The sequence below is a fragment of the Elgaria multicarinata genome, chromosome 19 (genome assembly GCF_023053635.1).
Source record: "Elgaria multicarinata webbii isolate HBS135686 ecotype San Diego chromosome 19, rElgMul1.1.pri, whole genome shotgun sequence".
Taxonomy (NCBI): Eukaryota; Metazoa; Chordata; class Lepidosauria; order Squamata; family Anguidae; genus Elgaria; species Elgaria multicarinata.
Window position 1 is genome coordinate 8523674 of NC_086189.1, and position 72089 is coordinate 8595762.

A 72089-nucleotide genomic window follows, 5' to 3' on the forward strand; every position below is an offset into this window, starting at 1 on the left:
TTATAGAACAGGTTTTTCCCTAAGGGTTTTGGGTGTTTTTTGAGTGTGTGTGTGTGTGTGTGTTGCACTTCCACGGAAAGTGGCAAAAGCATCAACTGTGTTGTCAGCCTAGCTCCCATTTTGCATCCTCCACAATGTCTGATATACCTGGCATCATTCCAGGGCATTTAGGGGAGTGAATGCAGCCGCCGCTGCCACCAACACAACAAAAGGGAAGAAAATGTGGACAAAATTCTGAATAGTGTCCTTTTATTTCTAGGACACTAGAAATAAAAGGTAAGCAAAGGAGGTAAGCAAAGAAAAATCCTCAAAGTTCCCCACCCCATGAAAGGGGCTTCCATTTTTCTGCCTCATTCTCAGAGCATTTTATAATTTCTTTTGAATGTGTGTTGGTGTTTTATTTAGTTATTATTGTTTTTACCTTAACTACTCACGGTGAGGTGGCTGAGGGGACTGTCTATATTTTTCTTTCTATTCCACATCTCACCATTGCTCTACAATCTCCCAGGCCGCCTTCACTTCCTGATCTGAAAACGCCCTAGGGGAGGAATAAACTCATGACGGCTTCCCCTAGGAAGGAAGTGCAGGAAGCCAAGGAGGATACAGGCTGTCAGGGAGGTGACTGTACAGACACCCCTCAGTCATCTCATAAGTAAGGGAAGCACAAGAACCCTGAACCAAACCCATGAAAATTTCTCCGAAATGTCTTCTCCTTTGAATTTCTTTTCAAAAGCAATTTCTTTTCTGCAAACTATGTGGCGAAAGGGGTTAAATTGGAAGGATTTCAGTAATAAATCAAAGCGCTGTGAATTATATGTACTGAGGTGAATTATTGTCAGAGTGGGTGTTAAATGTAAATAACTGCAGATCATAATTGTTGTGGTAGTTAAAACAAACTGATTAAAATTTTATTTTAAAAGTTCACAAGCTTTGTTTAATAATAAAACTTTTTTTAAAAAAGAAAAACTTTTGTAAAACCTCTCATCCAATCCTTTCACTCTGCTCATACACGCTTTCCTTTCTCTCACACATTCACTCTTGAACTTTCTTTATTATCACTATTGATTAATATATACCAACTGACTATTTGCACACTACCCTCAAAAGACACCACTCTCTACACTGAACCTCAAATTCTCCAGAACCCTGGAAGACAGAAAAAAACTTCAAAGTGATCTTGATAGGCCGGAGTGCTGGGCTGAAAACAACAGAATGAAATTTAACAGGGATAAAGGCCAAGTTCTACATCTAGGAAATAGAAACCAAATGCACAGTTACAAGATGGGGGATACTTGGCTCAGCAATACTACAAACCAGAAGGATCTTGGAATTGTTGTACATTGCAAGCTGAATATGAGCCTACAGTGCGATATGGCTGCAAAAAAGGCAAATGCTATTTTGGGCTGCATTAATAGAAGTATAGCTTCCAAATCATGTGAGGTACTGGTTCCTTTCTATTCGGCCCTGGTTAGGCCTAATCTTGAGTATTGCGTCCAGTTCTGGGCTCCACAATTCAAGAAGGACGCAGACAAGCTGGAGCGTGTTCAGAGGAGGGTAACCAGGATGATCAGGGGTCTGGAAACAAAGCCCTATGAAGAGAGACTGCCTGGAGAAGAGAAGATGGAGGGGAGACACAATAGCACTCTTCAAATACTTAAAAGGTTGTCACACAGAGGAGGGCCAGGATCTCTTCTCGATCCTCCCAGAGTGCAGGACACGGAATAACGGGCTCAAGTGACAGGAAGCCAGATTCCAGCTGGACATCATAAAAAACTTCCTGACTGTTAGAGCAGTACGACAATGGAATCAGTTGCCTGGTGAGGTTGTGGGCTCTCCCACACTAGAGGCGTTCAAGAGGCAGCTGGACAGCCATCTGTCAGGGATGCTTTAGGGTGGATTCCTGCATTGAGCAGGGGGTTGGACTCGATGGCCTTGTAGGCCCCTTCCAACTCTGCTATTCTATGATTCTACTCTGCACACCAAGACCTAACATACAGAGCTAACCCACAGAGAGAGCTCACAATCTCCTCAGTCATTCCCTTATATATCGCTCTTCCCCCATCCTCAGACATTCTAACTCCACCCACTCAGGTCAACATTCTAAGCATCACAAACTCACCCATTTCAGACATGCATTAGGGAACTGACTTGTGGGGTGTAACGCCACAATGGACCCTCGGTCTGATACAGCGTGGCTCATCTTATACTCTTAGGAAGTGCTGATGTTCAAACCTCTGTACAGAATTTCAAAACTTAAGAATGGGACCATGGAGAACTCCCGGGCTTTGTGGGAGATGCATTTGCTGACTGAGTTGAGTTGCATTGGGGGAAATGTTTCTTTGGTTTTGAAAGGCAGCATAGAAGTCGCTCAACTAATAACTAATAGCTCAGGCTTCTGGAAAGAAGATCGTGCAGTTGGAAAGTCCAAAAAATGCAGAGGAAAATGGTTAAAGGGAATTTTCAGAAGCTATACCATACTTCTTTATTGCGATCCATAGATACATGAAAAAAACAAGAATCAAACATGAAACATCATATAGTTAGAGCTATTATCAACTTTCGTCTAATGCACAGAGAGCTCTAATCTTGGCCACCACTGTAAGAAATTTAGCAACAGCCAAAGTTACTTTTGAGGAGTTATCTTCCAACAGAAACATAACATAAAATTTGTCTGAACTTCTGGACAGTTTACTCAACAATGGGGTGATCATAAGATGGCGGGCCTGATTATAAAAGCTACAGGACAGAAGGATGTGCTCCATCGTCTCCACTTCCATATTCCTACAGGGGCACCGTCGTTCCTGAGAAGGGACACCAGCATTTCTGAATTTTCAGAAGCAGCCCCAGGTCGGCTTCTGAAAGTTGACATGTCCAAGGCTAAACTTTGGTCAGAGCAGGCCCTTAGAGTGGACACGGGCTCCAGCCCTTTGCAGTAATCTGAAAATAGGCCCAGCAACGGGTACATCTTTTATGCAAATCACCTCCTGCTCCGTATTAGTCACAGCAACAGACAGAGAGGGCTGAATGACAGAGCACAGCTGCAAATGAGCCCCCATTAGCTTCCACTACCTATCTCGGATAGCGGGGACCTGGTAAACAGCGAGCACTTATCTTCCCGTTTCAGCATGGCGATGATTTCCATAATCAGCTCCGCTGAACTGAGAGGCCTAGAGGTGTCTCGAGGCTTTGGGAGATGCAACGTGTTCTCCAAATCTGATGTCTGTAAAGGTGACGGCAATTGTTGTTAACAAAGGAGGGGAACACGATCAACATGCAGTCAGCGGCGGCAGGGAAGGCGCTAACGTCTGGGGCTTCTGTTCCGTACCGGAGCTTTTGACAGCCATTGGCTGCAGGCTTGAGGAGCGGCAAGGCAAGGCCTTGGAGGAGATTGCCTGGAGAAGAAAGATACTTGCAAAGAGGTGCGGTGTTTGGCTTAAAAAACAAGCCATAGTTCATTCCAGTAGGACATCTGTTAAAGCAGATAGAATCATAGAATCATAGAATCGCAGAGTTGGAAGGGGCCTACAAGGCCATCGAGTCCAACCCCCTGCTCAATGCAGGAATCCACCCTAAAGCATCACTGACAGATGGTTGTCCAGCTGCCTCTTGAGGATGAAAACACAGGGCATGTCTACACCACAAGGATGTAAGGGGGAGGATCGCAGACTTACCAGCTTCCACAATCCTCCCTAGGTGTCCAGACAGCCAGGATGTCCTGGAAGGGTGTTGTGGCCACCATTTTTTTAAAAAATGAGGGAGAGGAGCGCACGTGTGCTCCTCCACCACAGGTAAGAAATAAAACCCGATCCTGCTTCCCCCCCCCCCCCACGATGGGCTCGGAGTGCCTCAAGAGCTCCGTGCCCCATGCCGGTTCCTGCCTCCTCACGTTTACTCACGAGGAGCCGTGACGAAGCTGAGACAGCCACCCAAACTTCCTGCAGTCTCGGGATGATCTTGAGACTGCAAGAAAAATCAGGCTAAAAGCTTGGGGATATGGAGGAATCATCCCTCCCTGCCCTCAGGATCCCTTGTGGACACACAGGGATGATCCCAGGATGATCCCCGGGAAAAGGCATGGTGTAGACGTGCCCACAGTCTCCACCAAGCTGTTGGCCCTGTTCAGAAGAGCGGTTTAAAGTGTCTTCTGAACAGGGCCAAGGAAAGACCACATAGAATCATAGAATAGCAGAGTTGGAAGGGGCCTACAAGGCCATCGAGTCCAACTCCCTGCTCAATGCAGGAATCCACCCTAAAGCATCCCTGACAGGTGGTTGTCCAGCTGCCTCTTGAATGCTGCAGTGCTGGGACGAGCAATCCCTGGTTCAAATATTACCTCTGCTATGAAATCACTGGATGGTGCCTTAAGTAAACCAGTCATCAGGATCTAGTAAGAAGTGGACTCGGTGTGCTTGATTGATTAGTTCCACCCAAACATTCTCCCTGAGGCTGATTGATTAAGAACCTTTTCTATCCCTCTGTATAATTTAAAGGGTTCCTAATAGCAGCTGATGAATACAATTCAAGACATTAAATAACATTAAAATATCAATCCATAAATCATCCTATCTATCTATCTATCTATCTATCTATCTATCTGAATGAATGAATGAATGACATTTACTCCTTTAATCCAAAGACCATAGCAGCAGAAAACCAAGGAACAAAAATTACAGAAACTTACAGAACTATATAATAATCACCCATTCAAATTTGTCGTTAAAACTGTTAAAGTTAAAACATATTCTTCAAAGAGCAGACAGTTTCATGTGTTGCTACGGCAGAGGTGGGCATACGATCTATGTCATCATATATAGTAGAAAATCAAAGCAGAAACAGAAGAAACTTTAGGGGAACTTGATTTTTTTGATTTTTTTTGCTTGACATAATTCTGTTGTGTGTACAACTTGATTTGTACTTGAGAGGAAAGTTGTAGGCTTTCCCCCAAACTCTAGGAATGTTTTTTATGCCTTATTTTTTAGCAGATCCCACAATTGGTGCAAATTTTTGAGCGAGTCGTACATATTCCTGAGCAATTTGTGCAAATGGCCCAATTTCTGCAAATTACTGAATTCGTGCAAATTGCAGAGATGGTTGCACAAATAGTGGAACCTGCAAAGGAAAAGCGTGCAAAATGTCCAGAAAATCTGACTCATTACAGATCAAGCCCGGCACCAGATTGGGAACCGAAACAAAGTCCCCAAGTGTTTGTGTGGGGTGTGGGGGGAGGTTCAAGCCCATGAGAATTCATTTAACTCCACCATGGATGTATGGATTATGCAAAATCCATTCTGTCTGTATTTCTTAGGTTGTCATCCATCCTTACTTCCATCATCTACCCCTCAATGGAATTGGATTTTTTTTGCACTTTCTGAATTTGTGCAAATTTGCATATGCACAAATGCACAAACCCACCCCCCAAACCCACAGATTACCCCCAAACATGCATTTTCATGTTTTAGCCTGTGAGTGAAATGCACATCTTGCCCTGGTGTTTTTAATGTTAGCTTATTTGTCTATGACAATTTTTTTTGCAAAGTTCTCAAAAGTTAAGAAAACGTTCCTGAAGTCTGTGGATTCTGCCCAACAGGGGAAAAGCAAGTCAGCATTCGGAATCCACGAGTCAGATTTATATATAAAAAAACCAAACTCATTTGGTTCTGTTCATGTTTTCTCCATTATCCCTAAATCTAGGGCTGTGCACCCCCTCCCCAAACTGCTTCGGATTCCGATCCGGACCTTCCGGATCGGGGCTGAACTGGTTCAGGTCAATTCGGACCTCCCCCAATCCACTCCAGAACTGGATGGAGATCCGGAGATCTGGATCAATATTCAGAACCCATTTTGCACCCCTTCCCCACTTACTTGCTGCCACGGCAGACGGCACAGACAGGTAAGTGGGGAAGGGGGGACAAAATGGGGTCTGAATAAGTCCCCCTCCCCCACTTACCTGGCTCTGCCGTCCTCCACCACCATGGTCTGTGCAGTGGCTTAGCCCACCACCCATGCCTCAGGCCAGAAATAGGCTGCGGCAGATGATGGAGCCAGAATCACTATGACTCCTATAAGACTCACTTCATTTCCTATCCCAAAGTCCATTCTATGGCAATTCTATGCATATTTATTTATTTATTTGTATAAAACATCTAGAGGGGTACCTTATGGTCTTTGGCCAATAACTGTCAGCCTAACCCATCTCACAGCATTCTTGGAAGAATAAAATGGGCATAGGAAAAAAGAGCTCCTTGGGATATCAATCAATCAATCTATCAATCAAGCAAGCATTCTTTTATCAAATATTGACCAAATAGGTGTTATAAGACCAGCTTTGAATAAGCTATTCCAGTAAGTTGTACTCATTGAGATGTGAGGGGCAGCAGGGCATTCAACCGGTCCCATTGATGGCCTAGTTGTTATATTTTCCTCTTCCCTCCTTGTTCTTTTTTCCTTGTGTGCCATGTCTTTTTTTTTAGATTGGAAGCCAACGGGCAGGGACTGTCTTCTTTTCCAATTATATTTAAGTCACCCCTGAAGCCTATTTTGGCTGTGGAGTGGAATAAAGATATATGTACTTTAAATAAGAAATAAATGGGTCTGAGCAAGGAATTGTTTTATTAGTAGCCACTTTTAATAAATTGTATATTGCAGGATTTAATGTTTGGTTTCCAAAAGGTCTTTTGTGGTGGTTATAGCATTTTCGTCCCTCCCCACTTCCTCTGCAGGCTCTCAGCCAGAGTACTTTCAGTGCAAATGCATTTCTGGACTCAAATCACAATGTCCAAAGCATCCTGATTATAATCATAGGTTTCTAAAAGCCAGATAAAACGAGTGCTGAAAATAAAGATAAAGGTTTTGGGATGGACACATTGTTTACATGCCTAGTGTTTGTTGATTATTGGATCTCGCTGAGTAGAATAGTTTGGGATGGGTTTGTGTGGGCAATGATCAAATATGATAATTGCATATAAAATAGCCTAGCAGTGCTCTTCTCTCTCTCAGCCATAAACATATAGAAATGGTTGTTTCCAGTGAGCAAGTAACTATAAATTCCACTGGGGTGGCCTAGCTTACATTTTGAGCTGTGTTTATCTTCTATCGAAGATAAATATACACACTGGGAATCCCATGGGGATGATGTTGCCCTTGGCATGTGGAGAAAAGGCGCATGGGTACCTAAGATGGATGCAGATAGCCAGGCCGGGAGCAGGGTGGCACTAGGCGGCACTAGTGAGACCACACTTCGTGTTTTGTGTACAATTCTGAGCATGCGATTTCCAGAAGGACAATGATGGGATAGAGCAGGTTCAGAAGAAGGCAATGACGATGATACAGGGTCTTGAGGACACACCCTATGAGGACAGGCTGAAAGAACTTGGGATGTTCAGTCTGGAGAAGACTTAGGCGAGACACATTAGCAGGCTTCAGGTACATAAAAGGATGCCACAAGGAAAAGGAAAGGGACCTCTCTTGTAAGCACTGAGTCATTACTGACTCTTGAAGGGACGCCATCTTTTGCTGATGTTTTCTTGGCAAGCATTATAGCGTGGCGGTTTGCCGTTGTCTTCCCCGGCCATTATTACCTTTGCCCCAGCTAACTGGGTACTCATTTTACCGACCTCGGGAGGATGGAAGGCTGAGTCGACCCGAGCTGGCTGCCTGAAACCAGCTTCCACTGGGATCGAACTCAGGCTGTGGGGAGAGTTTCAGCTCTGCATCACACGAGGCCTTATGCCACAAGGAGGATGGCCAATTTTCCATAGCCCCGGAAATTAGGACCGAAAATAATGAGTATAAGTTACAGCTACCTAGATTTCGATAAAATATAAAGAATAGCTTCCTGAGGGTAAGTTCTGTACAACAGTGGGACAGTCTACCCATGGAGGTTGTGGGTTCTCCATCTCTAGAAGGTTTTTAAGAAGAGGAAGGACAACCATCTCTCATGGATGGTTTCATTGGTTTTCCTGCACATTGCAGAGGGTTGGACTAGATATCCTTGTGGTACCTTCCAACTCCACCATTCTATGATTCAGCAGCCTAAAGTGTAGGAGTAGCTGGTGGCCAGATAGGTATGGTTGAAAAATATGGTATTTGTGTATTCCTATATGAAACAACCTGGTCCACATTTCTCCAACCAGCCTTCCTCAACAAGATGCCCTCCAGATGTTTTGGACTTCAACTCCCATCAACCCCAGCCTGCATGGGTAATGGCCAGGGATGCTGTGACCTGTCATCTGAAACATCTGGACAGCAGCACCAGGCTAAGGTTTATATCAGAACTTAGCTATTATGCTGTAGATTTCAAATGTCTCTGAAAGTTGAAGCACAGAGCTCAGCAATTTCAGTGGCTCAAACATACATTTAAAATACATAGTTTTGAAGGAAAATACATATGTAAAGATGTATAACACTAAAATTTAAATGCATATTTTGAGAGCTCTTTTTTTTAAAAATGCAGGTTAATACAGAAGCTGAGCAGAACAGAATCATGAGTAAAAAGCTGCAAAAGTAACAAGGCCTGAAAATAAATGGGCCTTCATCCCTAGGCTGAGAAGGAAATTTTCACTCTCCTTCCTAAAATGGCTACGGGACAGGAGCTATTTGTTCTACTTTGCCCTGTCATAAGGTACAAGTGTCTCCATTCATTTTAGAATGCAACCTAAGATTCTTTGCTGGTGATCTTATTTTGAATACCTGTTTATTTTAATTGGGAGAATTTCATTTCATTTAGTTCATAGAACGGATCAAACTTTGCAAATTTCTTCAAAATAGGATATAAAAAAAGGAGTTTTCAACAAATGTATAGGGGTGAGAAAGAGAAAATGGTAGATCTTCTCCCTACGATGTTCCAGTTTGATGTACCATCCCAGGCATTGTGAGGAAAACTAAAACTAGTAACCTCAGGACTGGATTACTGCAATGCGCTCTATGTGGGGCTGCCCTCAAAGCGGCTCCGGAAGCTGGATCCAGTGTCAAACGCAGCAGCTCAGCTGTTGTCAAGAGCTGGCCTTTCTCAGTGCCCAACTCCTTTGCTGATGGAACTGCACTGGGTGCCTATTCACTACCGGGCCAGGTTTAGGGTTCTAGAATCATAGAACAGTAGAGTTGGAAGGGGCCTATAAGGCCATCATGTCCAACCCCCTGCTCAATGCAGGAATCCACCTCAAAGCATCCCTGACAGATGCTTGTCCAGCTGCCTCTTGAAGGCCTCCAGTGTGGGAGAGCCCACCACCTCCCTAGGTCACTGGTTCCATTGTTGTACTGCTCTAACAGTCAGGAAGTTTTTCCTCATGTCCAGCCAGAATTTAGCTTCCAGTCACTTGAGCCCATTATTCTGTGTCCTGCACTCTGGGAGGATCGAGAAGAGATCCTGGCCCTCCTCTGTGTGACAACCTTTTAAGTATTTGAAGAGTGCTATCATGTCTCCCCTCAATCTCATCTTCTCCAGGCGAAATATGCCCAGTTCTTTCAGTCTCTCTTCATAGGGCTTTGTTTCCAGACCCCTGATCACCCTGGTTGCCCTCCCCTGAACACCCTCCAGCTTGTCTGCGTCCTTCTTGAATTGTGGAGCCCAGAACTGGATGCAATACTCTAAATGAGGCCTAACCAGGGCCGAATAGAGAAGAACCAGTACCTCACAAGCTTTGGAAGCTATACTTCTATTAATGCAGCCAAAAATAGCATTTGCTTTTTTTGCAGTGACGTCACACCGTTGGCTCATATTCAGCTTGTGAACTACAACAATTCCAAGATCCTTCTGGTTTGTAGTATCGCTGAGCCAAGTATCCCCCATCTTATAACTGTGCATTTGGTTTCTATTACCTAGATGTAAAATTTGGCATTTATCCCTATTAAATTTCATTCTCTTGTTTTCAGCCCAGCACTCCAGCCTATCAAGACCACTTTGAAGCTTGTTTCTGTCTTCCAGGGTATTAGCTATCCCACCCCATTTTGTGTCATCTGCAAATCTGATAAGCGTTCTCTGCACCTCCTCGTCCAAATCATTAAGAAAAATGTTGACGAGCACTGGGCCCAGTGCTCTTCTCGTACTTGTGTACAAAGCCTTAAACAATTTGGGTCCAGGAGGAGACCCGAGAGAGAGCACGTTCTCCCTTATCATCCTGCCTGGTTAATGAGGTCATTTGAGGCTACGCTCCTGCTGGTTCCACATGAACCTATGGCTTTATTCGAGTCCACCAAGAGAGGAGCCTTCTTTGTGGTGACCCCTTTTCTCCAACAACGTGCTGCTCCCAGTGCGTCTTGAAAATAGCTCTGTTCCAGGAAGCGTTCCTTAACTGACAGCCACATTTTCTTATTGGCATTGCATGTTGTTGTTTTTTAAAGAATGTTTTTAATGGTGTTGTAGCTTTCACATCTTTTACTGTTTTCCTTCTGGTGCTCACCACTCACATCTGGTTTAGATATGGAGCAGTAGGCAAATTTTGTAAATTGGCTAAATCAACAAATAGACGTCACCCACATGTCAAATTACTGCTACTTGACCTCAGTCCTTTGAGACAGACATGAACATGGTCCCAGGTCAAAGATGTCATGTGTTGGTACCAGGGCTGGATTGAATGTGCAATTGTCCACGTGTCTGTTCAAGGCCTTTGGCTGAATGGCTTGGGCTCCAGGGAAGTATGGCGCGTCACATTCAGTGTACACAAAAGACTCATGTGAGCCGGGTGCTGGTGTTCAGCATCACCTGGGGCCGACCAGCTGGGCAGCTTTGGCAAGGTGAGCTTGCTAAGAAATAAGAACAGGCACCATGGGTTTGCTTCCTCTTGCATTGCGCCATTACAACCCATTCTTTCATTAGCGGAAGATCTATAAGGAATTGCTACCATTACCGGAGTCCATTAAATGAAATGCATGTGGGAAAAATTGTAGTTTGATTTAGTCAAGCAACACAGCGATATTGGCGAGATAATCACATAAAAGTGACACCATTTATGGTTGAGCTGTTTGATTTTATGTCAGAGTGTTTCAATTTCACACATTTTTATGATCATATATAGGTCTAATGTATGCATTAACCGGCATAAAGGTTAGATAGATTGTTTTAGCATTTCAGCACAGAGATCGGTGCTGATGCACTGAATCTGAAGAATTATAATCAGAATGCAAAGTGCAGGTCGCTCCTACAACATGGTCTCTCTCTCTCTCTCTCTCTCTCTCTCTCTCTCTCTCTCTCTCTCTCTCTCTTAAATTACCAGTACAATGTGATTTGCAAAGGAACAACACAACATGCTTCCTATTCAGAAACCCAAAGAACAGCTGGAACAGGTTATGGAATGTTAAGAAACACACATTTGTCATTTACAGATGCATAAAGGCTGCTGTGGTAGAAACCATGCATTTCCGATTCTTCAGAATCCCAGATGGTTGCTACATGCCAACATAAAAGAAATCCAATCAAAGTCCTCCAGAACTGTTGTTGCTCTATTATGTCACCATGAAATATGTGTGTGACTTAATTATCCACTCTACAAACAGAGATGTCTGTCATTTGAAAAATTGACCCTATTTTGGGCCTGACGGATCCCCGCTGCCCACCCAGTTCACCTTGTATTCATGAATAATAATAATAATAATAATAATAATAATAATAATAATAATGATAATAATAATAATTTCTTGCCCGCCTCTCCATTTTGATCAAGGAGGGAAACAACAATAAATGATAAAATACATAATGCTCAATTAAAACATAATATACATGGTTAAAACATCCTAAAAACATTTTAAAAGCATCCTAAAATTCCACTGGATAGGCCTGTTGGAAGAGATCAGTCTTAATAGCTTTCTTAAATGCTGATAGACCGTTAAGTTGACGAGTCTCCTCTGGCAGGCCATTCCACAGTCTGGGACCAGCAAAAGAGAAGGTCCTCTGGGTAACAGTTGTTAATCTAGTTCTTGCTAGCTGAAGTAGATTTTTTCTAGAGGACCTGAGTGTTCTGGGCGGATTGCACGGGAGAAGGCGATCCCGCAGGTAGCCTGGACCCTAACCATGTAGGGCTTTAAAGGTGATAACCAACACTTTATACTTTGCTTGGAAACTAATTGGCAGCCAGTGAAGAGATTTTAAAACTGGTGTAGAGCTGTGGGCTTTCCCAAAATCTGGGGTTTTTCTGTGTGTTTTCCCACTCTTTCAATAGAAAGTTGCTTAATTTGCACAAATATAATGGAATCCCTTCAGCCTTTTAAAGAGCAAGGACAACATTCAAGGACAACCACAGATTTCTAATTTCCCCAAAATTTTATCTTGAAAGCAGCACGCAACTCCGTGCCTTCATTTCTCGGGTGCTGTCAATAGCATGATAAAGAGAGGGTCTGGATTTTGCGGTGGCCGTGTAGCAGAAGGCATTGATCCGCTGCTAGGTGCTAATAGCAGCAGACAGCTAGCAGAAGATTACTACTGACTTACATGTTAAAGTTCTGCCATGGACGGATGCTGCTTAAGAAAGTTAACAAGGCTAAAAGAAGACATAACTACCTCGAAATGCTGTATCGTAGCTTGAAGAGCAGGAAATAATGGAAAGTAACATACAGGGCAAATCTCAGTTCTGTAAGACATCATTACACATTCGTCTTGACCTCACTTTGCACCAATTTAATTATTCTCTCCTGCCCCAGAGAGGACGCTTAGATGTTATGGGCATAACTTGCAGGAAGGTAGATCTCAGCAGAACATTAGGGAAATCTTCCTAATAGTAAGAGCAGCTCAAACATCAGACCAAACACCTCGGTGGGCGGTGGATTCTTACTAGGGATATTATAGGAAATGCTCAAGGAGTTAGAGTTTGCTGAGGTTTCATCAGCTCATCGCGCTGGACTTCGGCTCTCTCTTCCATGAGCTGGCTCAGCTCGATCTGCATAAAGTCGGGCCGCTTCATGGGTTTTTCGTGGGTTTTTATTTAAACATAAACCGTGATTTGCGCAATTCACAGCCATAAATCGCAATGATACTTTGTGTTATTTGCGCAAATTGCAGTCTCCATTTGCCCAAGTTTATTTATTTATTTATTTATTCATTTATTTATTTATTTTATAACATTTATATACCGCCCCACAGCCAAAGCTCTCTGGGCGGTTTACAACAATTAAAAATAGTAAACATTAAAAGTATACAAAATTTAAAAACCATCAAAAACATAAACAGTATAAAAACAACAGTATCCATTTAAAAACAACAGTTCTGGGGTCCAATAAAAACAAACTTAATGTTGTTAAATGCTGTTAAAATGCCTGGGAGAAGAGAAAAGTCTTGACCTGGCACTGAAAAGATAACAATGTTGGCGCCAGGCGAGCCTCATTGGAGAGATCATTCCATAATTGGGGGGCCACCACTGAAAAGGCCCTCTCCCTTGTTGCCATCCTCCGAGCTCCCCTCGGAGTAGGCATTCGGAGGAGGACCTTAGATATTGAATGCAGTGTACGGGTAGGTTCATGTCAGGAGAGGCGTTCCATCAGGTATTGTGGTCCCAAGCCACAAGTTATGCGATTTACAGCTGAAATGTGCACAAATTACATAAGTCATGGCCAGAATTTGCACAGATCACTACTTATGTTAAAAGGAAAACAAACAAACTGAGAGTCATCATATTTGGGGAAGAAACCTGCGGCATAACTATTCACTGCTTTCTGTTCTTCTCCAAAAAGAATTAATGTATTTTCAAAAAAAAATTAATGTATTTTCAAAAAAAAAAAAAAAATGGTGGCTACTTAACCGTGGTTTAAATGCACTCACTCACCATTTACTGCGAAAAGGTTAGTGGCTAAACCATGGTTTGGCGTGTCGTCTGAACAGGCCCATAGAAATGTCACAGATCATACTTTTTTTTTTAGCACTTTACTGCCACGTGGCCCCAAATTCCTCCCTTTCTACCCATGAGTGTGTATTATGAGAATAAGATTTTGTGAAGAATCTTTTCCGTGCATGGTGCTGCCACTGTAAATCTGTTAGGCTTTAAAGTGTCACAGGACTCTTCGTTATTGTTTGCTGCAGCACTCTGTTGTTGTCCTTTTGGGGCTGGAAACACTAAAACAGTTCATTCCATGTCCAGGGTTAGTCTTACAGTGTACGGGGCAAAGGGCTAGAATATAAAGTCCTTTCCCCTCAATTTGGGTCACTGAAGACCTGGGGAAAGGAAAGGAACCTCTCGTGCAAGCACTGAGTCATTACTGACTCTTGGAGGGACGCCAGCTTTCGCTGATGTTTCCTTGGCAGGCCTTATAGCGGGGTGGTTTGCCGTTGCCTTCCCCGGCCGTGATTCCCTTTCCCCCAGCTAACTGGGTACTCATTTTACTGACCTCGGGAGGATGGAAGGCTGAGTCGACCCGAGCCGGCTGCCTGAAACCAGCTTCTGCTGGGATCGAACTCAGGCCGTGGGGAGAGTTTCAGCTGCAGAAACTGCTGCTTTACCGCTCTGCGCCACACGAGGCTCAACTTCACATTTTCCCTCCTTGAAATCCCCCTCACTTGTCTTACATTTTTGAAAAAGCCTTTGAAAGTCTAATATTATAAAACCAGAATGTAATTGCCATTTAAAAAAGGAGGGGAGGGAACCCCCTCTCTATCTTTCAAAAGACCCCCTCCTCATTTTAAAAAAAACTTTTTCAGGCTCTGAGTCTGAAGAGATTACTCTTCTCCTTCATTAAGGGAATTCTAGGCTGCTCCTTAAATCTCTCTTTCCCTTCATTCCCATGGCACCTCTTTTTCTTCTCATTTCACCTCATTTAAATACGCGGCCCAATTTCAAAGCTTAATAATGATGAATAAGAGTGAGATTAGGGCATAAGGAAGCGTTTTAGGGAAAGATTTTTCATTCCGATTCCGGCAGGTCTGGTGGTTGAAATGCTTTGGCACCCGGCCATCCTGAGCATTGCCTCAAATGATCTCCTCTCAGTGCTCTTCAGGCACCATGCTGGGATGGTTCAGGGAGCTAGAGAACCAGCATCAGCTCATAGCAGAAGGATATCTGGTTGGCATCACTTGAACTTAGGAAACTACCTTCCTACCAAGTCAGCGAGGCCAACCAAATGGTGTTAGACTCCAACTCCCATCAGCTTCAATCATTATAGCTAATTACAGGAAGCCAAATTCCAGCTGGACATCAGGAAAAACTTCCTGACGGTTAGAGCGGTATGACAATGGAACCAGTGACCTAGGGAGGTTGTGGGCTCTCTCACACTAGAGGCCCTCAAGAGGCAGCTGGACCACCATCTGTCAGGGATGCTTTAGGGTGGATTCCTGCATTGAGCAGGGGGTTGGACTCAATGGCCTTGTAGGCCCCTTCCAACTCTGCTATTCTAGGATTCTATGATTTTGTAATTGCCATAGATGATGTGAGCTGTAGTTGAACATCTGGCGGGCCAAAGATTTTCCAGCTCTGCTTTAATTTGAGATCCTGGTATTTGAACCCAGGAACCTATGCATGGAAATGATGTATCTTCTTCTAGGCCCATCTAACTTAGTATTATATACTTTTCAGTGACATCAGTCGTCCAACCCTTAAATAAGCATTTCTCTCACAGCTACCTTTTGGGCTAATGGTGTGATTCCCTGCAAAAAATATCCCAGTTTGAACTCCTGGAGAAACCCTGACAGGGAGGGGAAGGGAAAGCTGGCTGTGAATTTAGATTTTAGAGAGCTGGAACAGTGCTTAAAATCATGAACATTCCCCCCCCCCCCCCCAGGAGACCAGGGTTCAAATCTGCACTCAGTCACTAACTGGCCCCCAAAACCACTGAGAGGGAAATGAGAAGCAAATCACTTACCCTGCGCAAACATCCTAAAGTTTGGTGATGGGGTGAGAGAGGGCCTTCTTGGTGGCTGCTCCCAGGCTGTGGAACTCCCTGCTGAGGGAGGCTAGGTTCACTTCCTCTCTCGTGTCTCTGACAGCAGGGAAAGATCTTTGTATTCAGTCAGCCCTTTGGCATGTAAGTGAGTTTGTTTGTGTGAATGTTAATTCTGTTCTGTTATTGCTCTGTCTTTATTGTATGTCAATGGATGTTTTTATTACTGCTTTAGTCAAGTTTTATTTATGAATTTAGACTGCTTTGGGTGTCATTTTCTCCCTAGGTAAAAAGCTGGAGATCCAATCCAATCCAATAACATAAAACAGTAGTACCAGCAGCAACAACAACAACTCTGGTGCACCTATCCTGATGAAACCTTACAGGTGTCTTAGCTAGGACCACAATTATACCATTTCCATAAGAATGATCCCCAAAGGACACAGAGGGAAAAGTAGAATCATAGAATCATAGAATAGCAGAGTTGGAAGGGGCCTACAAGGCCATCGAGTCCAACCCCCTGCTCAATGCAGGAATCCACCCTAAAGCATCCCCGACAGATGGTTGTCCAGCTGCCTCTTGAATGAAGAGGGAATTTCACCAGGCGCTGCATGCGTACAAATGACACCCGCTGAAACTCCCTTCTGAATACAACTGTTAAAGATACAGAAGCCCTGTCCTCCCTTCCACATGGTCACCCTAGGAAGACTTACCCTAGTATTTAGGTGATAACAATGAAGCCCCAAGCAAACTCCCCATGGAAAGCAAATCCAGAGATGGGGGTGCCAAAAGAAAGAAGGCCCTTTCTCCAGTAGACAGGTGCCTTACCCTCAAGTCAGAGGAATCTGGAGAAGGTGCTCAGATGGTATTAAGTGTGAGGTAAGTTCAACTGGGAGGAGTCAGGGAAGGGTCTTAGCTCAGTGGCAGACTACCTGCTTCACATGCCGAAGACCCCTGGCATCTCTCAGTAGGGCTGTCAAATGCTTGTGTCTGAAAAACCTGGAGAGCTGTTGCCAGTTGACAATCCTATAAGATTTTGGGCAGATGAAAGGAAGGACTTCTTCACACAGTGCTGAGTCAAATTATGGAATTTGCCACCACAGTACGTGGTGATGGCCACCAATCTGGATGGCTTTAAAAGGGGGTTAGACAAATGCCTGGTGAAAGCTATCAATGGCTGCTAGTCCTGATGGCTATGTGCTACCTTCAGTATCCCAGGCAGTGAGCCTGTGTCCAGTAGATGCTGGGGAACGTGGATGGGGTCATGACGTTGCACCCATGTCCTGTTTGTGGGTGTCCTGTTTGGCCACTGTATGAACACAATGCTGGACTAGATGGACCCTTGGTTTGAGAAGTACATCTCTTTTGGAAGCCCCCAAAACCATAAAGGCTGGTCTGGAACCAAAACCCCTAAACATATCCATCTGAAACTTGCAAGACCTCATCCCATCAGAAGGGGCAGCTATGAATACAGACATAATCCAATTTTGAAAACAAAAACAATAAAAAATAAGTTGCTGGCAGCAGCAGATCCCTTTAAAACCCCTAATGTAAAGGCACTAGGGATGTCATGAGCACCCAAATGGGTGCTGCAGTCCAACGGACTCTCCCAGGTCTCCCACCACCCGAGACCCAACTCACTGGGCTGTGGTGCATTGAGGGGGGGCGCTTTTTGAGCACCCAGCGGCCTGACAAACACCTGGCACCCATCCCACCTCGTTTGGAACCTCCACTGTTGTGCACAAGTGAGGCTCCCCAAATTACGTATTTCCTACCTTGCATACATGGCCATTTATTATTATTTTATTACAGCTGTCATTTATCAAGGTGGGAAATACATAATTTCTGGAGCCTCGCTTGTGTACAACAATGGAGACTCTGGACAAGGGCAGACGAAGTTGCAGATTTTGCCTAGCAGGAAGGAAGTTCATGTGGTGCCACAGGTAGGTGGCAGGGGCAGCATGGCAGGTGTCTGACAGAGCTGGATGTAGGTGAGACTATCCATCCCTACCTAACTCACAAAAACTCAGCATGGGATTGTAGGAAGCTTGCCAAGTTTCATTCCCCCAGAAGGGGGCACCATTTCAGGCCATGGGTTCTGGTGGTGCTCTGAGATGTCGCTTGACTCTTGGGTTCTATTAGGGATCTGATCTTGAGCAGGGATCTGGTTGGGTCAGGTTTCTCAGGAATTAAGGCAGAAAGGTATGAGCACCATGGACAGCTCCAGACATGGATGTATGAATCACAACATCTCAAGCTCATTGAAGTGGTCCAGATTCCATCTCAAAGCTCGATCTGACTTGAGTTAGTATCAAATTGTAAGCTTCCCCCCATGTGAAAATCCATGCATATTTTTGTGTTTATCCCCCCCACACACTCACACACACAATGTACACACCAATTGTGCCCATCTTTGAAATGTATGCATTCTTCTCCCAGGGTTGAAAGCCTGTTTGTGAGTGTTTTTCATGAGTACACATTTCCCCGTGTGCATTTTTCCCCCCAAATGTCTGGATACCGGCAAACACTTTTGAGTGTGGGTGAGCATCCACATTGCAAACTTGGACTTGTATGGACTTGGCAGTCTTTTAGCATTCGAGAAAGCTATCAAGACTGATCTCTTCCGGCAGGCCTATCCAGTGGAATTTTAGGATGCTTTTAGTTATGCTTTCAGGGTGTTTTTAGGATGTTTTAACAGTGCATACTATGTTTTTAATCAGTATTTTATGGTTAGTGTTGTTCCCTGCCTCGATCCAATCGGAGAGACAGGTAAGAAATAAGATGATGATGATGATGATTCTGTGTCCAGGCCCATGTTTGGGCAGGAAAGTGTGGACTGGGTAAATCCTGATTAAAACTGAACTGAAATTCCCCCCACCATCATCCCTAGGTCTATGTGAGACTGGAAACTAGGTAGTGCTGCTCCTACATTGCTTCAAAAATATCAGTGAAAGACTGAGGCCAAATCAGGAATTTACTGGCTTTGCTCCACATCTCCTTTACTGAAGTGTTAACACTTATAGAGACCTGTTCTGTTTTAGCAGTCTCAGGCTGCAGTGGTGGTTGAAAGATTCCCAATCAAGACTTGGATTCAGGCACCAAGTTGAACTGGGTAGCCTCCAAATCAGTCCAAAGCAAATTGAGGAGACTTCTGAATTGCCGACTCAGGGTCCGAACTGAATTTTGTGCCCATCCCCCCCCCCACCTCATTAGCCAGAATAAATAGTAAGAGGCAGAAACTCTGGACTCTGCCAAAGAGGATTTGTCACCAAGAATATGATCTGGACTCAGAAATGTGTCATGTCAAATTTGATATCTCAGATTTATCCTGTTTACAGGAATGAATATTTCCAGCCACGTTCCCTTGGGTTATTCAGAGGTCACTGTGTTGCTCTAGGGAGTGTTAAACTCCAGCCATAGGGCACAACAGCCCTGCCATTATTTACATGTATCACTTCCACTGGGGTTAAAGGAGAGGTGAGTCAACAGCCTCACCCCATGGGTTGTGGTTACTGCCTTCCAGCAGTAAAAATCAACCTTTGATTGCAAGAACCATTAGAGGTTAAGTGAGATTGGAAAATAGAACTTCCAGCAGAACAGAGACTGTTAAATGTGACATTGGGCATTCAAGTTGACCTTAAGTAGTAGTTTCTGGATAGGATGGCAGAAGAGCATTCAGGCTATAAGATGTGATACACTTGGTCCAGAAGGAAGACATGTTAATAAAACTCAATATAGATAATCAGAAGATAGAGATGTTGAAGGAATCCATCAGGAGGAGGGGGTGGAGATCACCAAGCTTTAATCACACACCCCCTCGGGACTTTGGCTTACTTACCCATAAACACTATAGACACTGATGTCCTACTCTGTTAGGATCTGCCCTGCTGCAGAGTACTTGCAGGAGCCAGGCCCAGGGTTGGGAGCTGTCCTGCTGTGGAATACTTGCAGGACTCAGGCCCATGGCCAACATCACTCCAGGATGGGCTGATATAGACCAGCTGGGAACGGCTGGGGAAAGGGCTATATAAGACTAACGCGATCTCTTGGATCTGCTGTAGCCCGTTCCTGCTTCTTGCAACTCTGGACCCTGCCTTGCCTGAACCTCTCTTTCATCGTGACCATGTCCCTTGCCTCTGGCCCTGCTGGAACCCTGCTGCTCTGGGACTCAAACGCCTGCTTGAACTCAGGTTTGCCTCTGCCTCTGGCCCAGCTTGGACTCTGTGTACCTTTGGCCTCAGAACCCTGCTATTCCTAGACTCTGCTTTTGTCTCTTGCCCTGCTTGGACTTGGTATACTCCTGGACTCTGAATCCTGCTCACGCCTGGAATATGCCTTTGCCTCTGGCCCTGCCACACCTTGCTAATATTATTAAAGTAAGACCTTTCCAAGTTACCCATCTTGTGTGGGGCTCTATTATAGAATCATAGAATCATAGAATAGCAGAGTTGGTAGGGGCCTACAAGGCCATCGAGTCCAATCCCCTGCTCAATGCAGGAATCCACCCTAAAGCATCCCTGACAGAGGGTTGTCCAGCTGCCTCTTGAAGGCCTCTAGGGTGGGAGAGCCCACAACCTCCCTAGGTAGCTGATTCCACTGTCGCACTGCTCTAACAGTCAGGAAGTTTTTCCTGATGTCCAGCCGGAATCTGGCTTCCTTTAACTTGAGCCCGTTATTCCGTGTCCTGCACTCTGGGAGAATCGAGAAGAGATCCTGGCCCTCCTCTGTGTGACAACTTTTTAAGTATTTGAAGAGTGCTATCATGTCTCCCCTCAATCTTCTCTTCTCCAGGCTAAACATGCCCAGTTCTTTCAGTCTCTCTTCATAGGGCTTTGTTTCTAGACCTCTGATCATCCTCGTTGCCCTCCTCTGAACACGCTCCAGCTTGTCTGCGTCCTTCTTGAATTGTGGAGCCCAGAACTGGACGCAATACTCTAGATGAGGCCTAACCAGGGCTGAATAGAGAGGAACCAGTACCTCACGTGATTTGGAAGCTATACTTCTATTAATGCAGCCCAAAATAGCATTTGCCTTTCTTGCAGCCATATCGCACTGTTGGCTCATATTCAGCTTGTGATCTACAACAATTCCAAGATCTTTCTCATTTGTAGTATTGCTGAGCCAAGTGTCCCCCATCTTGTAACTGTGCATTTGGTTTCTATTCCCTAAATGTAGAACTTGGCATTTATCCCTATTAAATTTCATTCTGTTGTTTTCAGCCCAGCACTCCAGCCTATCAAGATCACTTTGAAGTTTGTTTCTGTCTTCCAGGGTATTAGCTATCCCACCCAATTTGGTGTCATCTGCAAATTTGATCAGCGTTCCCTGCACCTCCTCATCCAAATCATTAATAAAAATGTTGAAGAGCACTGGGCCCAGGACTGAGCTCTGCGGCACCCCACTCGTTGCCTCTCCCCAGTTTGAGAAGGTTCCATTGATAAGTACTCTTTGAGTCCGATTGTGTAGCCAACTGTGGATCCACCTAATAGTTGTTCCATCTAGCCCACTTTTAGCTAGTTTGTTAATCAGAATGTCATGTGGTACTTTGTCAAAAGCTTTGCTGAAGTCAAGATATATGACATCCACAGCATTCCCACAGTCCACAAGGGAGGTTATCCTATCAAAAAATGAGATCAAATTAGTCTGACAGGATTTGTTCCTGACAAATCCATGTTGGCTTCTAGTAATCGCTGCATTGATTTCAAGGTGTTTACAGATTGACTTCTTTATAATCTGCTCCAGAATTTTCCCAGGGATGGATGTCTGGCTGACTGGTCTGTAGTTCCCAGGTTCCTCCTTTTTGCCCTTTTTGAAGATAGGGACAACGTTAGCCCTCCTCCAGTCGTCCGCCACCTCACCCGGCAGCCCAGCCCTCGAGTCCGGCCGCCCACGCCTCAGATCATTACATACTCTGCGTTTGGCTTGCCTGATCATGGGAGGGCTGTTGCAGGTGGGGTTGGGGAATAAGCAGATGCTCCTCAAGCCCCAGCACTGGGGGAGCTTTGTAGTGATGCTGGCCAGAGGAGGGGCTTAAGAGGCGATATTAGCCTTTGGGGCCCTTCCTCCTGGGCTCTTTGAAGAGACTGAAAGAACTGGGCATGTTTAGCCTTGAAAAGAGAAGGCTGAGGGGGGACATGAGAGCACTCATCAAATACTTAAAAGGTTGTCACACAGAGGAGGGCCAGGATCTCTTCTTGATCCTCCCAGAGTGCAGGACAAGGAATAACGGGCTCAAGTTAAAGAAAGCCAGATTCCAGCTGGACATCAGGGAAAAACTTCTTGACTGTTAGAGCGGTACGACAATGGAACCAATGACCTAGGATGGTTGTGGGCTCTCCCACCCTAGAGGCCTTCAAGAGGCAGCTGGACAACCATCTGTCAGGGATGCTTTAAAGGTGATTCCTGCACTGAGCAGGGGGTTGGACTCAAAGGCCTTATAGGCCCCTTCCGATTCTACAAGGCTCCTGGCAGAATGATTATTTTTTCACTCCTGCTGGGAGCAACCACATGCTGGATGGGGCAGCAGAGCAGCCGGAGGACCATTCCCGTTGCACCTGGATCCCCCTCTGGATCCCTGCTCAATGGCCCCTCAATGTGGTGCTTAATGCTTGAGACTTTAGGGTGTGCCTGGGCATACCCCTTGTGCATACCTATGGGCATGAGAAAAATGTTATGCTTTAACTTGTGTCCATCAGCAACTGGAGGTGTATATCCATCATGACTAGTAGCCATTAAAAGGTCAATCAAGTCCAACATCCTATTTATCACAGAAGGGAATTTCTCAACAGAACATGAAGGCTGTAGCTTTCTCCCTCCCCCCCCTCCACCCACAGAAACCAAGTAGCATTCCATAGCAACTAAATTTAATTTTGTTTCAGCCATTAGCTATAACAAGAGGGCATGCAGTTACAACAATGTATCAAAACAGTAAAAAAAGAAGAAGTTAAAAACCAGGATAGAACGTAATGGGTGCTAAATCAAATCAAACTCAGTCAAAGACAAACATGGCGTGGAAGGCAAGAATAGATAAATGCTGAGCGAAATGAAGGAACATAATGAAACAGGTCAATCCCAGGGGATAATTAAGAACATGAAGGGCACAATTTTATGCATGTTTAGACAGGGAAAAGTCCTGTAACTGTCAGAATTTCTCAGCTAGCTGGGAAATGCTGATAGTTGTAGGACTTTTTTCCCCCCGTCTACACATGCATAAGATCGTGCCCTGAGGCTGCAATTCTATACTCACTAACCTGGTACCAAGTCCCACTGAACACAACAGTGCTTACTTCTGAGTAGCCATGTGCAGGATAGCACTATAAGAAAGGCAGCCCATGCTGTAACCAGAGCACTACCCATAGTTGCTGTCTCCTGAGTTTCCCATAAGGGGTGTGCTCCGTTTTGGATCCCCTGTGGCCTGTTTCCACCTTGAGGCCTGAGCCACAGTTGAAGCCATCACCCGGACCACGATGGATGGAGGTAAGTGGGGGGAGGGGGACTTACCTGGAGCCGGCACCATCCACGTGGTGACAGTGGCGCCAGGTAAGGGGTGAGGGGGGCTTACCTGGCGGCGGCGCAGTGCAGCAACAGACAGCGAAGCCAGGTAAGGGAGGAGGGGGACCTATTCGGTCCCCATTTTGTCCCCCCTTCCCCACTTACCTGCCTCCACCATCCACTGCAGAGCCAAGGAAGTGGGGAAGGAGGGGCAAAATGGGGTCCAAATCTCAATCTGCCCTTCTGGATCTCGTTCCGGAGCAGATTGGGGGAGGGTCAGATCGACCCGAACTTGTTCAGGCCTGATCCGGAAGGTCTGGATCGGGCCCCAAAGTGGTTCGTGGGGTGGTACACAGCCCTATTTCCCATGGATTAGGATTTGCAAATGGAAGATCAGTGTTTTGAAGCTCAGACTGGTGATGACATGTGTTTAACAAAAGAGGGAGAAATGTATTCTGTCCACAGGGGGGTGCTGACTGGGGCATGTGAGCATGGAACACATGTACAGTAAAGCCTATTAAAACCTTTAAAGCCCCCATCAGCAGGAACAGAGAGAGAAACTCAATTTCCTCAAGGCTGGGGAAATCGTGTACTTTCCCCCTCTGCTCTAATGGTGATGGCCACCATTAGAGTGAAGGGGTAAATTTCCCCAGTGCCAAGCATGGCTTTAAAAGCCCTCTTAAAACCTGAGATTAAGGGCCTTTAATGCTCTTATTTGGCACATGGGAGGGGAGGCAAAGCACACTTTCTGGGGTCTCCAGAACCAGTGAATCCCCCCAGCACGCCATTAAATAATGGCCATTAAATAATAATTAAATAATGGCTATTAAATAATGGCATGTCCACACAATTGCACTTCCCGGAGACCTTAGAATGTGTGCCCCATGAATTCTCTAGCCCCATGGCCCACAAAGGCACAAACTGATCAAGTGCGCAGGGATATATGAGAGTTTCTTTTTATTTCACAAATTTCTCAAGAATTGCCTATTAGCAACCCTGAACATGGGACACAAACAAGAGTGCATATTCTCTGAAAATATTTGCAAATAGAGCTGTTGGAGGAATCCAAATTTGGCACAAATCTACTTTAACCAATAGGAGAAGAATGTCTACATTTCACAGACGTGCACGATTGATTTGTACAGTTGAGGAAATATGGACAAAAAGACACAGATTTTCATGCAAAAACAAACAAACAAACCAAACTCTCAACATGGAATGGACTTGATTTGGAAAGAGTTTCAAGCTTGAATTTGGAATTTTTTGGCAAGCTTGAATTTTGCTGAATTGTTCATCTCTAATTCTGGGAAATGGGTGTTTTGTGTTTGACCATGACCATGCCCCAATTGCAGACATTTTGTGGGACATCCTGGCAAATTTTCAAATGTGTCCACTGATCCAAAAATGTTAAGGATCTTTGGCTTAAGGATCTACACTCTCTATAGGAAGCAGAAGACCATCCTTGCTTCTGCCTGCTGTTCATCTGCCCAAATTCATATGTCCCTGCAACAAAATGTTGTGGTTGAAATAGGGAACACCATAACTAAATGGTAAGCAACAGTTAAAGCAATAAGGAAGGCGAAAAACCTTGTAGCACTGAGATCAATTCTGAACGCAGGAGAATCCCTGCATGCTTTTCCATCCCCATAAACTCAGTGGCTAACCTTTGTCCATAGCAAGGTAATGAGCACTAAGACTCAGGTGGGATGGTGCAGAAGTCAACAATGTCAAAGTCAAAGTCCTGGTCCAGGAATCTATTTATCTCCTTGGAGCACAAACAAACAAAACTTTTCACTTGATATACAAAAGTTTGTTGCAGTGCTACGTAAGTTATGCCTTTTTCTGAAAGTAGGAAAGGAAAGGAACCTCTCATGCAAGCACTGAGTCATTACTGACTCTTGGAGGGATGCCAGCTTTCGCTGACATTTTCTTGGCAGGCCTTATAGCGGGGTGGTTTGCCGTTGCCTTCCCCGGCCGTTATTACCTTTCCCCCAGCTCACTGGGTACTCATTTTACCGACCTCGGGAGGATGGAAGGCTGAGTCGACCCGAGCCGGCTGCCTGAAACCAGCTTCCGCTGGGATCGAACTCAGGCCATGGGGAGAGTTTCAGCTGCAGAAACTACTGCTTTACCGCTCTGTGCCACACGAGGCTCTATTTTCTGAAAGTAGTTTTCCTTTATATAGTGATTTGGTCTTGTGCTGGCTGTAGCAGCCTCAGTTACAGGGCTGACCACAAGGCCAAGTAATAACCCAGAACAGTGTCCCAGCAGACAAGGTTTCCAGTTCAAGGAAGTTCAGGCAAATGAAGTGGTCCAGGTAACAGGCACAGGTTCAAGACACAGGCAATCCGTCCAAGGTAAGAACGTAAGAAGAGCTCTGGTGCTGGATCAGACCAAGGCTGGATCTACACTACTGTTTTAAAGCACTTTATAACAGTTATAAAGCGCTTTAACTGCTTTAAAGTAGGAATGTGCTCCGCTTCTAATCGGACCGGCGAATTAGAAGCAGAACGGGGGGCTTCGCCTGCCCTTAAGGCGGAGGTGAAGAGGATTGGGGGGCCGGCGGAGCGTGGCGAAGAGGATCGAGGTGAAGGCGGATCCTTCGCCTCGATCCGGAGCTCCGCCGGAAAGGTAAGTGGGGTTTACCGGGCCCTGCCGCTGTCACCCATGCGGCGATAGCGGCAGGGCCCGGTAACCCCCCCTCCTCTCCCTTACCTGCATCCATCCGCGGTCCATTGGCTTCTTCAATTGAGCCCGCGGTTCAACCAGGAAGTCTAGGCCGCACTTGCGGCCCAGACTTCCTGGTTGAACCGCGGGCTCAATTGAAGAAGCCGATGGACCGCAGACGGAGGCAGGTAAGGCCCCCCTCCCCCTTGGTCCCTTACCGGGCTCTGCCGCCGTCGCCGCACGGGCGGCGACGGCGGCAGGGCCCGGTACCCCCCCCACCTCCTCTCCTGGCCTTACCTGGTGCCACTCCCCTCCACTGCGGAGCTCCGCGGCGAAGAGGAGCGGAATATGGGCGGCGCGGAGCGGAGCGGGCCGATCCGAAATTTTCGGATCGGCCCGTGGGGCGGAGTGGGAGGTCCGTGCACAGCCCTACTTTAAAGCTCTATAAAACTGTTAAAAAGCGCTTTAAAGCAATAGTGTAGATCCAGCCCAAGGGTCCATCTAGTCCGGCACTCTGTTCACACCGCAGCCGACCAGCTATCGGCCAGGGACCAACAAGGCAGGACATGGTACAACAGCACCCAAGTTCCTCAGTAACTAATGTATACAGCTTTACCGCCTCTGAGACTGGAGGTGGAAAAAATGTACAACATCAGTGCCCGGTCAAGAAATGGTGTGCAATTCAAGCAATTACATGCAAAATTCACATCTTAAATGACCGGGATAAATTGTGCCTGCAAATCCTGAATCAAAAATGTGAGCTGGGCTTCAAATCCAATAAAAATAAGGTATTCCGACAATGAATAACTAAAGGAGTGCATTTAAGAGGCTTCTCCTATGAGGTATCATTCGGTCCAGGGTTAGCAGCTTTAGCTGGTGAAATCCCACAGTGAATCTATAGGCGAGGGAACTGCTTGGCTCCCAGAGCTGCAACCCAGTGGAGAAATCCCCCTCTTTTATATGCCTGTGAAAATACCCCTTGTCAGAGTCAGGCGAAGAAGCACTGGTCAAACAAGCAAAGGGACAAAGCACAGTTAGGCAGCCCAGGACATACACAACCCAGTAGCAGAGTCAAGCAGGAGTCCAAGGTCATAGCGCAGGGGTTCAAGAAGAAGGCAGGTTCAGACAACCAGGCAGAAGGAGTTGATGAGACACTGTTTTCAGCAACCAGCAAGCTCTCATTGCTGGCTTCTACTCACAAAGGCTGCTGAGCCCCACCCAAGCTCAGCTGCTGTCCATCAGAGCTCTCTAGCCAGAGCCCTACTCAAGAGGAGTTGCTTTCTCCCGAGGAGGCCATCTTTGCAAGTGAGCACTCCTTCCAGGAGGCCTACTGGCTTGTCACTTGAGGTGATGACACTCCTGGGGGTCAGAGAGTTGCTCAGCCTCTGCCCCAAAGTCAGAGTCCCCTCCCCCTGTTAGGGAAGGACCTGGAGCCACCTCCCACAAAGGGCCAGGCTCCTCCTGGTCTGGTGCCAGTACTTGATGTGGTATCTCCCTGGTTTCTGGGGGCTCTGCTTCCTCCTCTGAGGAGGATTCCTCTAGTGAGAGCATGGCAGATTTGGGGGGGTATATTTCATTTCACCCATCTATGCATTTTGGGGGTGCAACTTACTCTCATATACACATTTTCGTCTGCTTTTTGTTGTTGTTGTAGCTTTTGTTCAAAGAACTGCACTGCAACTTTGCAAGGGGTCTAAATCCCAAAGGATAAATGTTCTGGTTCACATGTTGATTCGGAGACTGTGAATTTGACAAGGTCTTACCAATATGGGAACTTAATGAATTTCTCTCCCATCCGTATGGGGGAACAAAGGAAGGAGTTTTACACAAAAGTCAGAGCATTTGGACCATCTAACCCAGTATTGTCAACTCTGATGGGCAGTGGCTCTCCAGGGTTTCAGGAAGGGGGTTCTCCAGCTCTATCTGAAGATGATGGGGATTGAACCTCAGAGCTTCTGATTGCAAGGCCCATGCTCCACCACTGAGCCTCAGCTCCTTCTTGCAGGTTCAGTGCAAGATCCAAAGAAAGAGATGGGTAAGAAATATGATGATGATGATGATGATGATGATGATGATGACCCATCACCATTCAGTGTAGTCAAAACTAAATTAATACCAACATCAGAAGAGCCCTGCTGGATCAGACCGAGGGTCCATGTAATCCAGCACTCCTTTCACACAGTGACCAACCAGCCAACAACAAGAAACCAACAGAGCAGCACAGGGTACAGCACCCCCTCCCACCCATGTTCCCCAGCAACTGGTGCACACAGCCTTACTGCCTTAGATACTGGAAGTAGCACATAACCATCAGGGCTAGTAGCTGTTGATAGCCTTCGCCTCCAGGAATTCATCCAACCCCCTTTTAAAGCCATCCAAATTGGTGGCCATCACGACATCTTGTGGCACGGATTTCCATAGTTTAACTCTGTGCCGTAAGACAAAGTCCTTCCTTTTCTCTGTCCTGAATATCCCACCAATCAGCTTCATGGGAGGACCCCCTTGGGTTGCATTATTATGGGAGATGGAGATAAATGTCTCCTTATCCACTTTCTTCACACCAGGCATAATTTTGTACAGCTCTATCATGTCTCCCCTTCGCCTCATTTTTTCCAAGCTAAAGAATCCCAGCTGTTGTAACCTTCCCTCATATGGGAGATGCTCCAGACCCTTAATCATTGCAGCTGCCTTTTTCTTAACTTTTTTCCAGCTCTGTAATATCTTTCTTTAGGTGTGGTGACCAGAACTGTATTCTAAGTGTGGTTGCACCATAGATTTGTATAAAGGCAGTGTGATACTGGAAGTTTCATTCTCAGTTCCTTTTCTTATAATGCTTAACATTGAGTTTGCTTTCCTTATAGTCGCTGCACACTGGGTTGACATTTTCATTGAGCTGTCCAGAACAACCCCAAGATCTCTTCCTTGTTCGGTCACTGCCACCTCAGATCCCATTAGGTTTTACTTGAAGTTGGGGTGGGTTCCCCCCCCCCCCAATGTGCATCATCTTACACTTGCTTATATTGAACCGCATCTGCCATTTGGACGCCCACTCTCCCAGCTTGGAGAGATCCCTTTGGAGCTCTTCACAATCCCCCTGTGTCTTCACAACCTTAAGTAATTTGGCAAATCCTATGAACCGATGGTCACATTGTGAATGTGGCAGCTTAATATGATCTCTGGCATGAAACTCACTTGTGGAGGAGCTTTAACTTAGAATCATAGAGTTGGAAGAGGCCCACAAGGCCATCGAGTCCAACCCCCTGCTCAATGCAGGAATCAACGTACATGGGGTTCCCGGGTAGTCACCCTTCCAGAAACTGACCAGGCCTAGACCTGCTTAGCTTCATCAAGGTTGCAGCATCCCATGCCTTCACACCAGATAAGCTTGCCCATTATATTGCAGACAGTTTCCCGGCAAAGAATGCTGGAGGAACTGGTGTAGTGGGTGCAATAGTGCTCCCATTCCTTGATGTCAGAGTGACAGCTCATAGGATGTGGCAGTAATGCCCTAGTCAATACCCATCACCAGAAGAAGGTGAGAAGCAAGTCTGTCCCAGAATGTTGGTGGCCACTTTAGTTCCACACTAAAGAACACTATGCCACACACAAACCACCTGTTTCAGCCAGGGTGTTCAAACAAGAAGCCCTTGGCAACACTGTGGAAAGTTCTGGAATTTAGCCACATGAACACACTGACAAACTCCACGCTCTGCAGCCAATTTTCTTCATTTCCAGCAAAGCCAAATGATGTGAATTTAATTTACCAACTGTGTGTTATGCAGGAGGGAGCCATCAAATTAATCCTGGTTCCAACAACTCAATCAGCAACGAACTCCAATGACCAGACAAGGTGTTCATGGAAGAACACCTGAGTGTCCTCTTTGTTTCCTCTAACCATAGTCATGTGGCTGCATTTTTACTGATATTTCCTCATCTCTAGCAAAGGGACATATCTGCTAGGGCTGTGCTCTGCTTCGCTTCGGATCGGAGAAGCGATAGCGAGGCGGCCTGATTCGCCTCCGACAAAGGCGGAGACGGATCGGGTCGGGGGAGCTGCAGTTCGAGACCAAGCAGATCGAGACCAAGAGGATCCTTTGCCTCAATCCGGAGCTCTGAATTTTTTTTAAGTGGGGGCTTACCTGGGTGCTGCTGCAGTCCATGCGGTGATGGTGGCAGCGCCAGGTAAGGGGCACGGGGGAGGGTGGCTTACCTGGTTCCATCACAGTCCAGCGGCAGCTTCAACTGAGGCTGAGGATTCAAACTGGAAGACCAGGCTGTGGCCTGGTCTTCCTGTTTGAGTCCTCGGCCTCAGTTGAAACTGCCACCAGACCACAACAGAGCCACATAGGTTTTGAGGGGGTAGGGGGGCGTTACCTGGCGCCATCGCCGCAGCCATGGAGCTCCGATTCAGATCCGGAGCGGAGCGGACCATAGGCGGATTGACGCGGGGTGGAGTGGACCCGATCCAGAAGTTGCAGATCGGGATCTGGATCGGATCGGGGGGGGGGGGTGTTCCATGCACAGCCCTAATATCTGCTTAGGCTATTTGAGTTTTCTTAATGGGTTGGAGCCTGTCTTTCACATTTTGGTAGACCACCTAGAAGGTAATGAAGGATATAAAGAAGTAATGAAAAGTATAAGATTTTAAATATTAACTAGTCCAATAAGTAAATATCTCTTAACTGTTCCACTGGATCGCAACATGAAAAAGAACAAATGTCTCTGATACAGCGAATAGTTACTGATCCGTAAGAGGACCTCTCCTCTTCTTCCATGACTGCTAAGTTTGCTCAGGAGTCTTTGGTGAGAGACTTTGGTGAGATGGCAGAAAAGAGAGAGAGAGAGAGAGAGAGGGAAACATGGCAGAGAGAGGGGGGGAAAGGGTGACAGAAAGAGAGACAGAGGGCTCATCTACACCATGCAGGATACTGCACTATGAAAGTGGTGTATAAAAGGCAGGAGCCACACCAGACAGGATATAGCAGTATGAAAGCGGTATATGGTCTGTGTGTCAATGGGCCCCAACAGTTGTCAGTGCACTTCAATACCGCTATAAAGCAGTTGTGTGGCTCCTGCCTTTTATATACAGCTTTCATACCGCTTTCATAGTGTTATATCCTGCTTGGTGTAGACGCTTCATGGGCCCCAACAGTTATCAGTGCACTTCATTACCAATACAAAGCAGTAGTGTAGATTCTGCAGTGCACTTCAATGCCACTATAAAGCAGCCGTGTGGCTCCTGCCTTTTATATACCACTTTCATAGTGCAATATCCTGCATGGTGTAGATGAGGCCTGAGTCTGGGAGTCTGACAAAAAAGAAGGAGGAGGAGGAGGAGGAGGAGGAGGAGGAGGAGGAGGAGGAGGAGGAGGAGGAGGAGAAGAAGAAGAAGAAGAAGAAGAAGAAGGACGAGGAGGAGGAGGAGGAGGAGGAGGAGGAGGAGGCTGCTTGAACAAATCATGCAGTTTGGGATGAATCAAAATGGGGAAAAATAGAAATTCACAGATTTGTCTATCCTTGGTTCCATACTGCTGGCTCAAGCAGATTGCTTCACCTTGCTGTATGGCTGAACTCAGCCTGGGATGGAATTAGGAATACAGGGGCATGGTGTAAGTAGTAAGGCTTTTCTCTGAAACACTGGGAAGTTAGACAATGTTGAGCTTCCTGTGTTCCCAATGAACAATCCACCTGGACCACCTTCATCATGTCTGCAGGTGCTCACAGAGACCCATTCTCACCTGTCTCCCAGGACTAGAATTCTCTTTTCTTGGGGCTAAAACATGTCTGTATAAATTGTAGTCCATTCACTAACTTCTAAAGAAAAACTAGGGACAGGTGAATTTGTCAATTCCAATTGCATTTAGTTTCTAATAGTTCCAGCCTTAAATTCTGTTAATCCCCTAATTTGAGAAATTTTATTTAAAGTCCATATGAAAATTTGTACACATCTGTGTGCATTATTCCAAATACATGACTTTTTAGATGCAATTTTCCCTAATATTCATGGGTGGGTTTGTTTGCTTTTGCAAGCATTTGCTAACATAATGCATTTTGATGTGATTTTCACTAAAAAAAAAAATCCCTTTTTGTCTGCTCTGTTCTCTAATATATGCCTTTTATGTATGCCTATGTATACCTTTTTGGATTGGAAAATACCATTACAAAATTTTTGAGAATTGTGCATTTTAGAAAATAACTGAGTTTCAATTCACGTATTAATTCAAAAGTGTAAAATTAGGAAAACCAAATGTATCCCTAGAAAACGAACAAAATTGCAATGAAAATCCTGCAAGTGTAAGCCAGTCAAATGGAGGGCAAATAACAACCCATTCATAAAGTTCTGGAGTATGAGTTACTTAAGATAATGAATTAATAGATGGTGTGTGTTTTTTTACCATAATGTTTGATTTATCTCCCCCTTTTCTGGATTCCTACGACATATCTTCCTGCACCCCCTCCCCCCACCATCTTAGTTGGTGTATGGATCAGATTTCATAAATACATATTTTAACACTCTTTAGCAATAACCATATTGACTACTTAGGTTGGTTAAGCCATCCATAATCCAAGGAATGAAAGTTAAATGAGGCAGAAAATAATGTATGATCATGTTGTAGTTTTATTTATTACATTCATTAAGATTTTTTTTTTTTTACCTTTATTTAGGAACAATGTGTGAGGGCTTTAATCTGCACTATTTGGGTCATTGTCATGTTCTGGGAAATGGTGTAAGGCCTCAGAAGGTGGACTTCTATACCTTAGGGTGACCATATGAAAAGGAGGACAGGGCTCCTGTATACAACAGTTGTATTAAAAAGGAAATTTCAGCACGTGTCCTTTGTATGCATCAAGCACCAGGTGAAATTCCCTCTTCATCACAACAATTAAGGCTGCAGGTGCCCTGCCCTCTTTTAAATCTGGTCACTCTAGTATAGCTCCTGCACTTTTAACTGCTGTGATGAAGAGGGAATTTCACCAGGTTCTCCATATATACAAATGACACCTGCTGAAATTCCCTTTTCTATGCAACTGTTAAAGATACAGGAGCCCTGTCCTCCTTTTCATATGGTCACCCTAATATACCTGCATGGTGGTACCCATACACCTGCTCTGTTGAGCCTTGTAAACCTGGACCTGTCATGAGCACTGGGAGCCATTTGCACTTCTTCAAGACAGTCACCATTTGACTTGTCTATTTCCATTAAAAAAAACTAAACTCTGGAAATAGTGGACATAAAGAGAGTGGTAGGGCTACCCTATCAGAACCTCGCTTCAACTCTAGAGTGGTTTGGATCTTGGCCAAAGCAGGACAATGCAGATTGGGGCCAATTCAGAAACTCTGAATTGGCTTCCAAAGTGGGTAGTGGGTCCATGCCCTCTACTAATTAATATTCCTATTAATACTATTGTAATTAATAAAAGTTGTACACACTGCAGTCTTTTTCTTTTTGATGTTTAAAACTAGTGCCTGCATGTCAAGAGCGTCAGTCCAAAAATCTCCCTGACTGCTGTTCCTGTAATATTTATTGCATGTACATATTTACAAGCAAATATTTACAAGCTTTCTGCTAAAGACATATTCTCTTGTGTGGCTTAGCGGCTGCTTTAGCCTTCTGCTGGTTGCCCAGATTCCCAGACAGACTTTGAATAAAACTGCACATGTTGATAAAATAAGCCATATTCAAATGTGACAGTTTTTGGTAGCTAACACCTTTCTTCCTCCTATAAGATCATAGCTTGGCTGTTCTCTCCCCACCCCCACACAGATACCCAGTCTATTTCAAGTGACTAAGATATCAAACAATCAATCTTTATTTGCTGAAAGCCAAAGGTTTATCTCAAAATGGAAGAAGGGAGAAAAATCTACAATAAAGGGTCTAATTAAATAAGCTCCATCATATTAAACATGCTTAAACACAGTAAGTTTGTTTAGGTAGAGCTAAAAGGATACTAGATGGTGTAGGAAAACACAAAAAGTATACCCACTTGTGCTTTGACTTGAGACTCAAAGGGTCAACTCAAAGTCAAGGCAGATTAGAAGTCCAACAGAAATCAGGACCTCGGATAGCTCTCAGTAGACCCTTCTGAGTGAGGTATGGAAAGATGTTGCTTCAGCAGGGAGCTGGGATCATCTGAGGCCTCAGCTAGACCTACGGGTCTAGCGTGACGGAGGGGTGAGGATCTCGTGATATTGTTATCATGAGATCTCCCCCTCTGTTTACACGTGGTGTGTGACGACCTTGGAAGAACAGGACGTCACGCCCGCCATTTTGTTTTTGTTAAAGGAGAAGAACCCACGAGCACTCATGCTCAAAAGGTCAGGGTTTTTTTATTTTAAATATTTTTCCCCACTCCCCACCCCACCCCCACTGGGTGCAGAGCTCCTGAGGATCTCTGCGGCCCATGTGCGGTTCCCGGCTCCTCGCAAGTAACTGCAAGGAGCCAGGACAAACCATGAAACCCGCCCACATGTTCTACGGTCTCAGGATCAGTCTGATTCCATGGAAAAAGTGGGCTGAAAGGGTAGGGCAATATCCTGGGGAAAAGGAGGGATCATCCCTCCAAGCTCCCAGGATCCCCTGTGCGTCATGTGGATATCACCCCATCTAGCTACGGCCCATGGCTTTATAAAGGCAGGCAATGCCTGTTTTGCATGAGGTCCTACCTCCTTAAAGGAGTAAGCTGCCTTCCATAATGACCCTTGCTCGATTCTGTATCATGTGACTTCTGTGAGGTCTAGAAGATGAAACAGCTGTGGGGAATGCCTCCTTTGAGTCTAAGGATGGTGGCTGGGCCATGAGCACCTGGCATGTGTTATTGACACCAGGATGGAGGGCCTTTGTAATGTGAATTTGCACAGCACTATTTACCTGGGTGCTCATTGCAGCATGCGCTAGGGATGTCATGAGAGCCCAACTGGGACCAGGAGTCAAGTGGATTCCTCTCTGCCCACCCATCCCGGGCCCAGGTGTAGGGCATTCACAGGCACGCTCTGCGAGGGCAACATGGTCCAGGAGAACTCTGAGGCTACCCGCTCCTTGATGCCATTTTTATGCAAGATGGGGGCACCTTCTTTTTTTGTATTTTTGATGCAGCACAAAATTGTGGCCTTAAAGGGCCGGTTCTTCAACATTAGAGGCAAAAAGGGTCCCTCTATGCCTCTGACGTTGCAGAAATGACCCTGTGTGGAAATGACACCACACAGAAAGAATCCTGATGCTTACATGGACATGATCAGACTGTTACTGAGTTGTTGTTTTTGCAATGTTTTATGGCACAGGCACATTGATATGTGGGGGCGGGGAGAAAACATGAAGAATTGAATGAGCTGGAAGCTGTAACAAATGTTGCATGCATAGTGCTCTCGGCAAGATCCAGATAGCTAATACCCTGGAAGACAGAAACAAACTTCAAAGTGATCTTGATAGGCTGGAGTGCTGGGCTGAAAACAACAGAATGAAATTCAAATAATTTAAATAATATAAATAATTTAAATAATAAATAGGGATAAACGCCAAGTTCTACATCTAGGAAATAGAAACCAAATGCACAGTTACAAGATGGGGGATACTTGGCTCAGCAATACTACAAACGAGAAGGATCTTGGAATTGTTGTAGATCGCAAGCTGAATATGAGCCAACAGTGCGATATGGCTGCAAGAACGGCAAATGCTATTTTGGGCTGCATTAATAGAAGTAGAGCTTCCAAATCACGTGAGGTACTGGTTCCTCTCTATTCGGCCCTGGTCAGGCACCATCTAGAGTATTGCATCCAGTTCTGGGCTCCACAATTCAAGAAGGACGCAGACAATCTGGAGCGTGTTCAGAGGAGGGCAACCAGGATGATCAGGGGTCTGGAAACAAAGTCCTATGAAGAGAGACTGAAACATCTGGGCATGCTTAGCCTGGAGAAGGGAAGATTGAGGGGAGACATGATAGCACTCTTCAAATACTTGAAAGGTTGTCCCACAGAGGAGGGCCAGGATCTCTTCTCGATCCTCCCAGAGTGCAGGACACAGAATAAAGGACTCAAGTTAAAGGAAGCCAGATTCCAGCTGGACATCAGGAAAAACTTCCTGACTGTTAGAGCAGTACAACAATGGAATCAGTGACCTAGGGAGGTGGTGTGCTCTTCTCCCACACTAGAGGCCTTCAAGAGGCAGCTGGACAACCATCTGTCAGGGGATGTTTTAGGGTGGATTCCTGCATTGAGCAGGGGGTTGGACTCGATGGCCTTGTAGGCCCCTTCCAACTCTGCTGTTCTATGATTCTATGATTCTACTTATATGTTATTCATGGGGGGGAAATGGAGAATTTGATGTGCATTGATTCCATATGAAAAAGAAAATCAGGTAATTCAGCACTCTGAAATCTGGGGAGAAATCCAAATGAGAATTTGGTATATATTCCACACTGAAACATGGGCAAATCTATTCATTTTCTCTGTTTTCCACATCAGACAATGGCCTTTGCTTATGAAGATCATAATCATAATAATTATCTTTTATAGCAAAGCACTTGGGTATTATGGGTACTTTTTTTTTTCCAAAGTGGTTACTAACACATTAAATGAAGACGTTACAATGAGAAACACTCGGATAAATTGCTGGTTTGGGAAGCACTTAAAGCATAAAAACCTTCACGTGAAACGAACATGATGTCCATATTTAAAGTAGAAGAGTGATTGTACACAGTTTGGACCAATCAACATGCTATGTATGCAACAGAGTTTCTGTGCGGTTTTGCAAATTTTGAATGATGTCTTAAACCAAAATGTAAATTAGCAAGAGAAAGAGCTGCACAGTGTGAGTGATTCCTTTGTATCCATTATAGGAGTGTGCAAAATAATAATAATAATAATAATAATAATAATAATAATAATAATAATGCCTCAGTGCTATAAATTCTAAGAGTGCGCAAAAAAATGTCTCTGTGACCATCAATTTTCAAGATTAAAAACCTGTTTTGTGTGTGTTTTATTGTGCACATGTTACCATTGGTTATTAATAGGATGTAAGAATCAGCAAAACATGAACTCATCCAAGTTCTCCAAAATCCATCTCAAAACTTTTTCCAACTTGAGTCTATATCACATAGCAAATTCCTCCTCCTCCTCCTCCTCCTCCTCCTCCTCCTCCTCCTCCTCCTCCTCTTCTTCTTCTTCTTCTTCTTCTTTTTCTTCTTCTTCTTCTTCTTCTCCTCCTCCTCCATGACTGCCCAGTAATGAATGTGCAATAAAACACTCATTTGATGATGCCCCCAAAGTGTCTTATTTTCTTGGGCCATAGCTAGACCTAAGGTTTATCCCTGGATCGTCCAGGGGTCAAACCTGTTCATCTAGGTGACACACAGGGGATCCAGTGCTCAGGCAGGGGCGAACCTGGATTATCCCAGGATAAACCTTAGGTCTAGCTGTGGCCTGGGTCAAAACGTAAAGTACAAATCAAAGATAGATAGATAGATAGATAGATAGATAGATAGATAGATAGATAGATAGATTTCCACAACTTTGGAGCTTTGGAGTGTGCTGTCATCAGTATGCTGACAACATACAGCTCCATTTCTCCTTTTCATCTTCAGCAGAAGAGGCTGTGGATGTGTTGAACCGGTGCCTGGCTGCGACAATGGACTGGAGAGGGCTAATAAACTGAAACTAAATCCAGAAAAGACTGAGATGCTGTTAGTAGGTGATTCCGCTGACAGGATGGGGTGTTCTACCGGTTCTGGATGGGATTGCTGAAGGAGCAGGTTTGTAGCTTGGGGGTTCTTTTAGACCCATCATTGTCACTTGAGGCTCAGGTGACCTCAGTGGCACGGAGTGCCTTCTACAAACTCCGGTTGGTGGCCCAGCTATGCCCCTATCTAGATAGGGATAACCTGGCTTCAGTTGTCCATGTGCTGGTAACCTTCAAGTTAGATTACTGCAATGCGCTCTATGTAGGGCTGCCTTTGAAGACGGTTCGGAAGCTGCAGCTTGTGCAAAATACAGCGGCCAGATTGATTTTGGGAACCAGAAGGTTCGACCATATAACACCTGCTCTGGTCCGCTTGCACTGGCTGCCTGTATGTTTCCGAGCCCAATTCAAGGTGCTGGTTTTGACCTATAAAGCCTTACATGGCTTGAGACCACAATACTTGACGGAACGCCTCTCCCGACGTGAATATACCCGGTCACTATGTTCAACATCTAAGGTCCTCCTCCGGGTGCCTGCTCCGAGAGAGGCTCGGAGTGTGGCAATGAACGATGGGGCCTTTTCAGTGGTGACCCCCAGATTATGGAATGATCTCCCTGATGAGGCTCGCCTGGCACCAACGCTGCTATCTTTCCGGCGCCAGGTTAAGACTTTCCTCTTTGCCCAGGCATATGGCGGCACATCACCCACGTTTAGTTTTTTAAAACGGTTTTTAATGCTTTACGTGTGTATGTTCTGTGTTTTAGAATTTTAAATTTTGTATACTCATTTTTATCTCAATTTTAGAATTTCTGTAAACCACTCAGAGAGCCCTGGCTATGGGAGCAGTATATAAGTGCAATAAATAAATAAATAAATAAATAAATAAATAAACTAGCCTCACCTGTCCATTACACTTCAAAATCCCCATGTCTCAATGCGAAAGCATCATATGTGTCACCAGGTGGGTTGCACACATCTGAAGAGGCCCGATTAATTGAACTGCTGTGTAGACGACATGTTCTTTTCATTCCTGATAAGTCATCAGGCCCGTTTATAGACAGGAAAAGAGCTGATGAAATCAAAGCAATGGAGCACTGTCCCTGGCTCGAAGGTTATTCTCCCCCCCCCCATCTTTTTTTATCATGAAGAAAGCTCCTTTTGCTGCTATCAGCCAAATGGAGGGAAAAGCCTCTTTTTGATTAAAAGGGATTTTGCTGGGGGTGGGGTGTCTGTGAGTTGTTTTTCTCTGACCTCAGCAGGAAACAAACAGTAGAGGCGGAGGAAAAAGAGAAGTCTGACAGGATTAATTTTTTGGGGAGGGGGGGGATGAGTTATCTCGATTATGAAGAAAGCGTTTGGTTGTGATTGCATGTTTCTATGTACAGATGATCAGAAACCTTAAAAGTAGGGCTGTGCACAGCCCTGCCTGATGATGATGATGATGATGATAATTTTCTTTAAAAAAAACCCTTTCATTGTGAATTTAATAAAACAGAACAGAAAATAAATGTGAAAAGAAAAACTACATCCAGGCGAACCCTGGATGATCCCAGGATAAACCTGAGGTCCCAGGATAAACCTGAGGTCTTCATCTCCTGTTTTGTTTTTGGTTTTTTGTAACTGTAGTCAGCTGTAAAAGCAACATCTGAAAGTAAGATGTAGCGAGCGATTCCGCCCCAGGTTGTCACCCTGCCAGGGATCATAACAAGCCCTGAAATTGGTATTTTCACCCTTGTTTGGATGATCAGGTGTAAATATAAATTTTAATTATTTACATAATTAAGCCGGTAATTTGCCGCCTGTCCGAAATGTTTGACGACATTTTGGTGCCATCTGCTTCCTAATTGAATGTAATCTCTAAAAGATGTTTGGGGGGGGGGACACATTGACAAAGAAATAATTATAAATAACAAAACAATCTTCCCTCCCACTCTCTGAATCACTGGAGCTCCCAATTATTATTCCTATCATCTCCCCCTTGGAGTAAAATAAATAAATAAATAAGGAAATAAACAAATAGGCGCAGATGTGAAGCAGCTTCCGTAGAGAGAGGCTCAGGGAAGAAGCCAAGAGGAGGCGGAAAGTGTGTCGAGAGACTGGCAAATGTATCCGAGATGTGTAAAGCTGACGTAAGAAATGGACTTCTGGCCCTGCTCAGTATCCACGCAGGTTGGATCTATATATAGCCGTTGTCACAAAGGTACTGCTGAAAGAGCAGCAATGGCAGAATCTGCCAGAGGCTAAATCATAGAATCATAGAATCGCAGAGTTGGAAGGGGCCTACAAGGCCATCGAGTCCAACCCCCTGCTCAATGCAGGAATCCACCCTAAAGCATCCCTGACAGATGCTTGTCCAGCTGCCTCTTGAATGACTCTAGTGTGGGAGAGCCCACAACCTCCCTAGGTAACTGATTCCATTGTCACACTGCTCTAACAGTCAGGAAGTTTTTCCTGATGTCCAGCTGGAATCTGGCTTCCTTTAACTTGAGTCCATTATTCCGTGTCCTGCACTCTGGGGAGTGCACGGACCTGGAGAACCATCCCAAGGGAGGGGTAACCTATTCCGGGCCACATAGAATCTTAGAATTTATTTATTTATTTATTTATTTCTTACATTTATATACCGCTCCATAGCCGAAGCTCTCTGGGCGGTTCACAATAGTAGAGTTCGGAGGGAGAATAGTAGAGTTGGATAGTAGATAGTAGAATAGTAGAGTTGGAAGGGACCTATAAGGCCATCAAGTCCAACTCCCTGACATGATGGCAGTCAGCAAGGTATAAGGCAGCTGTGTGTGAGCCCTGCGCCAAAAGGGGGCAGGAGCATTTAACTTCTTCTTCTTCTTCTTCTTCTTCTTCTTCTTCTTCTTCTTCTTCTTCTTCTTCTTCTTCTTCTTCTTCTTCTTCTTCTTCTTCTTCTTCTTCTTTTTTCTTCTTCTTCTTCTTCTTCTTCTTCTTCTTCTTCTTCTTATTATTATTATTATTATATTATTATTTAGCACTAGCAATGTACTTGGTGCTGTACAAAATATACAAATAAAACAGCGATACCCTGCCTAGAGGCTTACAACCTAAAATCACATTAAAACATATGAAGGGGGAGGGAAGGAGTTCACAAAGCAGAAATAAGAGAATAATCATAGAAATAAGAACAGTAAATCAAGCTAAAATACCAAAAGCTATTGAAAACAAATGAGTTGTTCCTGGTTCTCTTTCTGCCACCCCTTCCTATTGTCTTTCTTTCTGCTGCTGCTTGTCTCCTTCTGTCACCCTTCTCTCTCTCTCTGTCACGGCTCATCTACACCAAGCAGGATATTCCACTATGGAAGCGGTATGAAAGTAGTATAGCAAAGGGAGGAGCCACACGACTGCTTTATAGCTGTACTGAAGTGCACAGATCACTGTTGGGGTGCATGACACCTCTACACCAAGCAGGATATAACACTCTGAAAGTGGTATGGCAGCAGTGTATGGTATGTGTCCATGGGCCCCAACAGCGGTCAGTGCACTTCAGTACGGCTATAAAGCCATCGTGTGGCACCTGCCTTTTACATACCCCTTTCATAGTGCTTTCATAGTGGAATATCCTGCTTGGTGTAGATGAGCCCTCAGTCAGGCACTCATGACATCCCTAATAGCATCCCTAACGTAATGCATTTTAATGGTATTGTTACTAACAGATGCTTGCAATTTGCATTTGGGAAGGAGCAGAAGAAGATGTCATATGAGCAGGATGCATGTGCCCCACATAAGGCATGGGTGGGGCAGAGCCCATAAAGGCCAGCCCTGCCAAAGCTCAGCCCCTTTTGTTTCTCAGCTCCCCCAGCCCTCCCTTATAACCAGTATGAGATTAGCCAGTCGCTCCCTTTGGAAGGGGAACTGAGTAAGAATTTTGCCTGCTAATTGACATTTCGTGGACAGGTTTTTGCCTACACCATACTGGACGTACCATTAGCGGAGGGTGGGTAAGTAGATGGCCTGCCATGCAGGGATGTGCAGGAATTTGCACAATATTAGAATAGGGCCAGTGAGAACTCTGGCATCTTTTGGTGATTGGCTTATCCAGAGGACCTGCTGCTTAGTTAGGATACAGCTTGCCTTTGGGGACCTTTCTGCCTCAACTCCTCTGAGTTGTACGGCACCAGGCGGGGGTGACACAGGGTGGTCTCCCCACACTTACAAACTGTCCCATAAGAAAGGGCCCAGGTTTTCCCTACTCATGGCTTTGGAGAGTGGCTTGTCCATAAATCCAGGCAAGGTGCCTGAAGTAAGGAATAATGGATTCCCACACTTTCATATACAGATCCAGGTAGGGGTGACACTCCCTCATTTAAATAAAGAGGCCCTAGTTTATCCCAACGTCTGGTGTCTGTGTCTTTATTCTATGCTTCCTTCTCCACTCTGCTTGCACTGTCTGCCTGTATGTTTCCGAGCCTAATTCAAGGTGCTGGTTTTGACCTATAAAGCCTTACACGGCTTGGGACCACAATACCTGATGGAACGCCTCTCCCGATGTGAATATACCCGGTCACTACGTTCAACATCTAAGGTTCTCCTCTGGGTGCCTACTCCGAGAGAGGCTCAGAGTGTGGCAATGAGGGACAGGGCCTTTTTAGTGGTGGCCCCCAGACTATGGAATGATCTCCCTGACGAGGCTCGCCTGCTACCAATGCTGCTATCTTTCTGGCGCCAGGTTAAGACTTTCCTCTTTGCCCAGGCATATGGCGGCACATCTTAATCACCCACATGTTTAGTTTTAATGGTTCTTAATGCTTTATGTATGTATGTTCTGTGTTTTAGAATTTTAAATTTTGTATACTCGTTTTTATCTCAATTTTAGAATTTCTGTAAACCGCCCAGAGAGCCCTGGCTATGGGAACGGTATATAAGTGCAATAAATAAATAAATAAATAAATAGTTCTTCAAACACGTTTTCCCAGTACACACCTCTTTTGAATCCATTTTGGGATTGGAGATGTCCATTGCCAAATTTGGAGAGGTGCACATTTTGAAAGATTGGTCCAAACTCCTGAAAATAGGTACGTTTGCATTAAAATGCAAGCTGAACAAATTCCACATGCTTGTCCCTTCTTGGAACAGACGAGCAGTTGATGGTTAAAACCATTGTCTGAACGGTGCAGCGAGATTTGTTGTTGACTTTAACTTAGTGATGGGTTGTTATTTGTGCTCTGCTCCAGATATATATATATATATATATATATATATATATATATACCAAGCAGGGAATCCAACTGTGTTCATAATTGGATTTTTTTTTGGGGGGGGGGGGAAGCATGATATAGAAAATAGTGTAAATTTTGTGTACAAAATTAGTTGGAAGATTCTCCCCCTACAATCCAGATTCATTTTAACTCCAAACCGGCTCAATCGATTTCAAAAACACTTTATCACAATTCAAAGAAGTTGTGTAAACTCCATCACGATGACCCTGTTCATAATTGAGAAATGCCTAAAATACAAACCAATAGTAGCCGTATATATATATATATGAATTCACAGCAACCGCCTGTATTAATTCTTTTCTTACGCCGTTTCTGCACGCCATATGGCAAATGTTTCTCTCTCTACCCCACCCCCATCACCCACAAATGTAATTTAGATTTCTTTTCACCTTCCCTGGTGAGATTCATCTTACCTTGTAATGACAGTGTGAAACTGGAGTGGAGACCTAACATGAAACTTTATTATTGTTACAATAAATTAACTTTCCCTTTGCTTATTTCCACTCTCAGCGTGAGGCTGGGGCTTGGTGAATCTAATGTTGATGAAATTTTAACTCCATATACAACAGTGATGGATAAAGCTAGCTACTAGAAAGCCTTGTACGTTTTCGGAGTCCATTTTAAATTGTGTTTAAATCTGGTTATGGCATGGAAATAAGCTTGGTCACTCTGTGTACACTGGCAGCTGAACTCTTTTTGGGGAGAGATAGAATGTGCGTAGCCCTGTTGATTCTTCTTAGGAACACAGGAAGCTGCCATCGGTCTATCTAGCCCAGTATTTGCTTATTTATTTATTTATTGCATTTCCTTACCACCCAATAGCCGGAGCTCTCTGGGCGGTTCACAAAAATTAAAAACATTCAAAGTACAAAACAACAGTATAAAACCATAATATAAAATACAATATAAAAGCTCAACCAGATAAAAACAGCAGCAATGCAAAATTACAAATTTAAAATACAAATTTTAAACAGCAAAGTTAAAATTAATTTATAGACTTTTAAAATACTGGGAGAATAAAAAGGTCTTCATCTGGCGTCTAAAAGCATATTATGTAGGTGCCAAGCAAACTTCCTTAGGGAGCTCATTCCTCAGCCGGGGTGCCACAGCAGAGAAGGCCCTCCTCCTGGTAGCCACCTGCCTCACTTCCTTTGGCAGGGGCTCGCTGAGAAGGACCCCTGAGGATGACTTTAGGGTCCAGGCAGGTACATATGGGAGGAGGCGTTCCTTCAAATAGCCTGGCCCCAAGCCATTTAGGGCTTTGAATGTTAATACCAGTACTTTGAATCGGGCCCGGACCTGGACTGGCAGCCAATGAAGTTGTAAAAGGACTGGCATGATGTGGTCTCGTCGGCCAGTCCCTGTTAGTAACTGTGCTGCCCTGTTTTGTACCAGCTGAAGCTTCCGGACCGTTTTCAAAGGCAGCCCCACGTATAATGCATTGCAGTAATCCAAACGAGAGGCCAGGACCCTTCCTTACCCATGGCACCATAGATACTGAGAAGCAGGTAGTTTACGTATAGGAGAAGCATTCAGTGATGCTCATATACTTCATCCACCTTTTGAGGGGTATAATTATTCTAGGGAGGACTGTACCACATAACCCACCCCGCCCCTGCCCAAGATGTCCACCAGCACCCAGATCCTATGACGGAGGGCACATCTCAAATAAACATTCTCTGTATTGGGCCAATGTAACTTTTTTCACCAGTGGCTATGGAAGCCAATGCATCACCACTAACCATGTTTTCAAAATGATTACTCCATTACCAACCCAAGTGCATTAATTATCCTTATATACGATTTTCATTAGCTCAGGTGTTTTCACACCCCGGGAGGCAGCTCAGCTTGGTGGCCATGCAGGAACACCGTGGATTGTAGGAGCAGCGAGGAAAATGAAGCCTCACAGCAGACAAGGTGGGGAGATGATTCTATAGGGGAACACTGATTCAGGGCCTTGCTAGACGAGGCCTTAGCGCGCTTTGAGGCCCGGTTTCCCTGCTGTGTGTCCACATAACGCACAGGGGAATCTGGGCCCAGGCCGTGCTGAAGCCTCCCCTAACGCGCCATAGGTCCGTGGCTTTTTGCGGCTACTCGCTTACTCGCGAGTAGCCGGGAAAAGCCATGGACTGGGCACAGCGCTCAGTGCTGTGCCCATTGGGCCGGGGGGATCCCGGGGGGGGGAGATGGGGGGGAAGGCCGGACCGGCAGGAGAGGGGGGAAAGCCGGACATCGGGGATGGGATGGGGGTGAGGGACAGACAACCGGGGATGGGATGGGGGAGGGACGGACAACTGGGGATGGGGCCGAGGGACAGACAACTGAGGATGGGATGGGGGGAGGGACGGACAACCGGGGATGGGATGGGGGCGAGGGACAGATAATTTTAGGGAAAAAAACCACTTACCTTCTCCGGAGTCTTCAGGGCGCACGTGGCCCCTTTAACAACAACAACAACAAAATATGGCTGACGCTGCAGGGCTACCGTAGTCCCTGCGGGTCGGCTGTCTAGGAGGCGGGGCGGCGTGCGCTAAAGTTAGCACGCCATCGCCCCGCCTCCCTGCCGGCTTGTCCGACTGGGTCTAGCAATGCTAGCAGTGTGCTCACCATAATGGACTGAGATGAGATGGAGGTGGTGGTGATTGAAGCTCTGACTACATTAAAACTACCCTGTTGAGGAACTCATCATTTTTAGCTGCCATGCCCCGTTCCATGAGTGGAAGGGAGAAGAGGCAAAATAATGTCTCTCCCCCCTGTTTTGAAATTTCCCTTCCGCTGGACAGTTGTGCTGCCACCAGGTGGAAGTCCTTCCTCCACCAAACCAGCCTGAAAAGTCTCTGGGTCTGAAGGGCCTACTTGGGTAAACCCAATGTAAAGTGATTACAAGGTTTCAAATAACAATATTTACAAGTTCATGGAAGAAAAAAATCTGTCGATAGGAAAAAAGTTCACAAATCTGGATACACACACACACACTCAAACTCTCTCTGGGTCTTGCTAGACCTACCTTTGAATCCGGCCTTCAGGCGTGGCAAGCCCATGCTACAATTAGCATGGGCCGTCGCGCCTATCCAGACATCAGACGCGACGGGGAAAGGAAAGCCCTGTTGTGTCCTCCATTTTTTAAAAAAAGTTAAAGGGGCCATGTGTGCAGGAGCGCACCAACGAAAAGGTTGGTCTTTTTTTAAAAAAAATAAAGGTTCCCCGCTCCCCCTGCCCCCAATTTCCCCCAATGTCTGATGCCCCCCCGCTTGCCCCCCACTTGCCTGCTTGTTCACCCCTGCTCACCTGCTCGCTCGCCCCCACTCGCCCCCTGCTTGTCCCCCACTTGCCTGCTTGCTTGCCCCTGCTCACCCGCTCACTCGCCCCCCACTTGCCCACTTGCCCCCCCACTCGCCCCCCCACTTGCTCGCCTGTCCACTCACTCACCCCCCGCTTGCCTGCTCGCCCCCTCACTCGCCCATCCGCTCACCACCCCTGCTCGCCATGTCCGATGCCCCCTCCACCACCACCCCGGCCGCGATCTCCCCACCCTGGCTCCCCTCTTCCCCCTTCATCTCTCCTGCCGGGTCTGCTCTTTCCCCCCTGCCCCCATCACTCCCCCCCGTCATTCCCTCGCCCCCGGCCTGATGGGCACAGCTTCTCCCGGCTACTTGCGAATAAGCGAGCAGCCGGGAAAAGCCGCGGAACCAGCTAGACACAAGTGGATCCGGTTATCCCAGGTCAAGGGAGGGTTTAGCCCGGCCTGACCCTGGGATCCCCTGTGCATCATCTGCACGCACAGCAGGGAGTCCAGGCCTCGCACCGGGCTAAACCCTCATCTAGGAAGGCCTCTCTCTCTCTCTCTCTCTCTCTCTCTCTCTCACACACACACACACACACACACACACCCCACACATCTGGCAAGGCAAAGATGCTGTACACACACAATATATGCAACAGAGTAATAAAACAAGCAGGGATAAAACTCATCCAGCCAACTCATGCATACTGTCCCTATTTTATCCAGATTCCTGCTCCACCTAATATCTTACCATCATAAGACAAGCACTCTGTCAGAGAGTTTTCCAGACTCTTTCCTTCCTCTAGGACTCTTGTCTTCTCTCTTGTCTTCTTCTCTCGGACCCTTTCTACACCTGCCTTATTCCCCGGGATCATACCGGGATCATCCCTGTGCGTCCAAGTGATACACGGGGGGTCCTGTGAGCAGGGAGGAATGATCCCTCCATTTTCCTGGAATTTCTGGGACTGTTGTTATCCCAGTTTTACCTGCAGTCCCAGGATGATCCCAAGGCCCATGGGCAGGGCGGTCATTTTGTCCTGGCTTCTTCTCTCCTCCCTGTTAGTAGCAGGGATCAGAAGAGGGAAGGAGCTGGGCTGGGGGGAGTCCAAAAAGACCAGGGGTGGGGTGGGGAGCTGAGTCGGGGTTTTTTTTGTGGTTGTTGCTTTTTTTCACTTACTTTTGCACTGGAGTGCAAATGAGCTCTGGTCCCTGTATTATTATTATTTAAAAATGGCGGCCACAACAGGTGTGACATCCCTCTTCACTTCTAGGGCATAGTGTGGCCATCTGGACTCAAGGTGGCAGTCTCAGAAGCCGGGAATCCTGGGATCATCTCCTCTGCGTCCCTCTACACTCTTACGTGTCGGAACGGTCTCTCTGCTTTTTCTCCCTTTCAGCTTGAGGCTTTTATATCTTCAAATTAGTGGTTTCCTTCCCCAGCTGCAACCAATCAGGAGGGTAGTTTCTTGTTCACTATTGCAACCTCCATTTCTATCTCCATTTCTATTCCTCTGACCTTCAGTCAAACTAGGGATGTAGCGATCAGCAAAACTTGACCCTGCTGACGTTCTGTGAATTCCATCTTGTAGCTCGTTGCGACTAGAGTCCAAATCTGACTGTGAACTTCATTTCCCCCCTTTTCACATGGAAAACCATGCATATCTCTATGAATAATTTTCCAAATGCACATAACAGTGGAGCACATTTTTTCCCCTTGTGGGGGGATGTATTCATTTTTGAAATATATGCATTTTTGATTTGTATGCATTCTTCTCCTATGATTAAAGTGTATTTGTGAACATTCTTGACATCGGATGCATGAGGCAGCTGTCTCATTCTGCTTAATGGTGGGATAAGCCTTGTAAAATCCAAAGGTAATATCCCCTTCTGAGCAGGAGGTGGGATGGATACTAGGCTTTAAAGAGGGCACTTAGAATCCTAGAAGAGTAGAGTTGGAAGGGGCCTATAAGGCCATCGAGTCCAACCCCCTGCTCAATGCAGGAATCCACCCTAAAGCATATCTGACAGATGGTTGTCCAGCTGCCTCTTGAACCGCCCAGAGAGCTTTGGCCATTGGGCGGTATAAAAATGTAATAAATAAATAAATAAATATTGAAGGCCTCTAGTGTAGGAGAGCCCACAACCTCCCTAGGTAACTGATTCCATTGTCGTACTGCTCTAACAGTCAGGACGTTTTTCCTGATGTCCAGCTGGAATCTGGCTTCCTTTAACTTGAGCCCGTTATTCCGTGTCCTACGCTCTGGGAGGATCGAGAAGAGATCCTGGCCCTCCTCTGTGGGACAACCTTTCAAGTATTTGAAGAGTGCTCTCATCTTTCCCCTCAATCTTCTCTTTTCCAGGCTATGAGAGCCAAGTTGGTGATGTCGATTTAGAGCCAAGCTGGTGCAGTATATAAGACCTATGGTTCTTTTACTGTCAGACCTTTGTTAACAGGTTGATTGGCGACTTTACTGCCATGTAGATACGTCTAATTCCTTTCCGCTGCTCAACAAATGGAAGAGAGGGTGAATACCACCAAACAGAGCTGCTTAGAGTGGAAAAGGCAAACAGCAGATCTACTTCTTCCTTCTTGTATTTGAAGGGTTTTGCATCTAATCGTTATTATGATTACCTCTACAGCTTTGTATCGGTGGAAGGTTATTTCTTTCTCTCTTCCCCCCCCCCCCCCCGTCTCCCCTTTTGTTTTTAAGCTTCCACTTAGCGGATGCATAATGCGTAGTGCCGCGCTCAGCAACGAACGCTGTTATCTGATTTGGAGTTTCATGTCTGGAAGTCCTCAAGCTGCTTTATCTGAAGATCCTGCCCGCATAATTGTATACTTAGAATTCAACAGCTATATAACAGGAAAAAAGGCTCCATGTTCAATCTGGAATTCCAGAAAAAAGATACTTCTGAAACAAGCACAAGAGTGGTTGGTGCAAGGGGAGGTTGTGAAGCAAGTGAACAAAGCCAGTTACTCAATTGGCTTCGAGCAATTGTCTCTGGATGGGGTGCAGAGAAATTAACAAAAGGGGAAATCCTGGTCCCTGCACATTTTTATTAAAAAAAAAAGTGCTGTAGAGCTGGAAAAAGTGCAGCAAAAAGAGCAACCAAAATGATAGGGCTGTGCGCACACTTCCCGAACCGCTTCGGATCCTGCTTCGGACCTCCTGGATCGGGGAAAACTGGTTTGGGTCGATCTGGACCTCCCCTGATCCACTCTGCAAGATCCAGAGGTCCGGATTGATATTTGGCCCCCATTTTGCTCCTCCTTCCCCACTTACTTGCCTCCACGGCGGATGGCTGAGGCAGGTGAGTAGGGAAGGGGGGACAAAATGGGGGCCCAATAAGTCCCCCTCCCCGTTACCTGGTTCCACCATCAGCCGCCACATGGACCGTGGCAGCAGCGGACGGTGGAGCCGGGTAAGACCCCTCCCCCACTTACCTGGCTTTGCTACCGTCACTGCACAGACTATGCAAGCTCCCCTCCCCACTTACCTGGCTCCAAAGCTTCTGAACAGTCCGAATTGCTTCGGACCATACCAAACCGCTTCGGACCGATCCGGATCTCCCCCATTCCGATCCAGAACTGGGCTTTGGAGGTCCGGCCCGGCCCTCTCCGCTTCGGATCCGGGGATCTGTAACAGAGCGGAGCACACCCCTACAAAATGATCATGGGGCTGAAATGCCTTTCATGTGTCCTGGCCCAAATCACAACAGAGACGCTTTCTATGTTCCAACGCACTTTTATTTTGATAGAAGGGATTTTTTTAAAAAAAACATTGCAACGGAGAGCCCACTTTAGCCAAGGTGCAAACTCTGACTCTTATGTATTCTGTTGTTATGCAGGCATTAAGCAATTTGAGCATGTGCCAAAAGCTGCATTGATCCAACAGGGAATTCTAGCTGACCACAGGTTTCCTGTAGCCTGGTTGCCTGGAACATCAAAAGGAAGGGAAGTCTGGCCCAACCACAGTAGCTAAGTGTGGTGTGCGTGTGTTTTTAAAAGTTACTACTCAGCTATAAGACAAAGACAATGTCTGATGTCTGACCTTTCTATTCAGATTGATCAAACATGGCTTCTCTTATGTCAAGATATGCCTTGGCTACCACACATGAGAGGACAGACTACAGCAAGTACCTAACCCCTTCTACTGTTTAGGGGGGGAAAGACAAACAAGGCTGAATCCTTTCCACATTTAGGCCATGTCTAGACCTCCTGGTGTTCTGGGAGGGAGGGGGGAGGATCTCATGATTTTATCATCACGAGATCCTCCCCCTCAGTCCACACATGGCAGCGCGACATCCCGCGAATCACACCTGTTGTGGTGGCCTTTTTTTCTTTAAAGAAAGAAGAGCTGGCACGCATGAGCGCTCCGGCGAAAATAACGAGGTAAATAAATAAATAAAACTGATCCCGCGCCCCTCCCCTGATATGTAAGGAGCACCTGAGGAGCTCCGTGCCTGGTTCCCGGCTCCTCGTATTTACTCGCAAGGAGCCGGGACGAAACCGGGATGGCTGCCCACACATTCCACGGTCTCGGGATGATCTAGAGACTGTGGGAAGAGTCTGGATTAAAGCCGTACTGGTTATCACAGGCAAAGGGAAGGATCATCCCTCCCTGCCAGAGGGATCCCCTGTGTGTCATGTGGATGCACAGGGATGATCCCGGGGTAATCCCCTGGATAACCCCTTGTGTAGACATGGCCTTAGACAGAGGGGAAATCCAGCATTCAACCAGCCAGCAGGTGGGGAGGAGAACTTCTCCAATATCCCCACCCCCAGAGATAGATTCCACAAGTAAGAATGGTAGAAGCATTCTTCTTTCACACACACACACACACACACACACACACACACCAGGTGTGTTTTGTTTATTTTTGTTGGGAGGTTGTGTACCACGACTGCAAGGGTCAATGACAACATACTTTATGGGCATTGTCTTTGTTCAATATGTTGATGTGAACATTTGCTAGAAAGATGGGATACAAAATAAACGGTGGAAATCAAACCAATGAGTGATATCCTGGAACAGCAAAAGGTCACATCCATCCATAAGGCTGTTCCTTGTCTTCCAACCCCATCACCACTCTTCTAGGTCTCCAGTCATCATGAGAATTTGCAAATTCCCATGACGACTGAAGACCTAGCATCGTATCCTAACTTCCTCATATTTCTCCTAAATGCTGGGAGTTTTGTGGTTTGCCTTCTCTGACCCAGTGGTCATTTTCAGACTCTGGACTTAAAGTCCATGAGTATTACTTCACTTAGTTTAAAATGCGGCAAGCCAGGCCAGCTCGATTTGGGGAAACTCACCCACTCATTTTGCTGGGCATCTGTCCCAAAGTCCTGCCTTTCTGGCAACACTGCTACGACCCTGGTATTTTGGTGGTGAGGAAGGTCAAAAAAGTGGTCAAGAAGGACACAGAGAAACTGGAGCATGTTCAGAAGAGGGCAACCAGGATGATCAGGGGTTTGGAAACAAAGCTCTATGAAGAGAGACTGAAAGAACTGGGCCTATTTAGCCTGGAGAAGAGAAGATTGAGGGGAGACATGAGAGCACTCTTCAAAGACTTAAAAGGCTGTCACACATAGGAGGGCCAGGATCTCTTCTCGATCCTCCCAGAGTGCAGGACACGGAATAACGGGCTCAAGTTAAAGGAAGCCAGATTCCAGCTGGACATCAGGAAAAACTTCCTGACTGTTAGAGCAGTACGACAATGGAACCAGTTACCTAGGGAGGTTGTGGGCTCTCCCACACTAGAGGCCTTCAAGAGGCAGCTGGACAACCATCTGTCAGGGATGCTTTAGGGTGGATTCCTGCATTGAGCATGGGGTTGGACTCGATGGCCTTGTAGGCCCCTTCCAACTCTGCTATTTTATGATTCTATAAAATACTTGAAAGGTTGTCACACAGAGGAGGGCCAGGATCTCTTCTCGATCCTCCCAGAGTGCAGGACACAGAATAACGGGCTCAAGTTAAAGGAAGCCAGATTTCAGCTGGACATCAGGAAAAATGTCCTGACTGTTAGATCAGTACGACAATGGAACCAGTTACCTAGGGAGGTGGTGGGCTCTCCCACCCTAGAGGCCTTCAAGAGGCAGCTGGACAACCATCTGTCAGGGATGCTTTAGGGTGGATTCCTGCATTGAGCATGGGGTTGGACTCGATGGCCTTGTAGGCCCCTTCCAACTCTGCTATTTTATGATTCTATAAAATACTTGAAAGGTTGTCACACAGAGGAGGGCCAGGATCTCTTCTCGATCCTCCCAGAGTGCAGGACACAGAATAACGGGCTCAAGTTAAAGGAAGCCAGATTTCAGCTGGACATCAGGAAAAATGTCCTGACTGTTAGATCAGTACGACAATGGAACCAGTTACCTAGGGAGGTGGTGGGCTCTCCCACCCTAGAGGCCTTCAAGAGGCAGCTGGACAACCACCTGTCAGGGATGCTTTAGGGTGGATTCCTGCATTGAGTGGGGGCTTTGACTCGATAGCTGTATAGGCCCCTTCTAACTCTACTATTCTATGATTCTATGAATTCTGATCATCAGAAAAGTGAAAAAAAAAGAGCACATTATAGCACAGATGTTGTACCACCAACCCACCTTAGCTAGGTGGTTGTCCCATGCAAGGGTCTGTTTTCTTCTCACCTTTTCCCCTCACTCTAGGCATGCATGCTTTAACTTTTCTGGTGATCAAGCTTCTTTGCATTGCCCCTTGGTCCTGGGAATAATTAGGTGTCCTGATTTCCATTGCGATTTGGTCATTCTTCATGGCAATCAGACAGGTTGCGCATTTGCATCGACGGAAAGCCATTTAAGTAGTGCTTAGGCGGTGATCCTTTTTGCCTACGGACAAAGGTCATCTGACTTTTGAATTGGCTGTCCGTGTGATGCTCAACGTTTCTTGATTAATGGTTGGAAACGAGGCAAACTGGATGCTGAATATGTATTCAAGAGGCTCAAAATCTGTGCAATCTTTTAACCTTTGTCCCTGATAAATATTCCAACATGCTTGAAACTTGTTAATAAATATTTTATTCCGCCTCTTTCCGGGCAACAGATGGTGCTTCAAAAAAAGGAGGGGTGTCCATGCATTAAAGTGGAAAAGGGAACTTTAAAGAAGAAAGAAATTGTACTTGATGGGTGGAAAAAAATTATGCATTGTGTTTCATATTCCACAGTCCAGAATAAAGGCACAAAAATACTAGCATTGGGGGTAACTGAGTCCCAACTGTATTACATTGCCCAATTGCAAAGGGATGCCTCAGGCCATAGCTTGATGGGGCTTTATCACATGACACACAGGGGATCCCGGGATCAGGGAGGGATGATCCCTCCTTTGCCCCGGGATACGGCCCTGCACTTTAGACCCACTTTTTCCACGGTCACGGGATGATCCTGAGACCGTGGAAAGTGTGGCCCACCGTCATGGTTTGTCTCGGCTCCTCATGGTTACTCATGAGGAGCTGGGACCCGCACACAGGGCACAGAGCTCATCAGCAGCTCTATGCCCAACAGGGGTGGGTGGAGGGAATAGGTGGTGTGTGTTTTTTTAAATGTACCTTTTGCGCACAAGCGCTCGTGCGCTCCTTCCACTTTAAAAAAAAACGGTGTGTGTGACATCCTCTCCCTCTGAGGTCCTTGCACGCCATGTGTGAGCAGAGGGGGAGATCTTGCGATAAAAATATAGTCAGATCTTCACCCCTTCATCACACTAGACCGGTAGGTCTAGCTGAGGCGTCAGTATTTACCCCTTTTCCCACTTTCCATTTTAACTAGGGATATATGAGAAAATGATTTAAGTCCATTTTTGATCCGGATTTACCCAGTTCATAACTTCTGGAACGAGCACAATGTCATACGTTATCTGCGGTTGACGTCTGCACATTTTCATGTTGCAGTGTTGTCGTGGAATTGTGTGAATGGGCCGTTTTGTCTGTGCCTACCCTGTTTTGATGTAAGCCCTTTCTATTAGAAATTAAGTTCTATAGCAATTTGACCGAAACTGTAGCTGAAAATATATTGAGCAACACTTGCTCAACCAACAAGAAGTGTTGACACATTAGCCAGAGTGTGAGCCTCCCAGCGAGGACAGGAAGAGTAGCAACCACAAAGGAACAGATGTTCCAGGATTGCAATACCCATCTACGTATTGTTTTTTCTAGTCTTAGAATTATCTGCACTTTGCACATGCTTAAATGCCTTGTCACAAGATGGTGTCAACACCAGCAGTTAGAGGGTGGATTAAGATGTCTGCAAGGCAAGATAGCCGGAAAAGAAACAGATAGAGATGTATTTCCTGTAACTATTGCAATACTCATATATGTATAGTATTCTAGTCAGAGAAGTACTCAAACTCCGTACATGCCTAAATGCTTTGCTTCTCATTGGTTATTGCATTGCAGAGCTGTATTATGATTGGTAATAAAGTTCTGCCATTGTATCTGGGGATAACTGATCCTATAAATATGTTAGCCTTTCCTGAAATTATTGGGCAGTTCCTCAGGTCTTCTGAGACTGTCACCTTGCAGCACTGCAGGCTGCTTGTAATAAACCTTCTAAAGAGAGAGAAATTGTGTCTTGAGAGTCTGTGACCACCACTCAGCCAACCAGGGGGACCCGCCCTTTCGGGTTCCGCCACAGTGTGATTCACGGATCCCAAGAAAAGCATTCGACAGCATGCACACATTTGAACGACGTTCATGAAAAGATCCGTATTTCGGGTGGGGAAGAAACGTGCACATATCGGTGGTAATCAATGAGGGAAGAAGGCATTCGTTTCAAAAATGCACACCGTTGATGTGTACATTTGGCAACGATATGTGTGGAACTAAGCACAGATTTGTGGAGGAAGGGACGAATGTGGGACAATGCCCCCTATTGGGTGTTTTGATAAAGTGTTTTTGGAACGACTGAGAGATTTCGCTTTGAAAATTAGCTACTCAGCAGGCCGGCATTAAAATTAATTTAATGGAGTGTAAATTAACGCACTTGACACTTTTTTGATCATTTCTTTCCCCTTTAGCTGCTGACCAATAGAAATTAAAAAGTTTACCCCCTCATGAGCTCAGGACATTAGAATGCCGCCACGTTCTCCCACCCGCATGGCAATCTCGTCTCTCGCCCACCCTTTTCTAGAGCTGTTGGCTCTATGCACCAGATTTAAGAGTCTTTCAATATGAAGCATCGGTCTAAAAGTTTGCATGCAATAAACTCGCTCTTCAAATGCCATTTCTTTCGGAGGACCTGGGCTGTGCCAGGGGGAGCCGGAATGCGTAACAGGGTTTGCGTCTTAAATTTACCGTGGAAGTTAATTAAGAATGTTGAGGGTTTACTGCAATGATTTGCTGAACGGTACAATGAAATATTGACGGCCACAAAGAGGTGACTCAGTGCAACTTTCGATAAGCTGATAAATATTAAAGCGCATTATTAGGTGTTTATTTCATTTTTCTGGATGAGGGGGGAGTTTGCAAAAACGACAATAAACAGCATAATAATTTAATTGTCATTGTAAAATGCCTCATGGTGTCGGCAGAGTAAATTGCCACAAAAAAGCCATTAGGGAAATTCATGGCCCCCTGTAAATGTAAAGTGTTTTGCCGATGCACCATAAATAATGCCACTCATTCCAGGAATACAAAGTGTGGGAAATAAATTAAGACAACCACAACCCAAGTGGACGTTCAGGTGATGATGATATTTTTTCTCTCCATCCAGGCTGTTTCCAGGAACTGCGACTGGACCGAGAGGGCAGAGACAAACTCAAGGTTTAATTACGGCCGTGGTAAATCACCCATGGATGTATTGTGCCATATTGACAGAGCTCAAAGATCGCTCCACTGTCCAGTTCAATAACGTGGGCGGTGGATGAGGAGGAGGAGGAGGAGGAGATATATTTCAGATGCCATTAAACCTGAGAGGAACTTAAGAAGCTTTTGCTGTGTTTTCCCCCCCTCATGGATGTGGAAAAGGCTTCGTTCACAAGAAATGTAGGGAGGTAAATTGGTCCCAATCAGATTCAAAGAACGGATTTATGGTTAGGAATATACTGAGTCTGACCATTCATCCATCCAGCCTTGTATTATATATTATTATTATTTATGAATTTTTATTATAAGTTTTAACAAAATAAAACGAAACAAAAATGCAAGTGTAGCTACATCCTTCAAAGTCCTCGGTTTCAAATATTACCATGTTCTAAAATGGGGGAAAGGAGTAAATGACACATAAACGTCAGTGAAGGCAGACCAAGGCCATGTCTTCAGAGTGCCGAGCTGGTGCCACTCCTCCGTCAAACCCCACGGTATTGCTGCTGTGGGGTGGCGGCGAGTTATCTAGACCAAGGGAGGCCATGCAGGGGTTCTGGCCATCATTTGGCCCACCAGCTGCGTCCCTCCCCTGGCTTCTGGCACCCAATGGGAGGTTGCCTTCTGCCAGGAATGCCCCCTGTCACAGCACCAGAGTGTGGACAGATGGTGGAAGACCAGTGTTGACCTCTCTCCGGCAGGAAAAGTCATGGTATGTCCCCAACTTTTCCACTGGACATCTTTCTCTCTTTGTCCCACAGTGACAGCAAATTGGCGGCTGTGTCATATAACAGGTGCAGCGCTGATTCGGAGACACCCTGGGGCAAACACAACATTTAGACAGTCCCCAAATCCCCAAATATAAGTCCATTGTAAATGGTGCTTATATACCTGTGGGGAAGAAGAAAGAGCAAGGGGACAGGAGCAGGCAGAGGAAACATCACGGCCTACTCCAGTTGGACTCCCCTCTTTCGGGAGCAGAACAATCCCATCAGCCCTGTTCCCAGTCCACTTAATTTCTCTCTCTCTCTCTCTCTCTCTCTCTCTCTCTCTCTCTCTCTCTCTCTCCCTCTCCTCTTCCCTCCTGGACTCCTTTTCCTTGTGTGTCATGTCTTTATTAGATTGTAAGCCTGAGGGCAGGGACTGTGTTTTTTGCTAACTGTAAGCCTTTTTTTTGGCTGAGGAGCATGGTATAAATATGATAAATAAATAGAATAAATAATAAATATACCACTCTTTCAAAAGTTGCTAGTATTATTAGGCCACATGCACGATGGCGGACATTTTGTACAAGGCCACCCTTTGAGCAGCCATTTTCTGAGACTTCCCATTAGACATTCTCAAAATTCAAAAAGTGCCCAAGTCAAGTTGATTGTATTGAACAACCAGCCATTATACAGTTTCACATAGGTGTTAGATTCATTCATTCCCACCTGCCCACAAAAGGTTGGGGACCCATGATCTACATCACCAACCTTCCCAATGGCCATGTTAGCTGGGAACGATTGGTATTGGAGTCCCACATTTTTGGAGGGCCACAGTGTGAAGGAAGGCTGATTTGGGCCTAATCTACATCAATCAGGATATTGCACTATGAAAGTGGTATGAAAGCGATATATAAAAGGCAGGAGCCACACTACTGCTTTATAGCGGTATTGAAGTGCACTGACAACTGTTGGGGCCCACTGACACAGACCATATACCGCTTTCATACCTCTATATCCTGTTTGGTGTAGCTCCTGCCTTGTATATACCACTTTCATAGTACAATATCTTGCATGGTGTAGATGAGGGCCTAGCCAACTTCTCCCCCTCACACAAGCACGTCTTTCCACAAGGCCATCTGCCAGTTTCCCAATCCACTATATGAATTTGTATAGCTCATAATGTTCAGCTGTATTATGAGTCAAGCTAAACATGTTCCATCCCCATTGGGTTTTTTTGAGGTATGTGTGTGTTCCTCACTTAGGGTCCTCTCTATTTCTGCAGACCTTGGGGTATCCCTAAGCCTGCTCATTCTTCCCCCTTTTGGGTTCAAGAGGCAGCTGACCAACCACCTGTCAGGGATGCTTTAAGGTGGATTCCTGCATTGAGCAGGGGGGGTTGGACTAGATGGCCTTTGAGACTCCTTCCAACTCTACTATTCTATGATTCTATGATTCATGGTTACAAAAGCAATGACACTCATGCTTGAACATCAGAAATATCCAAAATACTTTTTATAGTTTCAATCAAACATTGCCTTTGTATGTCTCTGTTCTTGAAAACAAAGCTATTTCAAATTATGTTTTTTTTTTAATTTTTGTTTTGCTTTTGCTTTTTAAAATGCAGACGGAGCTCTGTTATACTGTGATCTAGTTGGGAGAAAGAAGGAGGTTCAATGGGGGCCTGGTAGGTGGGAAGGCAGAATTCTCAACAACTTAATTGTGTCAGACAGCAACATCTGTGGTAAACATATTGAATGGCTAAACAATACAGCTGTTAGATATTTCCTACGAGCAAGGAAATTCTGTGGCCATATGCAATACATTACCTGTGCTTAATTAGTTGAGATCCTTAATGCAATTCAAGAAGGAAAAGAAAAACCATCAGTAAAGGCATCCATTCAGTTTGGCTCTCCCTATGTCATCCATCAGGCTTACTTCTGCCTTGGTGAATCGCTGATCATATTGTTTGAGATCTCCGGAGCCCTGTTAACAACGTGGCATATGGTCTCGTCCAGTTATGGTGTCTTAAGATCTTCGTCTGACAGAGCAAATGGGGAAATATTTGTCAACGAAGCACCTCCCATGTAGATCCCTGAATAAAACACGTCGGACCATTTATAGCTGCAATTTGGTGCGAATTTTGCGGTTTGCGGCTGCCATTTTGTGCAAAATGCGGCCTGCCATTTTGTGGCATGGCACCTTGGGTGGGTAGGGGAGTGGGCAGAAGGTAGAAAGAAAGAGTGGATGCTTGGCCGGATCACTGGCGAGGGAGGTGGTGGGGGCAGCAGGCGCTTTGAGTAGGGAGAGGTGACACAGTAGACAGTGTGCTATTTTACAGAAGGCAATCCTCTATTTGAAGGCACCCGCTACATGATGGGTTGGCCAATCCAAATCTGATTTGAAGATAATGAACTCTAGGAAGGGAAAACAGGCATCAGCCTTGAAGTTGCCAATTTTCTTAATTTGCACTTCCTGGACCAATACATGAACCAAAACACAGTTTACACTCCCAAGAATCAGAATTCTCCAAATGTTGCAATGCAAAATACTTGTTCAGAAACATGCACATTGTTATAAGGTAGCTTCTGTGAGCAGTACTGACTCCATTTTGAAACAACCCAACACCCCACCTACAGACTGAGAGCATTCACAAAAGGCCTGGGTCAAGTAACCATTTCCTGATAGACTTCTTCAAATGCATTCCCCAGAGACAAAGGTAGGGGTAAAACTAAGCAGAATATGAATGCTGGATGGCAGGAGTCATACCTGGTCATACACTTACTAATGCAGCCCTCTTGCTGAACTCCCCGCTGCATCAAGTACAGCCATCATCCCAAATCACCCTCTTTTGTTCCCATAGCAAGTAGATCTTTAGATAAGATCATACAAAAACCCTCAAGTTTGGGGGAAGAGGCAGGCTAGCTCTCTCTCTCTCTCTCTCTCTCTCTCTCTCTCTCTCTCTCTCTCTCTCTTGAACCAGAAACACAGAGCATACTACACATTCAAGCTTGTGAGAGCAAGCTGCCATGGGTGAGTGCTTTGCCTCGCTGTATTCTTTTCCTCTTCACCTAAGACCAGGTGTTGTAACGCTCCCCAGTTCTGGTCTACAGGAAAGGGCTGCAGCCCAAGGAAAGGTATATTGCAGTTAAAGGTTCCCTCTACTCTTTCCCCTGCTGTCTCTGTGTGTATGCTCTTAAGTCTCAAAAAGTCTATTTTTCAGTCTTGAAACTGCTTCTAAGCCTCCACTTGCTCAGCTAATTTCCCCAAACTAGCTTGTGCCTTTGTATTTGTTTCAACCTCAATAAATGTGCCATTGTGGCGTTATCCCCTTCAGTGCTATAAGTTTCTTGAGTAAGAATCGCCTTACTTAGCCACAAATGCTCTATTGCCAATGTCAAAAGATTCCTTATAAGCGGGTGTAAGTCTCATTAGAACGTGTGCAAGTTTGTACACGGGTCTAATGAGAGCACATCACGTAACAATATGTTAGTGAAGGTAACACTGATAGCACAAAGGGAGAGGAATCCTATGGCCCCTAGGTCAGAGTGAGTGTTCTGACCTTGGAGCCAGGAATCCATACTCTCCACTCTCTTCATCCCCTCCCCCCACCAGCCAGCATGAAAAGAACCATCTGCCTAGATGAAGGGACCTCAGGGAGGCTATAGAAGGGGCATTCTGGTAGGCAGGAGGGGAGGGGACTGGGGAGGCCAGCATATGAGCTATCCCAAGGCCTCTCCATCCCGAAGTAAGGATCCAGTCTTCATTGTTCTCACCAAAAGGCTGAATTAAATAGAAATATAAGGAACTGTTATTGGTCCATTGAGTTTGGTATAGACCAGTGGTCTTCAACTGTTCCAGGCCTGAGACCCACCTTGGACTCCCAACCAGTAACATGGGGCCCACTTTCATAATATCAAAATTGCCCAACATGGCAGCAACAACAGCTTTGCTGCAACCCGCTTCAACTGACCTCATGAGCCATGTTTGGGTCATGATGCCACCAGTTGAAGATCACTGGTGTAGACTATATTGACTAGGGGCAGTTCTCCAGGGTTCCAGGTTTCAACCCACCTCTACTTGACTCAACCCTCTTCCACACATCAGGGATTGAACCTGGGTCCTTCTGGATGAAAATCAGGGGCTCTACCACTGAGATATACCCCTCCCCTTAACACATAGAACGCAAGTGCCTTAACTGAATCAGACCATTGGTCAACTGAGCTCAGCATTGTCAACATGTCCCAATAAAACTTCGCAGGATTTCAGGTGGAAATCTTTCCCATGCCTACCTGGAGAAGCCGTAGACTGAACCTTGAACTCTCCCACTAGGCTAAAAGAAGAAGCAGAACTTGCTAGATGACTACAGTGCACCTCATTATAAATAACCCCAGGCATAGGAAGAAGTATGTCTCTTCCCCTCCATCGCTGTCCAGAGCCAAGATTTTTTTTGGGGGAAATGAACATTCAAGGAGTCGCTTGGGGTTCTCCTCGCTTCCTGTGCTCCCCCATCTGCCCGCGCTTTGCATGTCTCGAAGAAGCGTCCTGCTGGTTCTAAAGCAAAGCTAGACCCTGAACGTCTCTTTCATCGCTGCACCCCCTGCGAAAACTCGGCCGGTCCTGGTTTTGAGGTGGAAGAGGAGCTGGTAATGATTACAGGCGAGGCAAAGAGCGCCGGAGAAGGGAGGGTTGCTGGAATGGGGCTCCCCTGCTTTGACAGCCAATTACCGCCTGAACCTACCAAGTCGTGCTCCTCACAGCATTTAACAGACGCAGCAGGGGCTAACCTTGAAGAGCCGGCAGCCTCCCTCCCACAGACATGAAATGAAAACAAAAAGATTCCTCATTAACGAGTTGGAAGCCAAGGACAGGTCTTGAAAATAAGTCAATTCCTTTCTTTCTTTCTTTTTTTTTAAAAAAACACTGTTCAGAATAATAGGATCACATGTTAGCGCTGTAGATTCATGTAAATACTAGACTTTTTAAAAGGGAATGACAAACAGCCCACCCCCTGTGAATGCAATTTTGAACCACATGGAAGTGGAGGGCAAAAGGAACCAATATTTGACTATAGAGCAAATACTGGATCTTTAATTTGGAGTTGAGGAAGGTGCCCACGTACGCATCGTCAAGAAAGAATTTGGACTGGAGTAAGGTGCATGCTTACGTATAGCCCCCAAAGAGGAAATCTCTCTCTCTCTCTCTCTCTCTCTCTCACACACACACACACACACGTCAAAAGAGGTCGCCACTGTGCATAAAATGTGTATACGTTAATTTTCAAGTCTGAATACACATTAACATATAACAACTGTAATTTAAAAGGAAATAAAATGCATCTCACCATTGTTTATTGTTATTTTATTTGTTTAATTTATTTTCATCTGCTTTTTAGTGCAAAACTCTCAAAAAGTGACTGACTATATTATACATACACACACACACCAAGGCAGCTGGACAACCACCTGTCAGGGATGCTTTAGGGTGGATTCCTGCATTGAGCAGGGGGTTGGACTCGATGGCCTTGCAGGCCCCTTCCAACTCTGCTATTCTACGATTCTATGAATTAGGGATGCCTGAGATATCTGAGTTTGTTTTGGTTTCAGGTTTACCCAGTTCATGCAAGATGTGGTGATGGCTACCAATTTGGATGACTTTAAGAGGGTGTTGGGTAAATTCCTGCAGAAGGCTATCCGTGGCCACTTCTCCTGATGGCTATGCGCTACCTCCAATATCAGAGGCAGTATCCCTGTGTACACCAGTTCATGGGGAACATGGGTGGGAGGGTGCTACTGCACCCTGTCCTGCTTGGTCGACATCTACTGGGCTACTGTGTGAACATAGTGCTGGACTAGATGGACCCTTGGACTGTTCCAGCAGGGCTCTTCTAATGTTCTTATGTTCACCTCTGCTGATCTTCAAGGTTGCCTGGTTATGTATAAGGAAAAAGTGGTCTTCTAGGTATCCTGGTACCAAGTTGTTTAGGGCCATATATGATAGCAACATATGTTCTTAAAGTTGGTGGGTCGTATCTCGCTGAAGCTACTCAATCTGAAGCTGGATAGCTAGGTGTTGGCCGAAGATATCTTGTTGCCAGAGGCAAAGGACAATATGACCTCCTCCCATGCCGTGTATAAAAGCTGACTGGACTGACAGATGGATTTGTCTTTAACACTGATGATAGGCATGTATCCCCCACTGTCCCTGAAAGCTGCAGGCTAACTTAGGGGGCGTAGAACAAATGAAAATACAACTGAATTTTGGTCATTTTTTCATTCTTCCCACAATGGATTAAGACTCCTTGTGAGTCCTCTTTGTTTGTTTAGGAATATTATCCTGAGCTAAAAGGAATCTGTCCTGGTTTTGAGACTCCATGTGTAACAGTCAGGACTCTGATTTTCCCTGTTGGTTTTCTGGCTTTGCAGGAGCAGCGCTCCGTGTCCCCACGTGTCCTTTTAGCATTCCATTGAGCTGCCATCACTACTCCATCCTGCTCAAATCTTTCTGCCCCATTTTGCCCACGCCCTTGATGCCCACAGTGCTATCTGGAGATATGGGAAAGCCCCTAGGATGAATATGCTTTTGAGATTCAGATCATTTCGAGCTAGTTTTCTCCTCCCTGGAGGACAGACGCAGTCCCCAGCAAGCACACCTGCTGCGATGGGAAATTGCTGTGAAGCCAGAATCGCATCTGTTGCTAGAGTGACTTGTAAACACCATCAGCCAACCGCCACAACTCTTGCAGGTCTTTTGTTCTGGGAAAGAAGGTTGTGCTCATGTCATGGAAATCTGTAGCGCTCATTACAATACTGCACTCTTCTGCAGTGGAGGCTGTTGGCTGTGGGGTTAGAGGGGCAAGTGAATCCACTCTGGGTTTCAGTCAGAACTCTAAAGGAGCTCTCAAAGTGCCGGTGATATTGCCACCACCAGGCTCTTCTGCTCTTTTGTATGGTCTCCCTCACCATTTCTGACTAGCAATGTCGCTGCATTTCATCTATGTTAGCAGTATGATTCCAAGGTGCTCTCTCTCTCTCTCTTTCTCTCCCAAAGTCCTTCCCTAGCTTGGACTGCAAAATACGTTCCTATGCATGACCAGACAGGATCCAATAAACCATGGGTGCCCTGTCCTCTGCATATGGTGCTCCAGGAATGGAGTTCCAGGGATTTAGTCAGGGGGAGTTCTAAAGCAGGGCTGTGCACTGCCTTGGGCATGAACGCCAAATGGTACTGGATCAGGCCAAGGCACCTTGAAGCGTATCCAAATGCATCTGAAGTGCTTCGAGGTGTTTCAGCCAGATTTGGAGTAGGGGTGTGCACGGACCCCCCGATCCACAAATTGTGGATCAGGCCTGCTCCGCCCTGCCTCGATCCGCCTAGGGGCTGCTCCGCTCTGCTGCGGAGCTCCGGCTCCGAATCGGAGCTCTGCAGTGGCGGGGAGTGACGCCAGGTAAGGCTCCCCTCCCTCCTCCCCCTTACCTGTGTCCGTCCCCCTTGCGCCCTTACCTGGCTCTGCCGCCGTCGCTGCATGGGCAGCGGCAGTGACAGCAGCAGGGCCAAGTAACCCCCACTTACCTTTTTTGCGGAGCTCCGGATCGAGGCGAAGGATCCGCCTTCACCTCAATCCGCTCCGCAACGCTCCGCGGCTCCCCCGATCCTCTTCGCCTCCGCCTTAAGCAGAGGCGAAGCCCCCCGATCTGCTCCTGCTTCTCCAGTCCGAGGAGAAGCGGAGCACATCCTTAATTTGGAGTGGTGGTGAGATGCTGCCCCTGGCTGCCATGAGGCTGACTGAGCTTCCATTGGACTACCCACTCACACCCTGCCTGCCTCTCTCCCTGCTCACCCCAAGAACCTGGAACTTCTGCCCCTGCCACCCACGGGACTTAGCTACACATCCTCGCTCAGAGCTGCCATTTAAAACAAAGATGGGGTCTCTGTAGCTTTCCTAGATCTGTCATCACAAACTATGTGGTAGAGCACATGCTTTGCAGGCCGGAGGTCCCAGGTTCAATACCTAGCATCTCCAGATAGGGATGTCCATCCCTGGAGAATCCAGTTCTTTTTTAGCTCGACTTGAGTTCTCTGGATTTGTATCTGTGAGCCAAGCTGCAGTGTGTTTCCCTTAGGAATGCCAAGAGCGCCCAGCTGCGTCTGGGACTCCAGAAGACCCCTTCACCATTGTATCAATGGGGCCTTTAAGGCCACCACGGGTTGAGGGATACACAGTTTTTGATGGCTCCCAAAACTGTGCAGTTCCCCCCACATTGCATCAATGGTGGCCACCATTGATACAGGAAAGGGAAGTGCATGATTTTAGTGTACATGTAGGTGGTTGCTGAGCACTTGTCAGGCAAGCCAATAATTTAAAACAGGCTCACATGGTCCATTGAGTGGGACTGGGCGGCATCAGGGCAAGTGTCCACCAAGGAGCTAGTGTGGCATAGTGGCTAAAGTGTTGGACTTGGAGTCGGGAGATCCGGGTTCTAGTTCCCACTCGGCCATGGAAACCCACTGGGTGACTTTGGGCCAGTCACAGACTCTCAGCCCAACCCACCTCACAGGGTTGTTGTTGTGGGGATAACATGGAGAGGAGGATTAGTCTATTTCTTCAATTCTAAGACTCACTTTTTCCCCCATATAAACATCTCTAAAAACGGGGTGCATCTTAGAATCGCGGGTGTGTCTTAGGGTTGCTTTTTCTGTTGGTGGTACTGAAATCAGTGTGCGTCTTACAATCGATGGCGTCTTACTGTTAGATCAATGTTCTTTTCACCCAAGGACGATATCCAAACAGCCCTTAAGCACGACTCCACCATTCCAACGACAGAGGGTTCAAAAGCTTTTATTGATTTGTAATCAAGGCCTGGTCTCTTCAAAGGGAGCAATCAGACAAAAGACATAGGGAATATGGTACAGTATTAAAGCTTTCAAGGGGCAGGGCCCAGTAGCAGCATTAACCAATCAGAACATAACACTGAGGCATAGTTAATTATGCTAAACAGTCCTGTAAACAATACCTTTGGCCTGACAGTAAGTTACAGAGAGTTAACTTCAACACAGACAGCTGGAGCCAGGACTCTTGTTTATATTAGTAATCAAGGATGCAAGGACGCACACAAGGAGACATTCTCATACAGGGCATTATGACATTTTGCTTGGTGTGCAATGGAGATTTTACAGTTTCCTGTAAATTACAATCGAAGAAATACGGTATGTACACCACCTTGGGTTCCTTGGTGGTACAAAAGGCGGGATAAAAATGCAATAAATAAATAAAATAAATAAGGAGAAAGCAGGCAAGATCACCCACCTGCAGTTTCCTGAACTCCAGGAACTAATCTGCACATTAATTTGTGTGTGTGAAGATCTCGCATTTTATACAACCCTCCAAAATAAAGGTGGGGGAGAATTTTGTTTGGACTGCATTTTGAAGTGAAATGACCAGATTCTCACTTTCTGTACTAATATGCTAATGGGAACATTGTTATCTTCCGGAGTGTGCATTTCTCAAAATGTTGTGATGAAGTTCTCAGCTCAAAGATGCATCTATTAGGGGCCGTTGTGCACTAAACTGCAGATATTCGGGGAAGCTGCACACATACAATCTTTATACTGGGGGGGGGGGTGAAATGTGTATGAATAAAAAGTAATGTCCATGTATGTGTGTATCTGCATATGTCTGTCTTTCTGTGTGTTTTGAATTACAGCCTGATGTGGGTATTGGATTGAATACATGTGAACTTGACATTGATAAGCAATAGACTGATTTTTCCACCCCGTAGGCAAGATACAGAAACGGAAAGGAGGTAAAAGGTAAAAGAAAAGGTAAATTGAAAATGCTTGGGTTGTAAAAAATTAAGAAGACATCTATATACCCATTTGCGGCTAGAATCACTAAACAGAACTGCCGTATCCACAAGCAGTATACCTGTCAATCCCAGTGGAGAAACAGCGTTTGAGAGCTATTGATCCATCCTGCCCAGGCTGTTTGTGTCGTAAACAGGAGGCTCTTCTTGAGAACAGAAGAAGAGCTGGGCTGGATCACCTCCAAAACCCTATTGATTCTGGCCGCCTCTTTGCTGCAGTGACCAAGATTGTATGTGTGCAGGACACGGAATAACGGGCTCAAGTTACAGGAACCGACATTCCGGCTGGACATCAGGAAAATCTTCCTGGCTGTTAGATTAGTACAACAATGGAACCAATGAGCTAGGGAGGTGGTGGCCTCTCCCACACTAGAGGCCTTCAAGAGGCAGCTGGACAACCATCTGTCAGCGATGCTTTAGGGTGGATTCCTGCATTGAGCAGGGGGTTGGACTCGATGGCCTTGTAGGCCCCTTCCAACTCTACTATTCTATGATTCTATGAAGTATGTGCCCCTAGAAAGTCCACAAATAGGGCATCCCAGAGAGTAGGACACAGAAAAATGGGTTCAAGTTACAGGAAGCCAGATTCTGGCTGGACATCAGGAAAAACTTCCTGACTGTTAGAGCAGTACAGCAATGGAATCAGTTACCTAGGGAGGTTGTGGGCTCTCCCACACTAGAGGCCTTCAAGAGGCAGCTGGACAGGTATGCTTTAGGGCAGATTCCTGCACTGAGCAGGGGATTGGACTCGATGGCCTTATAGGCCCCTTCCAACTCTACTATTCTATGATTCTGCGACTGAACCATACCATCTCCTGCTGTCATTTCAGAGGTGTGCATTTTCTATAGCCATCAGGACTAGTAGCCACTGATGTTGTTCATTCGTAAGTTGTTAAACAACCTGCAATGGAATTCTATTTCCTTGTCATTCCCCCCTTTCCTGGAATAGTTTTCAGTGAACTTGCAACCCCCTTTGCTTTTGGACTTCAGTGTGCTCCTGCTGGTTGTTTGCCTTCTACCCTGACCTCTCGTCCTCTTCTGGAGAGTCACCATGCCACTTACTGAAATGCTTTTGCCACCCCCACCCCCCATCTCCGTGAGTATTCATCAGTCAGTTGAAAGCATTTGCAGAAGCCAGTGGGAAGCCTCTAACCTTGTTTGGTTTGATCTGAATAATGCAAATATTAACAAGGAGAAAGCTTTACAAAAAAGAAGAAGAAGATGCAGAAGAATTCTTGCCAATGGTTCACCTCTGCCAGTGTGGAACACTCTCCCAAGCAAAGACAAGGATCAAATTACCATGGCCATGATATCGGCTCCATTGGAATCCTTTATCTTTCCCCATGTTTTGCAAGGTTTGTATGCACATGCCGTAAATATTTCTTCCTTCCTTTCTTTTTCTTACAAAGACTGACATGCTGTTTACCCTCAACCAGCTGAAGCACAAATGGCTGGTCTATCTTTGGTAGTTCATTACAATCTCTCCACTCTGTCCCATTCCTTTGTTCTGAGACACCAGGAAAATATTTATTCCGAGGCTACAGGACAGTTTGATAATAGATCACTTCATAAGAGTTGAAACAAATGAAGCTAGCTATGGCCCTCAACTGAAACCACCACAATGGACCATCAGTGAACTTCAAGCCATCATCAGCACAGACACTTCTCTCTCACAAGCCTTGGGAGGCAGACCGGTCCTGGCCTACAGACCACCTCCCAACCTGAAACAGATGCTAACCAGCAACAGTACACAGGACAGAGACCCAGGGCCTTGCTAGACCCAGTCGAAAATCCAGGGGAGAGGAGGAGAGGACTCGCGTTATGATAGGGTGACCATATTTGGGAAACCAAAAAAGAGGACACCTAGTGTGTGTGGGGGGAAGCAGCTTTCTGAGTCCTGCAGAAAGTACGTTATTCCCCCGCCACCTTAAAGAACCCGATTGGAGTGGAGGAGGGGAAAGGATTTCATTCTGCACCACCACCATCCACTCCAATGGGGGCCTTTTCTATAATGTCCACGAATGACCCACTTTCCCCTTTAAGACCTCAATTGGAGCTCGGGGTGGGGGAATGACGTGCCTCAAGAAAGCATGTCATTCCCTCCTGCCGTGCTAATGGCAGCCTTAAAGGGGAAGGTGTGTCATTCCAGGACATTATTGAAAATTATAGAAAATCCCCCCTGACACCATGGAAAGAACAAAAACCAGGACAAATCCAGGGAAATCCTGACAGTTGGTCACCCTACGTTATGACTAACACAAGATCTCGCTCTTATGCACACGTGAGCCGCGACGAGCTCTGAAGGAGAGCTGTCGCGGCCACCATTTTTTATTTTTTTTTTTAAAGTGGCAGCAGCCGTGCAGGAGGCAGGAAAGGTAAGTGGTGTTTTTATTTTTTAAAAAAATCTTCTTCCCCCCCAATCTCATCGCCCTGGCCCTGTTCTCCTTCCCCCCCCCCGTCTGCCATGTCTGATGCCCCCCCTGCCCGATCACCTGCCCGCCCAATCACCCGCCCGCCATGTCCAATGCCCCCTCCACCCCCCTGTCTGTGATCTCCCCACCGTGGCTCCGCTCTTACCCCCATCTCTCCTGCCAGGTCCGCTTCCTCCCCCGGCCCCCATCTCCCCCCCATGATTCCCCCCAGCTCGATGGGCACAGCGCTCCTATGGAGCACTGTGGCCTGTCTGCCGCTTTTCCCTATTACTCGCACATAAGTGCAGTAGCCGGGAAAAGTGGAGGACCGGTCCACACGCCCACAGTCCTGGCCTCAGCCTGACCTGAGGCAGGGACCATGGGAAGAACCGAGCTGCAAGCAATTCCGGTTAGCGCGGTGCCAAGGCGGCTTGAGCCCTGGCTGAGGCCAGGATCCCCTGTGCATCATCTGGTCTAGCAACGGCCACACACAAAGGGACCAGACCATGCCCTAGACCCAAGCGCCAACTCTGCCCCCACGTCTATGCAGGCAACACTGTTACAGGACCCCACAACATCAGTCACCCCATCAAGGGCTCTTTCATCTACATCCTCATATAATTTGTGTTACATCCCATCCCTGACTTTGTCTGTTGTTAAGTTCTTAATAAACACACACACATAACGCACGTCTTATTTTCTTAGCATTTTTTTTTTCAACAGCACGTTATCAGATTTTCAACTTTTAGGATGCTTTTAGTATGTTTTTAAGAAGTTTTAACAATGTGTTTTGATTAATATTTTATGTATTTTATTCTCGTTGTTGTTCCCCGCCTTGATCAGAATGGAAAGGCAGATTAGAAATAAACTTATTATTATTATTATTATTATTATTATTATTATTATTATTACACATTTTTTCCCAACTGCACATTTTGTGTCCAACTGCACACTAAAAAAAAAAAAGACCTGGTTTGGAGACAGAACCAGTTAGAACTCTAAAGGAGGATTTAGGGGATCATCAGACAAGTTTTTTTTATAGCACACTCATTACTGGGAATCCATGGATTTTTGCAGGTCCCATTCATGATGTTGTGTGCCTCCCATGCATCTCCCACTCTTTCTGGCTTTCTACCCATGAAAAAAAGAAGAAGACCCCAGTTAGTAGGGATGTGCTCCGCTCCGATTAGGAGCGTAGAAGCAGTAGCGGATTGGCCTGCTCCGCCTTACCCAGAGGCGGAGTAGGAGCGGACCGTTGACCCCCTAGAAGCAAGGCGAAGAGAAGCGACCATTTTTCGGAGCTCCGAGTTCAGGCGGAGCGCTCCGGTCGCCATCTTGAAAACATTTCGCCATAGGATTGCATTGCGGCAAATAATCGCGCATAACTACGTTGTTTTTGAAGCTATCGCTCTGGAAATTCTTGTGCTCAGAGAGTCGTGGATGGGGGTCATTTTGAGACCACTCTCACCTCTCTGCGTTGTCCGTGTCGCATGCTATATTTTTTTGAAAATCGGGTCAACCGCGCGGCTCAAACTGCGTTTCGGCTTTTCGCCCATAGGATTGCATTGAGGGAAAGAATCGGGGATAACTGGGGGGGGGGGTTTAAGCTATCGTTCTGAAAATTCTTGTGCACAGAGAGTCGTGGATGGGGGTCATTTTGAGACTACTCTCAACTTTCTGCGTGCTGTGGTTCACGTGCAATGTTTTTGTGAAAATCGGGTCAACCGCGCGGCTCAAACTGCGTTTTCGGCTTTTCGCCCATAGGATTGCATTGAGGGAAAGAATCGGGGATAACTGGGGGGGGTTTAAGCTATCGTTCTGAAAATTCTTGTGCACAGAGAGTCGTGGATGGGGGTCATTTTGAGACCACTCTCAACTTTCTGCATCGTACGGGTCGCGGGCTAGAAGTTTTTAAAAAATCGGCGGGAAAAATACCTTTTTCAAAGGGCTGAGGGGCAGAGTCAGCTCCCGGTCATGATGATCCCAAAGTTGGAGGAGGGCATAGGCAAAACAGGTAACTTGGGATTCTGGGAAACTTCTCTTTCTTCATCTGAACGGGCTTTTCCCCGTGTTTTTTAACACAGTAGCCCCACCAAATGCACAAACACAACCTGAAATCATATACTAAGCCAAGAATAAGAGATAGAAACACAGCACTGCTCCCCACCCTAACCTTGGGGAACAACTGAATCGATGTGGTGCAAGGGGATGAGCTCCCCTAGGGCATCTCATCGTGGACGTGCCCCCACTCTCTCCTGCACTGGAAGGCCATAGAGCCTTCCAAAGAGAGTAAAACGGTGGAGCAATGCCTCTCATGAGTTGAAGTGAATGGTCACTTTTCAGTGGTGGAGCAATGCCTGTTCTGAGTCGAAGTGAGCGTTTTACTTCTTCTCGGAGCTGTGGCTGTCAGTGTCTTGAACTGGCAGCTACTTCCCCCTCCCCCGGGCACGTCCCCCTATTGCTGGTAAAAGACAGATATAGCCTTTTAAAAAAAGTTCTTCTTGTTGTTTATTGAGCAACACTGCTGCTTTTAATTCCACCCCTCCTTTGTTTATTGATTGATTTATTCCATTTTATATGCATTACTGTCTTATCCTTGGCTCACTTCCTTATGCCCCCAGAAATGCCAGCTGCATGCCTGCCTGCCTTCCCTCCCTCCTCCCCTGCCCACCTCGCAGGGATGTTGTGTGTGGGGTGCCCGATTTTCAAAAATTCGCCAAAAATCAGGGGATGATGGGATTGCTTTGAAACTTGGCGTGCATGTGTATATCCCCATGAGGTGTCATGGTGCCAAACATGAGGTTTCTAACTTGAACAGAAAAAAAGTTGTATAATTTTTTAGCTTTCAATGCAAGCCTATGGGGGGGGGGAAACGGAGCTCCGGATCCGGATCCGGAGCTCCGGGCGGAGCGGAGCGGAAGTGGGCGGAGCGGGGGCGGGGTGGAGCGGCCCAATCCGGAAAATGGCGGATCTGCAAGTGAAGCGGAGCGGGGGGTCCGTGCACACCCCTACCAGTTAGTCCTTTTTTTTTTTTTTAAGTAGTACTTGCCTTGATCTCCTGCTGCATGCAGGAGGAGATAATTAAAAAAAACACACCGATGAATCAGCCACATGGTTGGTGTTTACTTCTTCTTTCTTCTCAGCTGA